The sequence below is a fragment of the Lissotriton vulgaris genome, chromosome 8 (assembly GCF_964263255.1).
Source record: "Lissotriton vulgaris chromosome 8, aLisVul1.2, whole genome shotgun sequence".
NCBI lineage: Eukaryota > Metazoa > Chordata > Amphibia > Caudata > Salamandridae > Lissotriton > Lissotriton vulgaris.
Window position 1 is genome coordinate 802278493 of NC_141696.1, and position 72089 is coordinate 802350581.

The window sequence follows — 72089 nt, forward strand, 5'->3', positions numbered from 1 at the left end:
ATTCATCCACCGGCACCAAAGTTATTCCAAATAGAATGTTGTGAATTTCCTATGGAAACTAGGTCCTAACTATAACTACCTACTGGCAACCGCCAGTAGGTAATATAAATGTAACCTCGTCTAGCTTGGGCGTGATGAGGTTACAGATTAGAGAACCACTGGGAGCTTATATCCACACATGAAGGAACTCTTCTATGTCCAAACCAGCATGCAGCCAGGCGACGGCCTTCAGTGTTACACAAATATATTTCTCATGAACTAAACAACTACAATTCTCCAATGCATGAAATGTGTATACACAACTATTATTTATAAATTGTAATGATGTAATTACACAGTTTAAACATGATTTTATGCCTAATTTGCCAGAATGACTTGCAATTTTGAGCGCTACCAACTCTTCGATGTTTGATGTCACATGGTTTTGTATGTCACATGGTGGTTCTTCCACATATCAATTAAGCACTAGTATAAATAAGGCTCACTAACATGGTGCAAGCAGATGTAGTGAACAAGGTGGACTTGTCCGCCGAAACGCGTCTGATCGTGTGCATTGGTTAATAAAAACCTTTGATTTTCATCCACGGAGTCGGTGCCTGTTCTTTTGGAAGTCAAGCCAGGATTGGACCAATATATATATATATATATATACCAGTAGGTATATATAGTTAGGACCTAGCTACCATAGGAAATTCCGAACATTCTATTGGGAATAACTTTGGCGCCGATTGAGGGATCTGCCTGTAATTTTCCTTACATTTGCCTTGCTGCGCTCCGCTCCTTCCCGGAAAGCTTCGGGGGGATTCGTCAAGCGGGGGCCGAGAAAAAAGGGGGTCCCAAAACGTGTTTTTCCCATGTTGATTTCCATAGGGACATTCTGATAAGGCTACAGCTCGAACGGCTGAACGGAATTACACCAGATTTGGCAAAATGGTAGGGACTGGTATGCAGCAGTGCCTTTTGTATGTTTGGTGTAAATCCCTCCAGTAGTTTTGAGAAAATTGAATGTGAAATTGAGTCCAATGCAAATTTCCATAGGACCTTTAGACACAGCTACAGCCCGAACGGCTGAATGGAATTACTGCAAACTTGGCAAAATGGTAGAGCCTGGTATGCAGAAGTGTCTTTTGTATATTTGGTGAAAATCCCTTTAGTAATTGTTGAGAAAATTGACTTTTTTCAAATTATATATCTATAGGCGTGACACAGTGCGCACACGGGCTTGCACCGTCCTTGCACTGACCTTGCACGTGCGCGGACCTTAGCGTGCGCACGCGGAATTCTGATTGGCTGTTGGACATCTGTCAACATTCCAGTCAGTCGAAATGAGGAAGTGTTGTCCGCCATCTTGTTTTTGTGGCAGATGATAGTGGTTGCAAACAGAAGTGTAATAGTTGACAAGGAGGCAAGGTAGAGATTCCTGAGCCCCCTAGGTTTTATCATGGGGTCTGTAAAGGACCCCGAAGGTTGAAAAAAATAAAAAAATAAACATTTAAAATCGCAGGGTCCGCGCACCGTGCGCAGACTTCGGCTCTAAAAGACAAAAAAGAAATACATTAAAATAACAAGTTTCAGTGTTTAGATGTTGGTTGAGTGCAACATTGAGTGATGACTCTTTCACCTTTGGGTTTAGGTAGGTGTTTTCCTAGTTACCATAGGAAATCCCCAACATTCTATTGGGAATAACTTTGGCGCCAATTTAGGAATCTGCATGTAATTTTCCTTACAACTGCTTCACTCCGCTCCGCTCCTTCCCTGAAAGTTTTGGGGAGATTCGTCAAGCGGGGGCCGAGAAAAAAGGGGGGTCCCAAAACATGTTTTCCATAGGGGCCTTTAGACACGGCTACAGCCCGAACGGCTGAATGGAATTACACCAAACTTGGCAAAATGGTAGGGCCTGGTATGCATATGTGCCTTTGCTATGTTTGGTGAAAATCCCTCCAGTAGGTTTTGAGAAAATTGAATTTGAAATTTTTCAAATGGCATTTTCTATGGGACCTTTAGACACGGCTACAGACCGAACGGCTGAACGGAATTACACCAAACTTGGCAAAATGGTAGGGATAGGTATGCAGTAGTGCCTTTTCTATATTTGGGGAACATCCCTCCAGTAGTTGTTGAGAAAATTGAATTTGATCAAATTATATATCTATATGTGCTTACCGTACGCGCACCGTACGGGTACGGTACGCGTACGTGCGCGTACCCTTACGTGCACGAGCGAGTTTCTGATTGGCTGGCAGTCGACTGTCAACATTCCAAACTGTCCAAACCAGGAAGTGTTGGCCACCATCTTGTTTTTCAGGAGAACTGAGGCACAAGAGAGCCCAAAACAAGAGTGGAAAACACGAAAATGGGGCAGGATAGAGACCCCCCCAACCCTCTAGCCCTTCTCAGGGGGTCCCAAAAGGACCCCCAAGGGCAAAAAAAGAAAGAAATTTTGAATAAATCGCGGGCTACGCGCACCGTACGCGGGGGTCTCAACCTTGCCCCCTTTTCGCATTTTCCAATCTTGTTTTGTGCTCTCTTGTGCCTCACTTCTCCTGAGAAACAAGATGGCTGCTCAGGTGGTCCCAGAAGGATAATAACAAGATGGCTGCTCAGGTGGTCCCAGAAGGATAATAACATATATAAACGTTATCCGCTAATAGAATTAGCATTTACAAAACCTTTGAAATTTATTGAAAAAAATATAGGTTTCACTCCTGATATAGTTAGGAATTAGCATTTAAAAAACCTTGCAAATTCACTGAAAAAACCATAGGTTTCAAGCCTTATATAGTTAGGAATTACATTTAAAAAAACCTTGCAAATTCACTTAAAAAACCATAGGTTTCAGGCCTTATATAGTTAGGAATTAGCATTTAAAAAACCTTGCAAATTCACTTGAAAAAAACATAGGTTTCAGGCCTTATATAGTTAGGAATTAGCATTTTAAAAACCTTGCAAATTCACTGAAAAAACCATAGGTTTCAGGCCTTATATAGTTAGGAATTAGCATTTAAAAAACCATTGAAATTGCTCCTATATAGTTAGTTGTACTAACTATATTTCGCGCACCCACAATCCATTGCTGATGATGTCACATATTACATCATTCATGACATGGTCAGTGACATCACTGATGACATCACTGATGACATCTCAAATGACATCACTGATGACATCACTCTCCGATAAGTATTCAGCCAAGCGCAATTTTTCCCCTGAAGAATCCGGAAGGCTAAGCATCTTCTGAAAGTGTGGCTTTTATAGCCCTGCCACACCCCAGAACATCCGTTCTGCCGTACGCGTCAACTTTGCCCTCACGCTGTGTTTCGAACTGCACACAGTGCGAGAGCATTTGTTAACACGAACGCGTGCAGCTTAAACGCGTCTTGAAGGTTTCTTTATTTCTGTTCTTTCACACGCTGTGTTCCAAAGTCCACACAGGTGTGAGAGCGCCACAACCAAACTACTGCTGTTTTCTAATGTGGCAACAACGCTATCGTAAACAAGCATTGACTATTTAATTCATAATCATAACATCAAGCATTGGCAAGTACTCATCATAAACATAGTTAACAGAATGCACCAATCACACGTACATGAACATACCAGGAGTGCTGGATGCACGGGATAGGGGAGGGTTTCATAAAGGGAAGATCTTCTTTAGAATTAGTCCTTGGGGATTCATATAGGATTTGGTTTAATGGAAAGAGCTGAGTCTGCTGAATCATGACACTATACTTTAAACAAAAAACAACACTAAACATCATCAGCATTTTAAAATCACAAAACATTTAAGCAACATAATTCTACTCTTTTTTAAATTAAAAATGATAATTATGTCATTTAAAATTAAAAAAACAAATACAAAAATATATGACATAATATAAATATTTAAATAAAAAGGAAACAAACAAACCAAAACTAACCAAAAACATTTCACGCCTATAATAGTAAAAAATAACTTACAGTTATGTCGCAGTAGACGATCCTCAAAAACAAAAAGATCCATTGTAGATAAATCACACAACAAATCCATTCGAAAAGAAAGTCCCCCAAAAATGTAAAACTACAACTGAAGAAAAAAGGCTCCAATGAAGCAGTCCTCTCATTAATGAATCCCTCAAAAACCCCAAAAGTAGCTGGAAAACAATACCTCAACAAACCAAAAAAAATAAAACTACATAACACTCTACTATCCAACTCTACGTCAAACAGATAAAACACTAAGGGCCATATGTACGTGGCAAAATACCGGTCGGTAACGGCCGATTTCGGCCGTTACCGACAGGTATTTGTAATTCCAGATGTAGGGGGCCTGAAAATTACAGATTCTGTATATTTACCGAATGTAATTTTACCGAATCGGTAAATTACCGATTCGGTAAATGTACAGAATCGGAAATTTGGGATGTAGGTGGCACTGGAAACAGTGCCACAGGCCCTTAGAAAATCGTTATTTACCATGAAATACAATGGCATGGTAAATAATGATTTTCTGTGTACATGCACATCTGTGCATGTACACCTGTGCCATGTGGCACACATACATGCCCTAAGGGCATGTATGTGTGTCTCATTGCACACAAGCCAAAATAAGGGGTGCAACAGGGTTTCAAAGTGACACCCTGTCCCCCTTGACAAATCGGTAAAATTACCGAATCGGTATTTACCGATTCGGTAATTGCCATTGATTCCTAAGGGCCTCAAGGCCCATAGGAATCAATGGCAATTACCGAATCGGTAAATACCGATTCGGTAATTACCGAATATTACAGAATCGGTAATATTTAAAGAATTATTACCTACATGGCATTTACCGAATTGTAAATACCTAATCGGTAAAATTCAGTATTTACGATTCGGTAAATGCCATTTACCTACATATGGCCCTAACCCACCAAAATAACACCTAACTACACCAAAAATTAACAAATAATGTCCTAACAAATCTAATTACATAATACTACTTTGGCCCTACCCTAAAACTACCTTAAAAGTAAATTAAATGAAACTTACCTTAACCAATGAAACACAGCTCCTTACCGCGAGGTTCCATCTTCCAAAATGACCTAAAACAAAACAGATAGACAGAACAGTGAGGAAATGGGAAAAAATGTCTGCACAACAAAAATGAAAAAAGACTGACTCCCCACAGACAAGAATGGAGAAAAAGTAAACAAAATCCCAAAAAGTAAATGTATATCTTTATTTATTGTAAAAAAGAATTTAAAAAATGGGTAAAATATACATGAAATATTACATTATAAAAAAACAAAAATATAACATTTAATATATATTAAAATGTATGTTTGTTTCACGTACTGTATATATGCAACCAATATGAAAATGTTTAATACAAAAATATATGATAAAATATATTTGTTAAAAATATTATAAATAATTTAATATATTAAATAATATTATTTTAAAAATAATATAAATGATAAAATGCACTAAATATAAATGTATAAAATATTTATTATCTAGTTTTAACAAAAATATCGAATTATATGACATTTAATAAATAAATGTAAAAAGAAACGTATGCAAATGTTTACTTTTTGTCATACAAAATATAAACAATAAAAATCAACCGGTTTATATTTAAAGAACTAAAAATATATTTACTATTACAATTGTACATTAACAATGTATGTATAAAATATAATATACTTTATAATAACATCTGAATACCATCAAAAGTACTGAAAATTGTTTTTAATATTGTGAAAAATTGTATGACAAAACCAAATGAAAATAATTTAATTGAAAACCAAAAAGAATACACGTTTACAAATAAAAATGTTCACAATAAAAACTAACATAACGTCTCCTTTCTTATATCAATGTACATATAAACTCTAAAAAAATATATATATTAAACAATCATAAATTACTATTCAACTCCAAAACCAACTAAACTCAGCAAAAGTGCTGGATAATAACCAAAATAAATTACTATTCAAACTCCAAAACCAACTAAACTCGGGGAAAATGCTGTATAATAAACCAAAGAAAATTACTATTCCAACTTTAAACCCAACTAAACTCGGGGAATGTGCTGGATAATAACACCAAAAAAGGACTATTCCAACTCCAAAATCAAATATATTCAGGGAAACTGCTGGATAATAAACCCCCCCAAAAATCCTATTCCTAATTCCAAAACACAAAAAAAAAAAAAAATTAATAAAACAATCACAAATATAGAAAAAAAAAGAAATTGAAATAAAAATGAATACATTTATAACAATTTACATTTCTTTAACAAAATAATAAACGTAACACATTTTTATTCTAAATGTGTTACATTTTTTTTAATTATAAATGTAAAATACAAATGTATTACAAATTATAATTATTTAAAAAATGATACATAAAAATTTGAGACACCCCATCTTACCAAAATTAAAAAATATAAATGTTACATTCTATATTACAGATACATTTAACAATTTAAAATTCCAAATTATCCAATTTTTATACTTTTTTAAAACTAAAAATAGAAAAAATATTTTTACAATCACATTTTAAAATGATAAACTAAACTAATTATGATCGGTGGTCGCAAACATACATTTTTCAATGGAAACTTGTGCAGTGGGTGAAAAAGGCCCGCAGCACAAGCTTCCATTGAAAAATTGATGTTTGTGAACATTCCTGTACCGTGTTGCAGGCACCATGCGATGCCTGCCACACAGTGCAGGGATATTTAGGGGAGCTCCATAGGTGTCTCTCAGGCCCCATTGCGGAAGGCCAGGGGGGTAGGTACCCCCTTCTAGGGGCTGCCAATGTTGCTTTCTTACAACCTTTCAATATTAGAAAGGCTGACATGGAATGGCTGTCGGAAACCAACATCATAAACCTGACAGCAGAACCACCGTCATAAAGGGATTATGCTGTCTTTCTGATGCACTGTTGGGCTGAACCATGTCGGAATCCCCCCACAGGTTAATCTCCAACCACCAACACCCTAAAATGGTGGGCAGACTGAAAACCAAACATGTCAAGTGGAAAGCCTCCATCTGCTGGTCAGAGTCTTTTTGTCCGACATTGTAATGAGGCCCTGAATGAATAACAAAAGGAAAACATAAAAAAATATATGGGACATGGTTATTCCTTCGACCACTTTGCAGCTCAAGTTACTCTACCCATTCTAATACGCCAAAAGACTTTAGAAGCACAATGTGGCTTAACCTTTTTAAGCTCAACTACTTCAACAGGCAGAAGTCTCTTACTTCTCCCTCACTCAGTTAAACTCCATTGGAAATGGAGTGTTCAAAGTCAGGCAATTCAGTCAGAGAATCTTTCATTTACAGGTGGTGTTTATAATGCCGTACCCTGTGCCCCTATGTTTGGAACACACGCCACGCCCTTGGATCATCTCATCATTATCATTCATAGACAAGTTTTTAAGCTTCTGATGCATAGCTCTCCAGCCCAGAATTGGCTTGAATTTAACTTGACAAAAAAACTATTGAAAGCCAAGAAAGATTTGTGAAAACCTGCTTTAAGCTAAGAGCAGCCAAGTAGAACACAAAATATGGACAGAAATATTGAACCCAAGCTAACTGACAGCTGCACACACCTGTTTTGACAATTACCTTTCTAATTTGGAGACAGAGGGGCATAAGTACAAAGAAGTGGTAGACTGAAGCGTTAGCCGTCATAGCTTAATGGCGCACTCTGCCACTTCAGAAATGCAGGCTGCACCATATTTACAATGATATGGTGCAGATGTGCATTCCCCCTACACTGGCACTACGCTTAACAGTGTAGTGCCAACACAGGTACCCTTGCACCATATTGCAAGGGTGTCTGCATGCAGGGGAGGATTGTTTATTATGTGGAGGAAGGTGCCCCTTCCTGCACATAAACAATCCAGTAATGGCATTTTGTCACTTCTAAGTGTGCTGCTTTATGCAGCACGCATGGAAATTACAAAATATAATTTTTTTAAGGACTGTTTAAGTGCAAGAAGGGTCACCTTACTACACATGAACAATTCAAGGCATTTCGCTTTTTCCACGTGTGCATCACACATGGTAAAAGCAAAAACGAGGAGGAATAAAGCATTTCTCCTCGCTTCACAACTAAAGACCAGGGGACATAAGTACAACCCCTATCACCATGGGAACATCACTTTCTGTGATGTTTCCGTAGTGATAGGGGCTTTGCCTTATTTACAAGGCAGTGTTAAGTCACTTAAAGTGGTTAAATACTGCCTTGTAAATAAGGCCCTCCTTTGTGCTATGCTTAGCGTGAAAGGAGTGGGCAGTGATTGTTGCGGTGGACGTTCAACTGCAACCCCCATTGACTTTGATACTGTCCTCTATTTATAAGGGCAGTGTAAACAGTAGGCAGCGCCAGGGGTGCGCAAATTGTGGACTTCATGTACCATGATGCAAAGGAGCAAAACTTTTCGGAGATGTGATGCAGTGTCTGGCCACACCCTTTTCCCCTCCCAAACAGATTTTCATGACCTCCTCTACCATGTATCTCACATTCCCAGCATTCCTCTTTGTAAAAATTGTATTCCAGCCCATTGATTACATTTCATCCGGCCGGAGCTGGAGATTCCGGCCCGAGCAGTAGAGTATGGCATGGACCAGAGAGTACGACTTGAGCCGGAGATTCCAGCCTGACCTCAGATGTAAAGATATGACTCGTAAATGACCTCTGCGAATTCCAAAAGTCATAAAGTTAGACTTTTGTTTCAGATTGCCTTTGTGAATCAGGCCCCTAGTTTCCAATTGCCACACCTGAACAAAAACATTGTATACCTTTCCTAAGCATCATGTTCCAGCATTTACCGGCCCCAACAACAATGTTTAGTATTTATTCCTTGTACAGTAATTCTGTCTCTCCTATAATTGGTCCTCTGATGTATGTTACTCATTGCATTGAGGGGATGGAAACTAGACTGTCAAATGTTTGGTTACCCAATGAGTACCTGGAATAAGTAACCAAACTACTGCAAAGGTATAGGATGCCAACAGGAAGTTCAAGCCTCCTTAAGAAGTTTAGACAGGTTAGAATCATACAGACTAACAACTCTGTTACCACAATACAGAACATCAGCAACAGAAACCTGATGTTCTGCAAACAATTTAAGAGTATCACTGGTAATGGTTTGGAATTTGAGTATCCCAAACGCAGTCCCTGGGGAAAGAACATTTATGAAATTTAGATGACTCAGACATGAAAGAGTTTCATTTAGAGTTTGTAATAAGTAATCATAGTAATACAGTTTTCAGTTTTTAACGTCTTTATTTCGATTTTTCATCATAAAAGACACATATATACGAAAGATTTACATAGTCTACAATAGATACAGCATAGTCATAACGATATAAATATCCAAATACATACAGTAACCAAATCAGAAAGAAAGGAACAAGACCAATCGTTGAAAGAAAAAAAAAAAAAAAAAGAAAAAGAAAAACAAATGAGGTTAAGATCTCGATTAAACATACATATAAAGACGTCAAGGGAAATGGTAAAATCATTAGAGCATATATAAAAGTAGCAGATCATCAATACTATTAAATTCATAGACCAAAGAAACAGTCAGGGAACATGGTATACAGGTTGTTTAGATCGTGAATTATGAACTGATTGACTTAGACCTTATCAACCAAGCCCACCCGAGGAATTTCGCCAATCCTATAGTTAGCCATTCAGAAGTATTCGTTTTCAAGGTGTACAATGCTTCACTACTCACTCGGGTGTTTAGTCTAGTACATACAGGTTTCAGCCACTTTTTACGAGGTTCGTGATAGGCAGTACAGACAAATAAAAAATGGCCTAGTGTTTCTTCACAAACGGCACAACAGGGACAGAAGCTTGACTCCAGCCCCTGCCAGCCGCTAGTAAAGGCCCTCAGGGGCAATGTGCCCACACGGAACTGATGATATAGTTTCCTATCCAATGTTTTAAGGATTACATCCCAATATACTTCTTTGTTAGGAATTACTTTGTGGAGCAAAAACTGGCCTGTCAAGTTCGCTTTCTCAGAAAGTAAAACATGTTCCGTTTTTACCATGGACCAGAAAAAAACTTTGAATTCATCCTTAGTAGGAAAGGTTTGGGAACCCGGCTCTGACCATAGCAAAGGTAGGCCCATTTCAATTAGGGTGTTCTTGATTTGCTTTAGCCACGGTATATTGCCTGCCCCTTGTTGCAGTCTCACATCTTGAAGCTCACGGGCAAACATGGCCAGTTCCGGGGTGGACCATATGCGTCTCCATAGAGCCACCATCCTGTACTGGGCCTGATGTTTAATGGTATGCATGCCCATGTCCATCAGAAGTGGAAGGACTGGTGTTGATGGGGGGAGACTAACTAGGTTATGAAGAAATTTATTCTGTATCCTATCCAGGACAGCCAAGTCCACACAACCCCAAATATCTGCCCCATACAATATCGCTGAGCTGATTTTAGCACTGTAGATTTTGAGCGCGGGCAGTACTCTTTTAGTCAGGGAGCGCCGCTGCTCTTTTACTAGGCAGCCAGTCAAGCGGGCAAATTTCAGACAGAGTGCCTCTACTTGCTCTTTCCATTTTAACCTGTAATCCAAGGTAACACCAAGATAAGTCATTACATCAACCTGTTCCAGTCTGGACCCATTCATTAGAATATTGCCCCTCAATGGCTTTTCTTGGTCAAGACCATAAACTTGGTTTTATTAATATTAATCTCAAGATCATTCAAATTGCAAAAATCCATAAATTTGTTTATTGCAACCTGTAAACCCTTCTGCGTTTTGGCCAATATGAGGGTATCGTCTGCAAAAATTAAAAGGGGGAATTTTGTCCCACCCAGTGAAGGAGCATCAGTGGGGGTGTCTGAAAGGAACTTAACCACCTGATTAATAAAGAGCACAAATAGGGTGGGGGCCAGGACACAACCCTGCCTCACACCACGGGTCACGGGGAAGGGTTCGGTAACCTGGCCCTGACGACCCCATCTGACTCTTGCGAAGTTACCCTCGTGCATCCTAATGGTAAGATCTAGAAGTGCAGAAGGAACCCCCATCCTTCTCAGTGCAGCCCACATCTTCCCTCTAGGGACCAGATCAAACGCTGATTTGAGGTCCACAAATGCAGCGAAGATCTTCCCATCTCTCAGTAGCACAGTTTTCCAATAGATCATGACAAATCTTAAAATCTGATCAACTGTGCTAATGTGTGCCCTAAACCCAGCCTGCATTGGAGACAGGATATCTACTTCTATCATCCACAAATGAATCTTCCCCAACAACATTCTGGCTATTACTTTTTGAAGGGCGTCGATGAGGCTGATGGGGCGGTAATTTCCCGCATCAGATCTATCCCCTTTTTTATGCACTGGCAAAATCTCGGCCCCTTTCCAGGAGTTTGGGATCCTAGTGCCCCTGGCTATAGCATTTGCTAAGTTTAATATATACGGGACCCAGTGTTTTTGGTCATATTTGAAGAGGTCCGCGGGGATGCAATCTATGCCGGGGGCTTTGCCATTCTGCACTTGTTTAAGAGCAGAAATAGCTTCGGTTTCGGTAAAAACAACGTGATCAGATGAGGACAATTCAGGCTGCACACTGGCATCTTCCCTAATGGTAGTGAGGGAGATCCGTTCCGTGTGGCTGAACTGCACCTCATAATGTTTGACCCATTGCTCTGCTGGAACGTGGTTTACCGGACTATGTAGTTCCCCCGATTCTCCCCATTTCACAACCTCCCAAAATCTTTGTTGGTTGGATGAGGTACTTGCCTGGTATAAATCCAACCAACGCTGGTCGTCCCATTTAGTTTTTGCCTCTTTTAATGCCTTCTTGTAATTCACCCTCGCTATCCTTATGTCCACACATGATTTGGATTTAATGGCACTTAGCAGAGAGCTGTGGGCAATACTACAGGTCTTATCGACCCATTTCAGCCTGAGATGTGCTTGGGCTTTATTACTTCCTCCCTTAACAGGTTTGATAAAAAAAGACTTATTTTTATTAAAAAGAGTCTCATGAATAGTCCCAATTTGGTCGAGTGGAGTACCAGCCTCAAGTATGGGAACCATCTGCTTTGTGGCCGCTAAGACCTCCATGGCAATCCTGCTAATAGTAGCAGTGTTGTCTTGAAGCCCAGCCCATTTTACTCTTCTGCAGTCATTTGTAAGGCCAGCATCTGCAGTTTCAATGTTTGTAGCAGGGTTCATACAGAGACCCCCAGATACTAATAATGATATCACCAGGGGATTATGGTCACTCTCGGATCTACTGACTACTTCCATATCCACCAACATTTTCCAAAACTCTATCTTAAGTAAAAAATAATCAATACGACTTGAGTTTGTGGAGTTATCAAATGTAACTTTTCCCATCGGGTCTGATTTGGTCCTACCATTCACTGCGCGTAAGTCCCATTCAAGACAAAAACCTAACCATTGCATAACTGCCTCCGTGACTTTTTTGATAGGGGCAACAGACAAAGGGGGAATATTCCAGATCTGATCAATTTCCCCATATCCCCCACTATCAAGGTTGGGAAATGGTTCGAAGCAACAGTTGAAATCGCCTGCCACCATGACACAGCTATCCCTGCTAATGTTATTCAATAGAAAGTCAAGTTCAGCTACCACTCCCGCAGGCTTCCCACCTGGTATCCCTCTAGCATATATATTAAACAGAAAAAGGACCTGATTATTGTTGTCTGTTAATTTCAGTGCTAGAATATCATTACCCAAAGTAGGGAGTTCAGTGATGGTGATGGCTAAGGATTGTCTGATCCAAATGACTAAACCCCCTGACGGGCGGCCCTTCGGTCCTTTGCTGGCTGGTTTATAGTAATTAAGAAAGCCAACCCGATAGATAGCTTCTGTTGACCAACTTTCCTGCAGGATGATTACATCATGTAGATCCACAAAAGAACCCCAAGCGGCCTCTGACATTTTCCCTTTCAATCCCGCTATATTCCAAGACAAGACTGCAAGGGTGTATGTTGATTTCTCTGCCATATTGGCAGATGGGTTAACAGTGGCCTTATTGTTTTTCTGTCTGGGATTACCTGACAAGAATGTTTCCCTTTTTTCCACCCTCTTAGGGTTTGTGCCAGATATGGAGACAGTTTCTACCCCTGAAACATACACATTTTTTGGAGAGCAAGTTAGTACAGCGCTAGTACTCCCAGTATTCAGTTGTTCTACATCAAGTCAATCCACACCTTCTAGACCGGAGAGGGGGGCAAACCGGTTCGCAAGGTGAGGATAGAACATTGGATAGAGCGGGGTATCGAAATGAAATCTCCCTCTGGGCCTGTCCCTTCTTGAGTGTTGGAACGGAGTGTGGGATCTATTAGCATGTAAAGCTGGATAAAAGTAATGCAATAGTAAGGTTTGTACGTCCCCAACTCTACCAAATCTTGGTTCCCTGCCGATGTATTCGGCAACCCAGGGCTCTCTGAAAATAACCACCACACAATCCCCCTCAAGGTCTTTCTTACCATAACCTATCCAGTCCACCCTCCTAACGTTAAGTATTTCAGGATTTAAATTGGGAGGGAGTGGCCGGTTTTTATTAAGCCAAAATGTGACCTTATTATAAAGATCCTTGTGTGTTTCCCTCTTGCCGTGTACAAGTGGAGCCACGCCAGTTAAAACGATTGTATAGGGCACTGACTCCGGTGGAAGGTTCACACACTGTTTCTTTGGGATGGGTTTGGCAATGGGCTGATGAGTGGTGTTTTGGCCCCTGGATGGTGTTGGATTATTCTGAACCTGCTGGTTTTTGGTGGGCTTAGGCCTTGCAGGATTCTCTGTAGGGGCTATTTTTATTTGAGCGGGTCCTGTTTTTAGCGGGGCCTTTGATTTAGAAGCTCCTACTTGTGTGTTGTTACCCCCTACTTTATTATTTGTCACAATCATGGGCTTCGGATTGGACGGGACAGGAGGGGACAAACCAGCTTTTGCTAGGCTGGAGAGAATTCTATCAGAAGTCGCTATACTATCCTTCACCAGCAGATCTAAGGTGTCCATTTTTGTGTTTAACAACCTTGTCCTTTCAAAGAGAGGTAAAAGAAGAGATTTGAATAGCAACTCAATTTTAGCCAAAAATATTTCTTCTGTGATGCTAATCATTGTCATAGTCTCACCCCCCCCTTGTTGAGTAGAAGCGTTAATGTTAGGTGGCTGTGGGGGCGAAGCTGAAACATTTACCACCCCCTCTGTTTGTTCCACCAAATCTGGTGAGGCAACCCTCTTGCGTTTCCCAGGATTCTGGGTCGGTGTCTGCTCTAATAGAGAGGGAGAGTCCATTAGATCATTACTAATGTTAAGTTTTGGTGAGTCTGAGAGACCAGAATTATCCCCGGACTGATCTAAACAAATAGTCCCACTATTGGGTAGATTCTCATGTGCAGTATTAAAAGCATTTTCCTGGTTAGTGTTCGTAATCTCCCCGATATGAATCTCAGGAACAGGTGCCAACATTACATCTACATTGCTATCCGCATTCAACGTAGAAAGTGGGACAGGAGAGACAGCCTCACTTATTTTACCAAGTGAAGAGCGCTTGCCAGTTATGATATCAAGCGAGAGGCGTTTTTCAACTAAGGCGATCTCCTTCTCTAATATTGCAGTTGAACGTTTAAAAAATTGATCAATTGTACCAGTAAAGGTACCGTTAGAGGTGGAGACCTGAACCTGCCTCTCCTTGCCAGATCTTAGGGTCATTTTTGTTAATCTTTTTGGGGTATAGCAGGCAAAAATATGACCAACCTAAATAGGTGGCAGAGCCACTCAAGACACAAAGTTAATCTGTCCAAATAAGGGGACTTTAACAACACTGTTTACACAAAATATAACCATATAAATATAACCAAGGTGCAATTAAGAATATTTAAAAGGTCAGGAAGGAAAATGTTAGTAATGGGGCCCAGCCCAGCCTCCTCCGGCCCCGGACGGCCACAGACGGTCCCGCCCTTGTCCCGGGCTTCTCCCGGGCTTCTCCCGGCGCCCTCCCGCGCGCTCCCGCGCCGCGGGAGTGTTAGTTCCTATATGTAGGTATCCAAATAGCTATCAAGAGTGAGGGCGGGGCCGGCAGGGAGAGCAGCCCAGCTGGAGAGGGGCTCGCGGGGATTCCTGGTCCTCGGAGTCCGCCGCTGTGCTCGCAGCCCTGCCGGTTGCTGCAAAGTATGCCCCTTCACGAGAGCAAAGAGAAGAAAACGGCTGCAGCCGCGATGCGGGACCCGCGCAGCGGGTCCGGCGAGGGGTGGCGGCGTGCAGCAGAGACACTGGCTTCCTCGGTTCCTCCCTCGGGTGAGGTGTCCGTCGGTCAGGGTCGGCAACGAAATCCGCCGAGTCCAGGTGAGGCAGCAATTTAAAGTGGTCAAGAGTGAGGGCGGGGCCGGCAGGGAGAGCAGCCCAGCTGGAGAGGGGCTCGCGGGGACTCCTGGTCCTCGGAGTCCGCCGCTGTGCTCGCAGCCCTGCCGGTTGCTGCAAAGTATGCCCCTTCACGAGAGCAAAGAGAAGAAAACGGCTGCAGCCGCGATGCGGGACCCGCGCAGCGGGTCTGGCGAGGGGTGGCGGCGTGCAGCAGAGACACTGGCTTCCTCGGTTCCTCCCTCGGGTGAGGTGTCCGTCGGTCAGGGTCGGCAACGAAATCCGCCGAGTCCAGGTGAGGCAGCAATTTAAAGTGGTCAAGAGTGAGGGCGGGGCCGGCAGGGAGAGCAGCCCAGCTGGAGAGGGGCTCGCGGGGACTCCTGGTCCTCGGAGTCCGCCGCTGTGCTCGCAGCCCTGCCGGTTGCTGCAAAGTATGCCCCTTCACGAGAGCAAAGAGAAGAAAACGGCTGCAGCCGCGATGCGGGACCCGCGCAGCGGGTCCGGCGAGGGGTGGCGGCGTGCAGCAGAGACACTGGCTTCCTCGGTTCCTCCCTCGGGTGAGGTGTCCGTCGGTCAGGGTCGGCAACAAAATCCGCCGAGTCCAGGTGAGGCAGCAATTTAAAGTGGTCAAGAGTGAGGGCGGGGCCGGCAGGGAGAGCAGCCCAGCTGGAGAGGGGCTCGCAGGGACTCCTGGTCCTCGGAGTCCGCCGCTGTGCTCGCAGCCCTGCCGGTTGCTGCAAAGTATGCCCCTTCACGAGAGCAAAGAGAAGAAAACGGCTGCAGCAGCGATGCGGGACCCGCGCAGCGGGTCCGGCGAGGGGTGGCGGCGTGCAGCAGAGACACTGGCTTCCTCGGTTCCTCCCTCGGGTGAGGTGTCCGTCGGTCAGGGTCGGCAACGAAATCCGCCGAGTCCAGGTGAGGCAGCAATTTAAAGTGGTCAAGAGTGAGGGCGGGGCCGGCAGGGAGAGCAGCCCAGCTGGAGAGGGGCTCGCGGGGACTCCTGGTCCTCGGAGTCCGCCGCTGTGCTCGCAGCCCTGCCGGTTGCTGCAAAGTATGCCCCTTCACGAGAGCAAAGAGAAGAAAACGGCTGCAGCCGCGATGCGGGACCCGCGCAGCGGGTCCGGCGAGGGGTGGCGGCGTGCAGCAGAGACACTGGCTTCCTCGGTTCCTCCCTCGGGTGAGGTGTCCGTCGGTCAGGGTCGGCAACGAAATCCAAGGCACCAATCAACATTGAGCAAGTTCTTTCATGAATCTCAAATAAGTCAATTACAGGGGGTAGTGTATTAGTACACATTAAACTGAGTAGAGGATGCAGGCGCGGTTGGCACAGGTAAGAGTGATGGGGCAAGTCGACAGATGAAGAAATAGGCAAAATTAAATAAAAAATTTATGAAACTACTTACCTCATGCCGATTCTGTGTTACCACGAGCTCAAGGTTAGTGATTTTATTATTCTTCTAAATTTCATTTGCCCTACGCCGTCGTCTCTCGACTTACCACCCCTCTGTATCCTGCCCCCACCGCAGTATCAGTATTCAAATATAATATGTATAGACTTTTATCTGCCCCTAAAGCTTGCTCGAATTTTATCTATCACACCGAATTGGGCTTTCCCTTTATCAGTGATTCAAATAAGCTGCCCCCTTTACTGTTGTGGAACTTAATATGGAAACGGGATAGTGTCAGACTCAACCAATCAGTGCTAGGGGATACCCTAAAAATGGACTATGCACTCAGAATCCCATGGATGAGCTATGTAAAGGCCACTCTGTCATCGGAACTGCACTACCTTTATGATACCCCATCGCTCTGCGCTAGTTTTCTAAAGTTTAAGCTAAAAAAAATATTTCTAGCCAAGGCACAAAATGACAGAGTAGGTGCAACGAAAGCAAAAAGCACAGTTATTTTATAACAGGTGCTATCACCTGCAAATCTTGGTGCACTTTCCTATTTGTCCTTTGTTCAAAACTCACAGCATTGGTTTGTCTTTATACGCTTTCGTCAAAATTTTATCCCACTTATGATTGGTTTTCCCAAAAACACTTATGCACTGAATAAGTTATCGCCCTGTCCTTGAGATGGACAATCTATCCAGTCTAGGATGCACTTCTTATTTTTCTGCACTTTATATAGCTAAGTGAGGAAGAAGTACATCATTCCCCTCCTATGTAAACATCCTTTTAGACAGTGCTTACCAGCTTTGTATTTTATTCAGCAATTGGTAGATTTCTAAGTATGCAATACGATTTCTTTATTTCCCAGGGCAATTTTTGTCACTCTGTTTAGGGTAGCATTTCTTCTTAATTTCTGTAATTATGCCAAGGCTTTAAAGGCTGGCTTATAATGGCAATTTTTAGGGGCAATATGATGCATATATTATTTTACTAATTATTAGTCCCACCTTTCCACATGTGTTTTTACCTATATATAGATGAACCAGAGGGAGGGTAAAAATGTAGGTTGTTTCATCGCTCCCAAAATAATACTATCTGTAGTGATGGATTTTATCTGTATTTTAGTAATGAATGTGGTACAAATATGTCTGGTTTGTAGAAACACTCCTGAGTGTCAAACAGTTCTATGTATTTATTGTACTTTTATTCAATTTAACTGATGCAAAATAAAGTTTTATGAATAACTGAGAGCTGTAATGAAACATTTTCTCACAGACATCATGAGGAATTTTAGGCCAAAAGAATGAAGTCAAGGTAACACTTTGAAAGGCAATATAGCATAATTAATATATAGGTATACATTTAAACATACACATGTGTGACTTTATTAATACATTAGTTAACACAGTCAATGTCATAGATTGTCTCATGAAATTGTTTAAAAGTAAGTATCGCTTATTACTACATTGGAAATCATATACGTGTACCATATGTGCATACATTTAAAGAATGTTGTTGTTTTAGGAAATTTGAGACTCTACTCATATAAAGATCACGTCAAGAAAGTTTTTGTTTTCTAGCTATTAGTATGATAGTTTTGCACCAACATTTCATAATTCAACAGTGCATTACAAACAGGGTAAAAGAGGATGGTTTCTTAGACAATTATACATTTATATTCAGCATGTAAATGATTACAGTTGCAAGTAAAGCCTAATAATGCATCACATGTATAGCATTCATATATCAATTCTTATTATTAATAGCTTATTTGCCGAAAGTATGGTTTTAATAAGCTGAAATACATAACTACTTCAGATGATTAAGCATGATTTGGAACTTATATGAAAATGAATTGTTAGACAAGTTTGACACACAGTATATAATTTTTCCATAATTTCTTCGAACTGAGCCTCTTTAGTGAGGCAGGTACTATATGCTTTGTCATGATCATTGCCTTTTTGTAAGGCATGTGCAGGGTGCTCATTCATTTTATGTATCTGTGTCATTCTCATTATAAGTTAATGTGTCGTGCAAAGAGCAAGAAGTTTCTAAGCTGCATCAATCCCCCCTTTGAAAGTGAATCAAGCCATCACATTAATGTCTTATATGTCACAGATAATAGTTTACTTGTGTTCATCATTTTTCATCTGAAATCCTCCAGAGCTTTCATTTCATCATAGTAATGATTTTGTCTATCCTCCAATTTTACATCTGCTCTCTTTCTTTTCACCCTTCTTTTCCTTTATGTACATCTGCACACCTTGATAGTCACAAACACCAGCAATAGACATGGAGCAATTACCTCTAGGGCTCTCAAACTTGTTTTCACAATTTTAAATCCTAGGTTTTCCAAGCATCTGCTAACAGCAGAAAGTCCTTTCCCAATTCATTCCCAGGCATCATCAGTTTTTAGCCCTTTCAGGTCTTTGTCTAGATAAGCAATATTCATGATGTAACCTTTTAAGTTCTTACTCTTGTCAGGTATGTAAGTGCAACATTGTTGAACCTTTAACATCCAACAGACTCTGTTCTCCTTAATGAGAAGGACATCTAAAGCAAGTCTATTCTGCGGAACCATAGAACAGATCAACGCCATTTCAGCCTCAACAGCTAAGAATCCTCCAGCTGTATTTGTAACTAGTTTATCAACTACAATAGATAGTTTTCTAAACTTGTGAGAATTTATTTTTACTCCAACAGATGGTATAAAAAAAACTAAGAAGTCTCCTTCGATTTCATTTGTACTGGCACCTCTTTTCTTTCACCCATATCGCTGTTTTATTGATTCCTAAATTTGTGCCTCGTGATGAGGAAAAGCCTTGTGATGAGGAAAAGGAAAAGCTATTCGCATGTCACAGGTTCCATACCATTTGCCAGGTAATCTATAAAAGGCATTTTTTCCTCAAATGTAATATTCTTCAGGAAACACTGAATCCACTCCTCCTACATATCATCCCTAATGTCTATGAATGTCAAATGAATGGCCACATTCACTAGTACCTACACAATTTGTTTCAGTAGTAGATCTTCTGATGAATATACATAATTTTCCTTCATATTGCCAATCCAGAGCTAGGGCAGCCATATTTCCCACTATTTTATGTACTTCTTCATGCTGGCCCAAGATGGCACTTTTGAATGATTGGTAGCTTTAGCCATGATATCTCTATTTCTATCTTCTACCGAGTCTATGAATTTCTTTTCTACTCCTTTCAAAAAATCTGGTAGGGTATGTTGGTTTGCATAAGCTACATACAATGATAGTGTTGGTCTAAAGAAATATCCAATAGTTTCAGCTGGTTTAACGTGAGGGTGAAGATGTACACTTAAACACTTCTCATTTCCAGGAAGGGGTAGTAAAGTAGGGGGATTCTGAGTAGTGCACCTTCTAAAGGTGACATTTTCTGCACTCAGGATGATTTGCTCATGCCTGGTGAGCAGACTATTGGTAAGATGCTGTGTCTGAGTATGGGTCAACAACACCTCAACTGAGTAGGGTACAAAAACAGTAAGAGGATGACCCATGACTATACTTTCTCTCTGTTCAAGGCTCACACATGTGAGTACAACAGCTTTCAAACACCCAGGCAATGTGGCTGTTACAGGATCGAGAATGGCTTAAATATTAAGCCACTGGTCTGCATGCACTTCAGTGCATGCGAATAAGCACTGATAGAGCTCAGCCCTCTCTTTAACTGCAAACCAATATAAAGCATTTGTTATAATTGGTCATGAGAAGAAACATTCTAGCAACTCTGTGAAAGCACGACGGCAACCGTCATCCCATGATATCGGATTAGACACATCTTTTTGTGTCAGCTTCTGGAGATGCTTGGCTGTCAGGGAAAAGTTGGAATCAGCTGCTAACTGTAACCCACAATTTACAGGAACATGCAGTCTTCTTTCTGGGTGGCTGGTGGACTCATGTTCATATTCACTGAGATTCTTTTTTGGGACACTTTTCTTGCTCCTTTCGCAGTTTGGTGTCCTCTTTCTTGCAGTGTGGTGACCTCTTTCTTGCAGAACTCTAATTTAGTCAGGAACACTTTGGACCCAATTCACAAAAATAAAGTGAGACAAAAGTCTAACTTTATGACTTTCAGTATTCACAAAGAGCATTTACTACTCGTAAATGCCCTTTGTGTATACCGAAAATCATAACATTCAAATGTTGGTATTCACAAAGGTGTTTACAAGTAGTAAGTGAGCATTTGTGAATACCAAAAGTTGTAAAGTTAGATTATTGTCTCACTTTACCTTTATGAATCGGGCCCTGCATGTCCATTCTCTGCTAAGTGGTTCAGCAAAGGAATATCGTCACTTTTGCAAGCATCTTTGAAGTTGAAGGCCACCAACAGGCCGACGATATATTCAAGTAGAACTGCATGGTGAGGCATCACCAAGGACTCTAGCTTCTTTTTGAATATCTGACTAAAAGTTGAGGAGATTTCTCTACAGCTTTGTGGGACTCAGCACCATACTAAGACATGGCAGCTGAAACAAAAAAGCAAAAAGGTACTGACTATACTTGCACAAAGGGATAGAAAAGAAGGCTTGACACAAATCAATGACAGAGAAACATTCCACTTCACCTGGAATCTGAAATAATATCACGGCTGGATTTGGTACCACAGGACGACAAGGAAGAACAATGGAGTTTGCTTTCTGCAAATCCTGAACAATACGATACTTACCATTGGGCTTCTCTAGGCCCATGATGGGTGAGTTACATGGACACCCCATTATCTCCTACAGGGTCCTTTGCTAAATCATTGAATCTGTCACATCCATAATCCCAATAATGGTATCAGAAGTCAAATTATGCTGTGGGATTCTTGGGAATTTGGCATTTGGCTTCACAGTGACATTGACTGGTTTGACAACTTTAATAAGCCCAATGTATTTCATGAACAGTCCCAGACATCCGGTAACACTGTGTCTCTCAATTATGTGGGCAGGTTACCTTTGTTCAACAAGGGGTACATTCCAATATCAAAACTTGAGGGCATATTATCAAGAACGGTTTTAAAATTACCTCCGGTTTAGCAGCAGAAATCTGCCGCTAAAGCGGCAATAATGGGCTTGATAATATGCCCTGGAGAATTCCAATAGATGCCCATGTTCACACCAGAACATGGGCTTCTATGGGAATTCACAAGGGCATATTATCAAGCCCATTATTGCCGCTTTAGCAGCAGTTTTCTGTCGCTAAAGCGGCAATAATTTTAACGCCGTTTCTTGATAATATGCCCCCAAATCTTTCAAGCATGAAGACAACATCTTCATCATTTGTATGGAACTGAATGCCATTTGGAATACAATTACAAAGTACAATTTAACTTGCATAAAATATCTCATCCAAGTAGGATGACTAGACTCTAATCACACACCACAAAATGATGTAGATCCTCAGAAAAACCCTGTTTTGACAGGTACCACTTCTGAAACTGAAATAGTTGTTTGTTTTTTTGTAACTCCCACAACTTGGATTCTTTCTCCTGAGAGGGGTAGATCAGGGAACTCTGCTGTTCTTACAGTAGAGTGGGGGGCACCAGCATTGACAAGGAATGAGACAGGATTCCCATTTACCTTACCATCCACATATGCACAACTTTGGTCTACCTCTAAGTACGCATCCTCCTCTCTCAGGCCCTTTCATTGTGACAGGTCTGAGACAAAATCATCTGCTTGGATCATGGAATACTGTTGGGTCATTCATTGACTCACATAGGGATTCATATTCACATTGTAATGTGGATCTGATTCGTATTGTATCTCTGGACATGTGCATCCTGTTATGGCATTGGTGCCTGGAGATTTTGCGTTATTTGAGCTTGGGGTACATTGGGATATTGAGCTCTTTGACTTTGAGTCTATTGAGTCTCAACCATTTTGTTTCCCTGGGACTGTGCATACCCTCCAGTCTGAACCTGATTTCCATTATAAATTCAAATTAAAAAATACTTCATTTAGACAATGAAGTCTGTTAAAGTGCATAAATTCCAAATAAAATCAAAATGACAGCTATTGTCACGGTTTTTTGTAAGTGTCAATAATTTAGCAGGTAATCCATAGTTCATCCACAGGTTTCCTCAGTGGTAAAAATATGTAAAATGCAATTCGATAAACAACTAGTGACTTAATAAGTTAGTCTTTGGTTAAAAAAGCATTGCTATCTATCTATTTAAAGGTAATCTTTTAAGGTTACTGAGATTCAAAGTTCCTCCCCTTATAATTTACATTAGGTCGAAATTCACTCTTCCAGAGCTCCAACTTGCCGCAAACATGCAAGGGTTTGTTTTCTTTAAAGTCAGGACAACAACACCTGTTCTAGGAGCAATTGAAACACAACATCCTCTACCTTGTGACTGAAATCCTTGCTGACGAAAAACATTAATGCCATGCAGCATTGGGACCTGTTGATATCCTCCCTACAGAGTGACCACTTTATCAACAACTGGTTGATTATGACCTCTCTGTGCAACCTTCATTTGGGCATTCATTACATTTTCTTTCAGTTTTATATGTTTTATTTCTATTTCATATGTACAGTACTTTGCATACCACAGAATCTTATCAATGGGTTTACTCTGTCAGCAAATCAAATGATGAATCATTACAGTAGTCTCAGGTCTCAACTCATGCACAAACCTGCAGCCAAAACGTCCCATCTCTTTCTCTGCCACATTCTCCTTTTCACTAAATTGTCTAAATGCCTACAACAATATCTCATAATAGACATTAATTAATTCTTTGATTTCTTGAGTGATTCAGTTAATTTTGACCCAATTGATCTCTTTAGGTGAGATTTTGATTTTCAGAAAGGGAATCACCTGATTATAGTTTTTTTTTCATTACTACTGGAGATGGGGCATCTGATTGAGGATGTTTTATTGGCTGTACCTCAGGCTAACCTACAGTAACTCTACATTTTGTCCATAAGCCATCTGGGACCACAATCTCGAATAAGGTATCCAGACCCTTTCAAAAAACATTTAAACTTTTCACAAACCACTCAACTTGTCTGTACCGCTCCACTGGTTTATCTTTCGATTTTAAAAAAATATTTGTGAAGGATATATTGTTAGCCCCACTCCAAGACACATGTACGTACCCTCCCCAGGTCCATCTCACATGGGAAGCATTCATACTTCTTCTTCTTTCCAATCAATTATAAACGGAGGCATCTGCATCGTAACGTTTTTGGCTTCCTTCTTCTTTGACCATCTACCGTCCCATTTATCTAATTCACTATTTTTTCTAAGCACTGGCATGAATTCCTTGATCTGCAGTTTCATTCCTGTCGGTTTCATAATAGCAAGGTGTCTGTCACTGAAATCTATACAGTAGGTTTTCTGTAAAACTTTATATTTTTGCACATCGATCTCATATTTTTGTGCCATTTCAGTTAACCTTTTCATGAGGCTGTCTAGCATGGCTAGTAATATCTTCACCAAGAAAAAGTAGCTCCTCATCTTGTTATGTATTTAGTCGGGATAAGCTAAGAGTTCCAATGATCTCTTCGAACTCCGCCTGCAACCTTCAAACATCCAGGACTCTTTCTTTCTCTGGAACTTGAGTATTTATTCCATTAGTTGCAGGATGTCCATTAACAACCGGGGTATGTATGCCTCTAAGCCAATCATAAATTATGGGGCTGTAAGACCCGATTGTTCTGCTGGGGTATCCAAAAGTATTCATTCACTATATGTTCCTCTGCTCACATCAGGCATGAATGCAAGAGGGATATGTCAGAGTGCGGTATTCCCATGAGCATCATCGTTCCAGAGGTACCATAGTTTACTTGTGGAGACTCACCAGTCCCAGGCATGAAAAATGGTGGTGACCTCTGGATCATTCTTTTTGCCAGCTCAAAGCTTGTCTGATTTAACATAGGATCCACACTTGTAGTACGTGAAACAGTGAATCGGGACCATAGGTGAATGATGAACTTGTTTCACTGATGAATCCATAAGTGTACTAGCTGAAGCGTTTATTCCAGTAGGAATGGCTACCATATGGGCAGTAGTTCCCTGCACCCTAGGAGTACAACAGCAGCAATCGTAATGGGCAGAGTCAAAGTGTCTGGAGCATTTAAAGCAATTGGATTTAAAGGGGCTGTCATTCCTTCCTCTCCTGCTATTGAAGCAAAGGGTTGTGCACATTTGAGTTCTCACGCATAGTAGCTGCATTAGGGATTACATCTGAATTCAAATTTGTCTGTCTCCCACATTGAGACTCATTGTATGGTGGTGGACAATTCAGCAATACGTCATTTAATAATTCATCATCTATGTCACTATCTTTATCATCAGCTATAGCATCAGTCTTGGCTACCTCTGGAATCTTTTCCTTCTCCTTTCATTTGGCTCTCACTTCTTCTACTGTTAGGACAGGATACATTCTTGTTCCCTCATCTATGTCAGCTGTCCAAGATTTCTGTTGTGCATCCCACATGGCGTCTGCATAAGTGTTTATGTCTCTTCTACATTTCCCATGATATTTCTCCTTCTCCTCCTGGTTGGCTATGGGTTGCCATTTGTTAAGTTCTTCTAATTTAGCAGGTCTTGGAGGCAGTTTCATATCATACAGCGTCCTCCTTTAATGTTCTATAACATAGGAAAGCTAAAGGACCATTCTCTTCTGTGATCTCATTCCATTGCTCAAACCAAAGGCATGTATGGTATAAATTTTTTAACACCATATAATGACTTAGCGTACTCTCAGGTGGTATCAGTTCTCTCCCTCTAGCAGGTATAGTCACACTTCCCTGAACCAGTCTTCGTATAGCTTTAAAGAATTTCATTTTCCTTTAGAATTGTACTGTATTCACAAATGACTCTATGTGAAACCACGAAAGTCATTTTCTTTCACAATCCTTTGTTCAGTGACCACAGCCAATACAAGTGTGAATCTTTATGACGTATTCAACCAATACCATCCCAGCTTTTCATGAACCAACCAATCCCAGCATGGCACACTGTGACGTCAACTACACTCCTTGCAGCAGTTCATCCTCCTTTACAATTTTCTCTTAGCGCGTTCTTTTGCACAAAACAAATACAAGCAATTTCAACAACTAATTCTGTCCGCTACGCTATATAAAGGGCAGATTTCCATACTCTCAAGGTCATGATGTGTTTGATATCGACAGAGATCCCAATGCTCTTCGAATGGGTGTCAGTCCTAGCTCTGTTGGCCACCAGGTGGAGTCCCATGGGTGTCTGCTCTTCCTGAAGATCATAATTTCAGATGTTTGAGTGTTCTGCTTTAGATAGTTGGTCTTCATCCAGACGTGTTTTCATTCATGCAAGCATTGAACTTGGCCCTCATACTGAGTGTTTTGTCAGTGATGTAGAGATTGAGTTGTGTGTCATTGGCACAGAAGAGAGAGGGATGGGCTCAGGGAGGATTCTTGCAGAAATCTGCAGATGCAGTCATGGGTGTCCGAGGTGTATGGTGCCTGACTGACTTACTGTGTTCTTCCAATGAGGAATGAGCAGATCCATCAAATTGTATTTCTTTGGATTCTGATGTTGCATAGATGTTGGATGATGGGGTGGGAAAGTGTGTCAAATGCTGCAGAGAGGTCCAGGCAGATGAGGGGTGTTATGTCTCCTCTGTCATCCATAGCAGCAATGTGGGTAGTTACTGTGCTTTATATATATATATATATATATATATATATATATATATATATATATATATATATATATATATATATATATATATATATATATATATATATATATATATATATATATATATATATATATATATATATATATATATATATATACATTTCACTATTACCTTGCAACAATAAAGATGGTGCATTCAAGAACTACGGCGCAAAAACCACACTTACTTATGTGAGCCTTCTTCACTGTGGCATCATTTAACGTGACATGAGTGATGTGATACGTGAGATCATAAGCAGTGTATGGTGGGATCCAAGTTATAGTTATCTGAGTAAACTCTAACTGGTGAATTTCAGTGTATGTTTTAAATGTTAGTTTTTATATTCTTACAATACCTAACTCTAACGTCACTTTAACTTTTGTTTTTTCAATGCATTTCTAGCATTTGATTTTACCATAACCTTAGTACCTTCCCTAACTATAAATTCACTTTAAAATTAGCTTTTTTAGTAAATATCTGAGGTTTTTACAAACATACATTAAGGTAATATTTCAATGTCTAAATAAAACATCACTTTAATATTTTTTTTCAGTGAATTTCTGCAGGTTAAGCCTGTGGCTAGGCCTTGGGGCCAACTCTTAATAGATGGGCGGCCAATACCTTGCCACGCACAGCCTTTGATTATGCACTGCATGGGGTTGCCCTCAGGACCTGACGAGGCCTGGGCAGTGAACTCCGCTCTGTTTGCAGAGTTTGCGGAGTTATCTGCACTCCAGGCTCTGCAGAGCTCGTGGAGTGCAGAAAACTCTGCTTTGCTTAGTGCTTAGAGTTTTTCTCCGCTTGCGAATGGTAAGTATGCTAGCGTGCTGCTCGGGTTCTCCCCTAGCGGCAGGAAGACAAGCACGAACAGCAGTTTGCACTACACTCCACCACTTGTGGAACTTCGCAGAATTTTTTATTACTTCGCGGAGTTCTGCATAGCAAAACATCGCAAACTATGCCCAGGTTTAGACCTGACCTGTGGCCAGGCACCAATTCCAAACCCTCATGAGCGACCAACCCCTGCTGCCTGGCCTGAACTCATGGGCGAAATATTTATATTTCAGTTGAGTCCAGTCAATCAGATTCCACATGCCGTCAAAACGGGATCTTAAATGTCCAACAAGACCAAAACCCTTTTTTGCCAATCAGAAAGCTCTTTTTTTTTAAAATGTGCAATATCAGTGTACTGCTGCCATACTAACCATCCAGATATCACTATTGTTAAAAGCTTAATTTCTCTAAATTGGGTAAATGAATTTACACCAAATCACAAAAAAACACTTTTTCATTAAAGAGCTAGCTTTCTTGCAAATTCTGTCTACTTTTGTTTAGCTGTTTTTCTGAATCACAATATTTTGTGTATTAAATTTTTAACAGCAAAAATATGTCATACAACAAAAAATCAATATACTTACCTTCATTATTATGTCCCAGAATGTATTGGCAGTTGCAATATTTTGATCACAGGACTATTGTAAAACGATAATTTTAAGTCAATATTCAGGTACCTATCACATGCATTATCAGGTCCAGAAAATCTTTCTCTGGCCAGACAGTACTCTGTTTCAACGGTGACTCTTCTGTGGCTTTTTCCCTCTTTTACGGCATGTGGTGGCATATTATCAAGGATGGCGTTAAAATTATTGCCGGTTTTGCGGCAGAAAACTGCTGCAAAAGCGGCGATAATGGACTTGATAATATGCCCTGGAGAATTCCAATAGAAGCCGATGTTCACACCGGAACATTGACTACTATTGGAATTCTCAAGGCCATATTATCAAGCCCAATTTTGCTGCTTTAGCGGCAGTTTTCTGCAGCTAAACCGGCGATGATTTTTAACGCAGTTCTTGATAATATGCCCCGTAATCTCTTCTCTTCTTTACACCAGTACAGTCCTGTCAATAGGTTTAAATGTCTCCTACTTAATGCACACTCTGCTAGATAGATAACTGTTATTGTTTTTAACTCTATTTTAGAGAATCACTGTAACAGAAGAGTCTTACACAACAGCTAATTAGATAATTGAAATGCTCCCCTCTTTTTCTCTTATTGGGTTTCCAAGATTACTGCGCAGTGATTTGTAGCTGTACCAACATTTATCTTCAGCGAAGGCCTTCCCATTCTCAGTGTAATTCCTAATTGTCAAACAGTAGTTTGCTCCGTCATTGTATCTCCTTTATTGAAGTTTTATTTGCATAATGTGGCCTGTTTTTCATCCTCAATTAATTCTAGTATTGAATTGGTTGACTTAAATGTGCACCAGGCTGAGCAAGTAAACTCATTTAATTATAGGAACATTTCTATCGCTTGCACTTTTGGAGAAGATCTCCGATAAAATCAAATAAAAAACACGAAACTTTTAAAACCTAAAATGCTGCCTCGTTGCATGAAGCCGTGACTACGTTTTTCCTTTTCATGCGTGACTGTTTTCAAAGCATTTTAATTCCGTTCCTGTAAATCCAATGGCTTGGGTTAAAATACTGCCATACCTTTTACGGAGATGGTATGAAACCCAGCTCGAGATAGACCTGGATAACTTGAAGGCATTCCACTCCACTCATTGACAACACATCACTGCAGTGAAAGCTGCCAACATCGCTGCAGCTAACAACAGAAGTAGAGAGTATTTCATAGTCTTCAAGAATTGCATCAGCACTGCACTGGCCCTACAAATGCACCGTAGAAGACCAGAGCAGCAGTAAATTAACAATATACTTACATATTTGTATTTACATACCGTCTAGATAATCAGATGGAACATTTTAAAATGGAACTTCAGAAAGAATGTAACAAACGTCACTAATATAGTTTTAGGAATCACATGCATGTCATAAAGCAGATCATGCAGAGACGTTTATGGCTTGAATATGTATCTTACACAGGAATGCACTATGCTCTTTGATTTATAGTTGGTAGAAATGAATAGCATAAAACAAAAATTATGTGCCCCATCTCTAAATGGACCTTCCTGAGACATAAGGACTATTGTGGTAAAGGAGGTTTCTAGGTACACCGTGGCAGAGACGAAAAATGGGGAACGTGTTTTGCTGAAGCAATAAGCAGATGCATCTGACATATTTTCTTTAGCTCAGAAATGAATCCACAATGATGTGAGGAGTAAGAGAATGTAATGCAGTAATGAATGAATTAATTTATATTTATATTGCACAGTTACTTAAAACTATTTGCAATATGATTTAGATACAATTTTAAATGAATGAAATGCAGTAATTGATGCAGACACACATGGAAGGTGTGCCATATAACTGCAGGACTTAGGTGCATTAATGCAGAGAACAAGAGATAGGAGGCTGATCACAGAGCCACAACCCAGGCACATATTAAAGTTGCTCTTTGTGGCACAGGAGACTTTTATTCTTTTATGGACACAACGATAACGTTTTCTCCAATACACATGCGCTGTCGGACAGTACCAGTAAAACTGACGGCGCCACCCGCTCCTAGGGGCATGGCGCCCTTAGTGGGCATCTGGGGCGGGAGGCCAGCAGGAATCCTCGTCCTCGAGGCAGCAGCAGGACAGGGGAGGGGCAGCCGGCAAAGCAGGTCCAAGTGGGCCTATCACGGGAGGCCAGAGTCGACAGGAAGGCAGGGTCGACCTTCCCTCCCCCGAGGGTTTAAAACCTCGGGGGAGGCAGAATTAACCCTCTTTGTCTTCTCCCTGCAGCTCCGGCAGCAGACCAACAAAAGAATTACGGCCGGGTCTCTGCACATGGAGGAACGGGGAGGGCCTCACAAAAGCGTAGTCGTTAGGTGAGTCTTAGTGCCTACTGGTTTCGCGGATTAGCGCAAAGCTCAGCGAGTTCAAGCGGCGCTAAGAATGTAGTAGCGCAGGATATGTAAACTAACGTCTCTTCTTTTCTTTTGTTTACTCCGAGGTAATGCTTCGTGGAAATGGAGGCAGTCGGGGAGAGTTCCAAGCGGAAGCAGGAGCTTGTCCGGTAATATACAATACTAAAAGTAATTACAACCGGGGCGAGGAGTTGGCTTAGCGGCTAGGGCAACATCGGACCTGGGGGATCAAGGTTCGAGCCTCGGTAGCGATGCCTAACCTCCTCTGATTCTAGGCAAATCACTGGTCTTCCTGTGCCTAACAAACAATGTATGTGTCCTCAGTTAATGGAAATTGGGCTATACAAACAGTTCACAATGATTTAATACCTTTAGAAATATTGGCATGCAGCCTGCAGGGCTGACACCTTTTCCTCAACCGACCTTCCGTCTAACAACAGAGCTGCTTTTTCCAAAAATGAGGGTCGCAGATATTAGAAAGGGCAGTTCGTATCATAGAGGCATAGCGTTCCGGGCAATAAATGCATAGAGACGCCCCTTGTAGCGCTAGGAGGTTCCGCCGCGATATGCGGGTGACGTGCTCTGGGGGCAGTAGTGAATACAATTCCAACGGAACACCGCTTTTACTGGCGTTCGTACGAGCACGGGTTGGCCTACGAAGATATCGACAGGCAGCCCGGTCTTAAGGGATGCAGTTGCAGGGGTCAGGGCCAGGTGCGGCCATTTTGGGGGCTCGTTAGTCCACGTCAAGTGGGTCGGTGTCCCTACGCGGCCATCTTATAGGATCCGAGCCCAATAGGTCAGGCCTTTGGTGAACGCTTATTTCCTAAAGTAATCTCGTTCGCGTGGGGTGTATGTTCGGAGATGGTTCAGGACGGCCTGTTACTTTACAGCCCCTCCGATGCTAGCGCAGCCAGATGGTATGTTCCCTGGCAAGTTTTATGAACAGAGGCGGCTGTACGGCACCCGCGGTAATTGTGTGCGGTGTGAGCCGTGATTGAGCGGGAGGGAGAAATGGTCCCAAGAATGTGAATACCGCCGAGAAATGGCAATATAAAGACGCTCCAAAGCACCATTTGTGGTCCGCTTGTGGTTGAAATGCAGATTATCGGGTAATGGCGCGCACTATCTCAGGCGGTGAGTCTAATAGACCTTAGAGTAGGCTGGTGGCATGGCAGGCGCCGGGTCGTTGTTTATTTTAGTGGTGCTATGTATTTGATATGGCTCTGACTTTACCCGAAGATATCAGAGCACAAGACAAGGTTGGCGTAACGGCTAGGGCGTTCGACCGCTGACCGGGGGATCTGGGTTCGAGCCTCGGTAACGCGCAAAATATCCAAATCTCTGAATCGCCCCGCTCCAACAATGCATAATGTGTCTTCAGGTCGCATAAGGAGTGCTAGTTAAGACGCTCCGATATCTCTTTTAAAACAAGCGTTGCACTAAACAAAGGTCGTCAGCTGAGCCAGCCTCCAAGCCTGCCTATGACCCGCAGCAGTGGGCACTGTGACCACACGTTTCCACTACAGCTCAAATTTAGTCAGTAATAGTGCATTAGCGGCGCTCCCACATTGACACCTGCGGAGGCGCTATAATACGTGACTTTATATTTCCGTGCGGCGATGCGGACCATCACACTGAAATGTGTTAGTCTAATGACTGATACGTGGTACTTGGCAGGGCTGGTAACATTTGGGGTCTTTTGCATGCGGGTTGCAGCCAGAGACATCCTTGTTATGGGTGTGTGCTAACACTTCCAGGCATCTGCGTACTTTTGTGTAAGGGTTGGATCTATTAATTTATCTTCTCAGTTCCCGACATTGTGAACAAGGTAGGACCACCCAGCACATGGTTCTCCGGTATGTGGCTAAGCAGCCCAGGGCCTTTTCATGGCAGTTCAGTTCAGGTGCATTATAATGTATTTACAAGTCGGCAAGGCTTTTTCCCAGTCCAAATTTGTACAATCAGGCAGACATTAATGCTGTCTGTCAGGTAGTGTCAGAATATGGACGTTCTATAGTCACTGGGATATGCTGATTGGTTGGAGTATTAAATAGGGCAGAGAGCATCCAGGGAAAGGTGTGCGTATGAGCATCTGTAATGGGAAGACAGTTTATTACGGTACATGTAAATGTGTTGTGCAATGGGTAAAGGAGAGTTCTACTGGGCCACACCTGCCACGGACTTTAGTAGAGTTGTTACCTTTGTCAAGTTAGAGCAGGGAGCACTAGTGTCAGTGCCCTTCCAGTTTCAAGAACTTCTGTGAGTTCTTGTTGCTCAAATGGCTGTAATTTCTGATATGTACAAGTTTTCCCTTGTCTTCAGTGCACGATTTTTGCTCGAAAGAAAGTGTCACTAATAGTCCTTGACATTTCACTGAAATTATGAAAATTTCACACATGGCAATCTAAAACCTTGGCAGCTATGTTTACACTTCCCTTACACGAAAAGTGCTAATATGGGCGGAGCGCGTCATAAATACAGAAGCTGCAGTGTCCTTACTGAGCTACATCAAAAAAAAAAAAAAAAAAATTATTAGTAGAAAGATAAAACGTGGCGTCACTGCAGACCTCTTCCCCTAACTGTTGAAGATATGGTTTTAAGAGGCATGATTTCCTGAATTAAATTGGAGCAATATGCGTTCGTGAAAATGTAAAGACATTTTTTATTCAGGAAATACTGAAGCGGGGAAGGGATTACATTGGCAGGGAGGCGCTGTTTGTGCAGTTTTAAAAGTACTGTGAAATACAGCTGCATATTAATTTAAAGTAAGTGTGTGTCTGGGATTAGATAAAGCGCTCTGACACCCATAGGGTCTTATGTAGCTACATTATCAGTCGTAAAACTTAAGGTATCTAAGCATGACCCCGATGTGGTATTTTCTTTATTTGCTGCCTATCTAATAACCTTGCAATGTTTACAAAGCATTACAATGGATCACGAGGGACAGGGATGGACAGCGCTGCGGTGCCCTGGAAGTTAAGAATAAATGTATACACTTGATTGATGGCGATGGTGATGGGTAAGGTAAGGGGCCTGCTGGCACTTGCCATTATCCATTTGTGATCTGGTGGATATTACGAACGGTTTTCTCATGACGATGTATGCGTTACTTTGATGAAGGTTGTTACTTAGCACATAGCTCATATTACAATCATTACAGCATTTAGAAGTACATCAATAAATAAGGTATTCTCGAAGCACAAGGGCTTTTCGTTAGGTTAAATTCATCTTGTACTGACAGCCTGTAAAATGATATCAGTCCCTTCCTTCAGCAGAAAGATCGTCCCAGATAGTGGGTATTATATATTTGGCTTAAAGACTGAAGGCTAGGGTTACAATGAATGCGCCAGATTGCGTAGATTGTCTAATGGAGGTAAACATGTATGCAGCCGCACTGGGCGCTGACCGGTGTGAGGGGGCCACACATCTAAGGGACGGCACTGGGTTTAGTAATAACTTACGACTGGAGTGATGAGGAGCACTTTTGCCCGGTAGCAATGAGAGAATCCGACAAGGCGGGCATGGGTTGTGGGGACGCCTGTAGGCAAAAAATGTAATGTTAAGGCAACGTGATGTGATCTTTCTTAAAGAAGAGCACCTTCAACACTTACCTACATTGGAGCTGCACTGGGTGCAAACAATACAAAACGGCCCTCCATGTATGTAGGTAGGTGTATGTCATTTTCAGAGGATAATTCTGTCCGAAAGGCAGGCACACGGTAGAGTGACAGCAAGGATAGTAATCTAGAGTTAGGAAAGGTGGCTGATCCTGTGAGCAAAAGGGCAATGCTAAGACAACGTGATGCGATATTCGTTAAAGAAGAGCATCTTCAGCCCTTTCCTACATTGGAGCAGAGTTAGGGTGATCAGAATGGATACAGAAATAGGGTTCTAGATCCCGGGTGCTTAGGTCGTTCAACACGAACCCAGGGCCTGTTAATTATATGCTACAAGTGGGCTGCGGCCCTTATGGTAACAGTCCCTGAAATAGCATATTACAACACACCTCAAGCCTGCACTGCAACTTGTGGTGCAGTGTTAACATGATAGTATACCAGCGAAGAAACCCTTTGGCAGTAGACATATTCCCTAGCAAATAGACCTTTGGTCGGCAGACCTATTCCTTTTAACACTGTTTTTATATGTCCTGACAGTGGAAAGCTCATATCCATTTTATCACTGTCATGGCTAGTTCCCAATGTTAGTTCTAGGGTACTTAGTCCACTTAATAACTGATAAGGGTATTGAGCTCTTGGTAAACGGCACATCGATAGTATCGATGCAAATCCTACATTTTGAAGATCAACATTGCCAGACAATATTGGATTGCTGCTAGCATATACCTGGATGCGAAAAATGTTCCTTCTAAATCTATCTCATAACCGTCGAACTTGGCACACAAAAGAGAATAGGTGGGAACCTGGCATAGCTATGTTGTTCTCATGATATTGGGTGGTAATTAGCCATTTTCATCGGAGCAGTCCGTGAACGTGTGCAGATATTGCCTGAGAGTCTATGTTCCAGATTGTACAGTTTCATGCTTAATACGTTCGCTTTCCTCAATGTGGGGTTATGAAGTGTGAAAGCATTTTAGATATGAAGATGTCTTTAAGGGAACCGCCCGCAGCGAAGGCGAGCGTAAGAGTGCACATAGTACGGCAAATACCTCACTAGCAAAAAGTTGGGCCCCTGCAGCAGCGGTGAAATCTTCCCATAATTAATTTCATGCATAATACCCTTGAGCTTGGTGGGCCATGCATTATATTAGTCAATGGGTGAAGTAGCCCCCAAGAACATTGATCTTGAGCCGCATCACAGGCCCGCAAGCGTGAGCGTATAATTATTCTGAAGAGAATACATGCCAGGTATTTGGGCAAGGCGTGCAAGTCTCGACAGGTATTTGCAATCCGTCTAGAAGTGAAGTTAACTGTCTACCTCTTACAATGGGATTGGCAGTCACAGGTCGGCTGGTTAAAGAGGGTGAAAAGCGACAAGTGAGGAAAGCCACTAAGGTGCCTGATATGGGGTCTTCTTGGCTTTGCGCCAGTCAGCTCGCTACAGTGCAGTTGTCCTGATCAGGCCTCCACAGAAGCATTATGATAGATGGTGAGTTACGGTCAGTGCAGTTGTCCTGATCAGGCCTCCACAGAAGCATTAGGATTGATGGCGAGTTACCGTTGGGGGGGCCCAGCGCGCCATCAGCTGTGCATTAACGGGCAGTGGTAAGAGCGGAGGCTGATTCCCGGGCATACATGAACGGGGGATTGGTGCAGTGAAGTTTGTTCGGTCGGGGGGGGGCGAGCGCGCCAGTAAGCTACTCGCCCTGTGGCGGGGTCCCAGGCAAGAAAAGGCGGTGGACTTCCTGTTTGGTATGGACTGGATGACCCTTGGAAAGGGCAAGCAGTCATTGTGGGGCTCTGGGCTGGCGGGAGAGGGGGGGACTGACCTGCTGGTGGTCCTTGACCTCTCCTACCCTACCCAAGATGCCTTGGTATATGTTTATAACATTGAAGGGGGTATGGGTATGCCCCAGTATGGGTGTCTCATGGAGGCACATTATTTACCTGTGGCTCCGTTGACCGGAGGGCGGTCAACTTAAGGAGAGCAGGCGCTATCTTGGTTGTGGCCTGCTGGCACAGCCCGAAGGTTAAGAAAAAGGCCACTTGGAGAGTGGGTTGAAAATACAATGACAATGTACTACTTTGAGATTTATTTATATGCTGTTGCATTGATAAAGCAAAGTAATTTAAAGATTTACCTTAAGCAAGATGAATAAAGGATTAATAATCCAAGATGAATAAAGGATTAATGACACTGCTTAAAGATTCAATAAAAGACTACGCGGTGAACGACAACCACTTGTTTCGTGTCTTTTATGGGAGGGCGACTCGCACCTGGTATGCACGCTATGACGGCGCCACCCGCTCCTAGGGGCGTGGCGCCCTTAGTGGGCATCTGGGGCGGGAGGCCAGCAGGAATCCTCGTCCTCGAGGCAGCAGCAGGACAGGGGAGGGGCAGCCGGCAAAGCAGGTCCAAGTGGGCCTATCACGGGAGGCCAGAGTCGACAGGAAGGCAGGGTCGACCTTCCCTCCCCCGAGGGTTTAAAACCTCGGGGGAGGCAGAATTAACCCTCTTTGTCTTCTCCCTGCAGCTCCGGCAGCAGACCAACAAAAGAATTACCCACCCACCCATCCCTGCAACAAGGAGGAGCATGGCGGGGTCCCAGGCAAGAAAAGGCGGTGGACTTCCTGTTTGGTATGGACTGGATGACCCATGGAAAGGGCAAGCAGTCATTGTGGGGCTCTGGGCTGGCGGGAGAGGGGGGGACTGACCTGCCGGTGGTCCTTGACCTCTCCTACCCTACCCAAGATGCCTTGGTATATGTTTATAACATTGAAGGGGGTATGGGTATGCCCCAGTATGGGTGTCTCATGGAGGCACATTATTTACCTGTGGCTCCGTTGACCGGAGGGCGGTCAACTTAAGGAGAGCAGGCGCTATCTTGGTTGTGGCCTGCTGGCACAGCCCGAAGGTTAAGAAAAAGGCCCCTTGGAGAGTGGGTTGAAAATACAATGACAATGTACTACTTTGAGATTTATTTATATGCTGTTGCATTGATAAAGCAAAGTAATTTAAAGATTTACCTTAAGCAAGATGAATAAAGGATTAATAATCCAAGATGAATAAAGGATTAATGACACTGCTTAAAGATTCAATAAAAGACTACGCGGTGAACGACAACCACTTGTTTCGTGTCTTTTATGGGAGGGCGACTCGCACCTGGTATGCACGCTATGGAAGCCATTTCAGTGAGAGGCTCTACAATTTATAAGCTGACACCCACAGGCCAAGTAAACATGAGAAGCTGTTCCATTTTCCATAAATTTTGTTAACACGGGAAAAAGGAAAGTAAACTTTCTATTTAATTTTGGCAAATTCAATTTATGTGAAACTAGTTTTTCATAAACCATTACATACAAAGCAATTAGTGCCTGATTTTGATCCTGGCGGGACTCCTGCCATCCCTTCGTGACAGAGTTTACTAGAACTCTATCGAGCTGACAGATTCCTGTATGCTGTATTTGAATATGGGCTGGCTGAGCCTCCATTTGCATTGACGGAGTGTTTTACGTTGTGTAAGAGGCTCGGCTTGTCGAGGCAGCAGACTCCTCTGCTGGTAATCGTTACTCCGCCGCTGTCAGGATGGCGGGATTGCGCCAAGCCTATTTAGATCTCACAGTTTTGTTGGCATGTCCTAGCGGCGGATTTGTGGTGGAGTGAGTCTATTTTGGGACATGTTCAACATTGCACTATTCCTGTGGCTTTTGGATGGATACAAGCTTCACACTCCTGACGTGTTTGTGCTAATTGTTGCCACCTTCATACCTCCAAGTGTCACTTAGAGGTCCAGAGACTAGTGGTGGCTCTCCCAGCCCCCCCTTACCACTACATCCCAGGGAGGAGAACATCTTGCAGCTCCTACACCCTGAAGGTCTGACAGGAATCCCTGGTGGAGTGGAGACTGGAAAGTAATACTTTTGAATGTGTCTCTAAACACACAAGTAGTTGTTGCTTTAAAATTAACTGTTGCTAATGTGTTTTGCCTTTTTTTTAACATATAGCAGACCAACCCCTTCACTCACCCCAGCCTCCCAACCATCCCAACTTTCTGCCCACTCCAACAGACACAAGAAGCACAATCACACACACATCCATAAACACAAACAAAGAAACACAAAGAAACACACAGACAATATACACCTAATACAAGCATAACACCAACAACCACCACAACGACACCAACCACCGCAACAGCACACTCATCATAACCAACACACTTACACAAAAGCACACCTACACACAAAGCAACACTAATCAAAAGCAAATGCACACACTCACCAGATTATCAAACACCAGCCAAAAAGCACACATCAAAACCTAAATAACATACACCAGACCCACATGCAACTGCCAAACATACAGACACAAGCATATCATCCACTCCATCTCTATCTACTTCCAAAAGCCACTTCTCTACCACTCCCTCCTGCCATTGCTCCTATTTTTTTCTTATTTTTTGGAGGGTAATTGTAAAAAAGTATGTGGTAGAATTATCTCACTTATTTTAACATATTAGGGTTATTACAGGCGTGTTTATTATACCTCAAGCCATTGAAAAATTAACGCTTATGCATTACACATAAGACAAAATTGCATGTATGGGAAATATTAAAAATTACGAATCCAGAGCAAATGTAAAAAGACAATTCATAGAAAAAGAATTAAAAAAGAAACCTACCTTGAATTCCGGTGACAATGGAGTTGATTTGCTTTGCGGTCAAGAAGCAGCAGCAAAGGAAGGACTTGGACAATCAGGCTGAACACAGAAAAAAGGTACGTTCCTACTTCATATCCCTTCGTTTTCGCTAATTCAGGTTTGCAGGTTTACCCGTAACAGTTTCCTTGATGGAAAGGCACATTGTAATTGGCCCGACAGAAATATTGAATGGACTCGCCCGGACCACCTACTGGGGGGGAGTGAAGAAACTGTCGGAAACTGTTCAAATTACAATTTCTTACAGCCACAGCCAATGTGTTTCATTCCCCCCCATGCATTTTTCCATAGCTGCAATATAATATAATACATAAGATACACATATAAAATACATAAAAACAATATCTTTATACACATATAAAAAAAACAGACATTGTGATAAGATTTTAGTCCATACTAAATCCCACACACAAAATTACATTAATTTAAACCACATTAAAATATAATAATCATAAAATTCAAAACGTTGTGTCATATTAGATGAACAATTCAAAGAAATCTTTGTGCCAAAATTTCAAAATGATAAAAGACGAGAAACTGTAAAAACATGATTTTTATATCCACATTTTCAAATTAAATAAATTCTGGCAAAGAAAGAGTGGATTTGTTTTGTGGTCAAGTAGCAGCAGAAAAGTAAGAACTTGGACAATCGGGCTCAAGATTAAATGGAAGTGAAAAACATAAAAAGGTAAATTTCTACCTCATATCCCTTCATTTCAGCTACCTCAGGTTTGGAGGTTTACTCGCCATAGTTTCCTTGACGGAAAGACTCAACATAATTGACCCAGTGGAAAATATTGGCTGGGCTCCCTCTGAAAACTGCTTTTTCCAATGATGGCATCAACGCTGTAAGAAAATTCTGGCGGAGACAGCCGCACTCTGACGGACTATCGTCCATAGTCCAACCAGCATCTAAATTGAGTGTGTGGACTGTCTAGTAGAGGGGTGGTGAAACTTTAGGAAAAGTGACAGTGGGACCAGATCTGCCAAAATCTAAATCAATTCAGAAAAGGGGGGTGGTGATGAACAGAGTGTCTGAATTAAGCAGACCACTCTTACCCAGTCCAAAGATCAGGGCTTGATCCATCACCGTTATTTATCTCACTGCACCATCCCAGCTCAGAACCTGGCTATATGCAAATCAGTCTGTCCCTGGCCCAGTGCATCATGGGAACAGGGCAGACTAAACTACCAAGCCAATTCTTCGCCAGAAAGGAGACAAGCTACCGGGGACCGGTTTCTGGCATTTCAGCCTTCTTCGGCCTGGCTTGCTTGAATCCTGATGGTGCAGTGAGAAAGGGACTCATGTCTGAGTATATCCTGCCACACCTATAGTGGCCAAAAACGATTCAGAAAAGGGGGTGGTGATGAACAGAGTGTCTGAATTAGGCAGACCACTCTTACCCAGTCCAAAGATCAGGGCTTGATCCATCACCGTTATTTATCTCACTGCACCATCCCAGCTCAGAACCTGGCTATATGCAAATCAGTCTGTCCCTGGCCCAGTGCATCATGGGAACAGGGCAGACTAAACTACCAAGCCAATTCTTCGCCAGAAAGGAGACAAGCTACCGGGGACGGGTTTCTGGCATTTCAGCCTTCTTCGGCCCGGCTTGCTTGAATCCTGATGGTGCAGTGAGAAAGGGACTCATGTCTGAGTATACCCTGCCACACCTATAGTGGCCAAAAACGATTCAGAAAAGGGGATGGTGATGAACAGAGTGTCTGAATTAAGCAGACCACTCTTACCCAGTCCAAAGATCAGGGCTTGATCCATCACCGTTATTTATCTCACTGCACCATCTCAGCTCAGAACCTGGCTATATGCAAATCAGTCTGTCCCTGGCCCAGTGCATCATGGGAACAGGGCAGACTAAATTACCAAGCCAATTCTTCGCCAGAAAGGAGACAAGCTACCGGGGACCGGTTTCTGGCATTTCAGCCTTCTTCGGCCCGGCTTGCTTGAATCCGGTGATGGATCAAGCCCTGATCTTTGGACTGGGATAGAGTGGTCTGCTTAATTCAGACACTCTGTTCATCACCACCCCCTTTTCTGAATCATTTTTGTCCACCATAAGCGTGGAAGGGTATACTCAGATGTGAGTCCCTAGCTCATTGCACCATCAGGATTCAAGCAAGCCGGGCCGAAGACGGCTGAAATGCCAGAAACCGGTCCCCGGTAGCTTGTTTCCTTCCAGGTATAAGAATTGGCTTGGTAGTTTGGTCTGCCCGGTTCCCATGATGCACTGGGCCAGGGTCAGACTAATTTGCATATAGCCAAGTTCTGAGCTGGGATGGTGCAGTGAGCTGAAAAACGGTGATGGATCAAGCCCTGATCTTTGGACTGGGTAGGAGTGGTCTGCTTAATTCAGACACTCTGTTCATCACCACCCCCTTTTCTGAATCAAAATCTAAATCAGGCACCTAATCCCAAAAATAATTAAGTGAGCTTCATTTCTCTTAACATTTGAAAAGCAAAGATTGATCATCGTTTTCCATGTATAAATCCCTCATATTTTACACTCCCAACATATTTTAGACTAAATCAAAACGGGGTACATAGTCCATACCGAACCCCACCTGTAAAATTCCATCAGTTAAAACCTCATTAAAAATATCATGATCATAAAATCCAAAACTTCATGTCATAATAGATATATAATTCAAACATATTATTCTGCCTATATTACAAAATGACAAAAGACGAGAACATTTCATAACTAAATGTATGTATCCACATTTTCACTTAGTTCATCAGAGGTAATATGAAAAATATTCACCAATCAAGAATCAACAAAGGAAACTAAAAATGATACTTTTGTTATCCAATCAAAATTCTTCAGCCTATACAATTCTATATGTATATTTAGATGCAATAATACATACCGTTCAAGATGAAAAACTAGTTGTGCCAAATGATTCCAACACCCATAATGTGATCTCCTATTCTTTATGATCCCATGTATACTATGAATATCAACAAGGACTAGCCAGAAAGAGGATTTAGGAGACTCTGGTTTCTCCTTGGACCTATTCGTCCTTCCGCGGCGCCCATTATGGAAGGACGAATAGGTCCAAGGAGGAACTAGACCGAAATACTCGGTCTCTTTCTCTGCCAGGCGACCCTTGAAGCTTTTTACAAGATAAAACAGATCAAGCTTGAGGGAATCCCCCTCTAACAGTTATAGCGCCTTAGCGTGCGCTACACATAGTCAAAAGACCACACAATCACTTAAATTTAAGTTTATTATTTAATTTGCACCTTCTCACATAAATAAATGGTCCTGAGGAAAGCCAGCTTAAAATCTACAAGGCACTGGCTGAAACATGTAGACCACACTAGACGTTGGAGGTCATAATTCACACTCCAAATTACGTCTTCTTGCCTTTTATCCGCAAACAGAGGCCCAGTTTATTAAAGATAAGTAACCCTCGGGTGCTAGGACCTACTGTATAGCTTTTAATTCTTCACTTTCTCACCCTTTTCACTGCACACTCAGCAACATACGAGCTCCGCAGTCTCCTGGCGTTGAAGCACACCCGGGGCACATTCGGTGCCACTGTGGTGGGCCCGATGATGAAGCATGCCACCGACTAGGTCGGTGGGTGAGGGCTTTATGAGGAAAACAATGCTTTTCCCTATGTATTGACGTACTTACCTGAGTCTCCTAAATCCTCTTTCTAGCTAGTCCTAAATGATATTCATATATAATACAGGGGATACGGTTTAGACTATCTAGTCCTCTCTCTCACATTGATCTGAGCAGCCCATGTATACTATATCAATCCATATGTACAAATTGCATATCATGAGCACAAATCCTCATATTCAATATCAGGCCCCACTCATTAAGTTAAGACATATAGAAAATAAGATTGCAAATTGTAAGTGAGGACATTGACCAAATCATCTCCTTTCATATTTTCGAATCCATTTAACTCACACCCTTTGCATGGCCACCTGTATCTATCTAGATTCAATGTATGCATTCGATAAGCCCCAAAAACAACTGACTCATGTCTAATTATTGCACATAACTACCCCATAAAATATCACATATCAATGTATAAACATGGACACTGTCACATATAATCCCTATTGCCATTGCCCACAAAAAGATGTGCTTACTGCCTGTAAATAGCATCCTAAGCATTCTGCTTAATCAACAAGCATTGCCCACTCATGCTACTGAAATGCCAAAATCTCAAATTACATTTAAACTACAAGCATCACAAACCAACAATAAAAGAAAGCATACCATGACCAGATATTGCAGCAATAACCACAAATTATCATGCTGATAGCATTGCATGCCAATCTCCCTCAAGGCGTCTAGTGAATCAATTTCAAGACTAACCGACATCTATATAAACTTCATAGCTGTAAACTCTGAAATGTAGTGTTGGCAACACAGAGGGTTGTATGATAGATGTATACCTGGATAAACCATGTGTGTCTCTACCACGCAGCCTAAACCATTAATGCATCTTAAAAACACATTCCTTTATAACTCATCCCTATACCTTATATTTTTGTGGTAAAGTCATAAATGGTATATGGATATGTGTGCCTAAGGTCGCAACCCCTCTCCCCCGCCCTAAGCTGCAAACTCCCTACCTGCCCCACCCCCTCCACCGCCTGCCCTGGGGTCCAAATACCTGAATCCCTCCCAGCCTCCACACTGTTCTTAAACCTTAACAAACACTACACCTGCCCGACCCCCTCCCACCCTCCTGTGCTGTCCCTAAAACTACCCCAACCCCTTCCACTGCCCTTAGACCTAAAACCTAACCCCCTATTTTAAAAAACGACACAACCCCCAGCCCTAAAATCTACCCCGCCCTCCCCTAAGGCCTACAATCTACCCAACTACCCAATGCCCTCCTCTGCCCTGAGGCCTCAAACCCTGTCCCTTAACATACACCAACTTCAACCCACCCAACCACCTCCCAGGTGTCTCTAAATTTACCCCAACCCCTTCCACTGCACTTAGGCTTAATACTCTAACCCCTGATTGAAAACATTACCCCCAACCCTCGCCAGCCTTGCAAACTACCCTAACCCCCACCCCTGAAAACTACCTGTACTCCCCAGCCCAGAAAAGTACCCTCAACCGCCAGCCCCTAAAACTCCCCCAACCCCCAGCCCAGAAAACTACCTGACCCCCCAGCTCAGAAAACTACCCAAACCCCCAGCCTAGAAATCTACCCATGACCCACCCAACCCAGAAAACTACCCATGACCCCCTCCAGCCCAGAAAACTACCCACGCCCCAGCTCAGAAAACTACCCATGACCCCCTCTGCTCTGAAAAGGACCCTGTCCAACCCCAGTTACCTCACTGCGGCTCTCTTCCTGGTGAGATCTTCCTGCTACCGTCCCTGCTGCAGTCTTATTGGCATATTCATAGTTAAGGCAAGCATGTTATGCTTGCGATATTGGAACAAGCGTGACTGAGGCCGCGGTGTTCTGACTGTTTCCCACACAGAGACCTAAACATCCTCCAAACATCAAATAAATCTACATTTTCCACTTAGCTGAAACCGTTTCCAAACAAAAATTCGATAAGCAAATGACACACCGCAAAGAATTTAAATAGTCAAAAAGGTTTTTTTTAAATAGCCCAACCTCAGTATTTGTCATTACCCTCACCTTTGTTGATCACCAAAAACCCTAACCTTAGTGTCCATTTCCTACCATCCCTTATTTTGTAATCTGTAAAGAACAACAATTTAACTCATTCCATTCATGACTGAACTGACCAGCTACACAAATTTCTGTCCGACAGAACCATTATTATTCACTTTATTACCCACCCAGGTTCTGAGGGATACAGGGTCACCCCATTACATGTAATCAGCTACACAAGCGGGCAATCCTTCGGGAGGCTGGAGCCCAAGGAGGCCAGTTTTGACAATTGGAGGCGGGTTTCGGCCTCCGGGAGAGGTGGTGCACATAACGGGATTTTGGCGGCAACTTGAGTGAGTTGTTCTGGTTCTAGCGCAAATTACCACAGCTGCAGATGAGGGCTGAATTTACCATTTTTGCCAGGGCTCCTTTAATTTCCCAGTCTGATCCTGATTGCATTATCGGTAAATTGGATCTGTTCACCCATCATAACTCAGAATAAATCCCCAAAAAAACAAGTTACAAGTTATTTCAACATCTCTGAATGTCTAAGCTCTTTCAATTTTTTTCTCTACCATGCCCTAATCTCTTTTTAGAATTCAAACCAATTCCCTTTACAATTAAAGTAAATAGGGAAGAAAGACAACATTATAACCAATGTGACCACCATTTTGGCAGGATAAATTATATCAAAACAATGAGGAACAGCGGACAACAGCAATTAGTTTCCACTTAACTACAAAGCAAAAAGCCAGACTGGACTGTTCCCATGAGTCACAGGGTCAGACTGATTAGCATAAGGCCATGTCTGAACTGGGGTGGCAGAGTGAGCTAAAGAATTATAATGGATTAAACCCAGATCATTTGACTGGGGCTGAGTGCTTGCAATGTTCAACACTCCATCTATCATCCCCTTTGGTTTTTAATTGTTCTCACTAAGTTGGTAGGGAATGCCCAGATGTGTGTCCCTTTGCTAACTTTGCCACTGGATTCAAGCTGGCCTGCCTGATGACAGCCGATTAGCCAGAAACCGGTCCCGGGATGCTTGTTTCCGGTCCAGGGAAGACATGGCTTGGTAGTTCGGGCTGGACTGTTCCCATGAGGCACAGGGTTAGACTGATTTGCATATGGCCATGTCTGAACTGGGGTGGCGGAGTGAGCTAAAGAATGATGATGGATTAAACCCAGATCAGTTGACTGAGGGTGAGTGCTTGCAATGTTCAACGCTCCGTCCATCATCCCCTTTGGTTTTGCCTTCTACGAACCCCGCCAGTCGGAATTCATCATAAAAATGATCACATTCACTATCTGTATTATGACACTTATCAAAAAACCTCAAACGGTATATCCATCCTGCTTCATTAATTCAAAGGAATCAATCTCTATCCCCACCATGTTAGTTCTCAGATGTATGATAAAATCCATGATACCATATTTTAGTGTCACCCACATGTTTTTTGCTGTAATGGTATGACATGGTGTATTTCAAGTCATTATTCCTGAATGCTCTTACGTGCTCCTTAATCCAAAACTTCAAAGATCGAACAGTACTCTCCACATATATTGTATTACATTCACAACCAATTACATATGTTGCAACCTTCGTATTAAAAATGATGTAAAATCTAATGCAATATTTCTGTATTATAAGAGAAATATATTATTTTGCTCCTACCAAATTGACATTACAATCATGGTATGTGATTTTTGAAAGATTTGACCTTCTGAAAAATACTTTTAGGTTTCAGTGAAATGTCATTCTTGAGACCGGGGACTTCCAATACCATATACAACTATTTTTTACGATTCATGTACATACCATCACTATATGCTGTATACTAAGTAATAAAAGTCAACTGACCATCTTTGGGATCCCTTGGAACATCTTTATTTTATTTTCTAACGTCACATCCTCAGTGACTATGTGTATTTATCTTTCCTCCCATTGTAAAACCTTTTCATCATAGCTAGGCCTGGGCAGAACTCACAGAATTTCAATCCGTAGAATTCTTTAAATTGGCATAAAAATGCTTTTCCTGGCACTCGCACTGTTTTTCTCATGTTGGTAGCACATTCCCTGCTAAAAATCAGCACAAAAGGCACTAAGTAAGGGCGTGACCATTTTGTTTTACCTGCTAATGTCTCTCCTTCTGGCCTGCCCATTTTCAGAGAGGTGGAGGTGGCAGCACTAATCTTTTGGGTGCAACACCACCTCCCATGCATGTTGGTAGCAGGCCTGGCCAGGGTTACACCCTGCAGGAGCATTGGCTACTCCGGGGAAGAGTGCGGCGGTGCTTGAGCCAAAGCACAGGGATGGAGAGCACAGAGTAGCCGCTGACTTACTGGCGGAAAACATTCTGATCCATTAGCAGGACCTGCAAGGTGTCAAGATTGCATGGCTTGGTTAGTAATATGTATTTTTGTTTTCTAAAAATGCTCTTTTTTTCTCAAATTGCATGCTAACACTCACAGGTATGTTATGTTTATGTCATGATTGACTAATTGTAAAAGTAACTATATTTCACACCAGTTAGAAAGTGTGCATATCTATTTTTCATGATGAGAGTGGCCATGGTCATGGACCCCCAGTCTTGTCTTATTTACTCAGTATGTCGGCAGTTTCCATGAAAGTGCAGCATGGCAGGAAATAAATGAGATCCCATTACCAACCAATACCATATGACCTTCATTGACTATTTGCTTCCACCCCTTCATTGCTCTTTACTCTCATCTTGCTCAACCTTGCCACTCCATTAGGAGAAAAGAGTTTGTAGTTGACTTGATTACCTTGCTTTCTGTAACAAGTTGTCAACCAACAAACCTTTCGAAGAGATAGTTTCAACTGAAGATACTGCTAACGGAACTGTAGTGAGGTATTGCTGTTGTACTTATGCAAAATAAATACATAGGTGGCGAATCTAGTATCTAAAATAAGTATTTTTATATATTTTTGTAGCCGCACAGACCACCAGGGCCCCTGGCAGCCGGGCTGGAAGTGGGACAGAAGAGGCCCAGGTGATCAGAGGGGTAGCAGTTTCAGCTGTGGCAGGGACAAGTGGTAAGTCATTGTGCTTTCTTTTTGACAATACTGCATTTGTTATGGAAGGCAGATATCCAACCCATCACTTCCCTTCCCATGGCATTTCAAAACCTAAAACTGCAGCATGGTTTAATTTGGCAATGAAGTGTAGCCTGTGAAATGTGCATCTGCTTCAGTTAAAAGTGTGGAATTACAAAGGTTGCAATGTATTACAAACCAAAAACAAGGTGTGCTTCCCAGTGCCCACTCAATCACCTCCTACTAGTACTTAACTTCATCATTCTATTTTTCTTCTGCCCTAGCCTCCCAAAAATTGTAAAGTTCATCTCAGCATGTGCCACTTTTTCCTTCCCCTGTGACTTATATTTCATGGCTTTCTTGACCAATTTACCCCTGTTTCCTTCCATCAAGTTGTCATTTGTCAACCAATGTGACTAAGCAAAAGGGTAGCATATGATCAGTAACAATCGACCTCTACCTAGCTTAATCCCTCTAACTTACCTTTCAGTAGAATACCTATTCCCTACTACCTACTGAAGGCATTTGTTGAAAGAGTTTGACAGATGGATAAATCTGTGATAAATGTGCCAAATACAACATGTCCCTTTCCCTGTACTGCAGTGCATCATTTGTAATCTGTGCACTGTCTGCTCACGGGGGATGGGATATTGTTATACATATGTGTGTGATCGAGTATTCAATCTGCCTCTAAGTTTGGAGTTAGGTTAGAATTTAAAAAGAAGTAGTAGAAGAGCATGGCCATTGGAATTAATTATAATATGTTAATAAATTATCCATTACAGCTGCCCCAAAAAGATGCCGCAGAGTAACAGACCCACCAGCATGCCTCAATCAATGTTGCACATATCCTAACATTTATGATATTAATTCTGCAGCATATACACCTTACTAATAATAAGAGGCAATTCATAACACACAAAGGTTCAGATGTATTACAATTTTTTGCAGTTGCAACGAGAAATTGGCTCGTTTGTGAATGCAAAATTAGTCTGCCCCATGTACAAACCCTATTTTGCGAGTCGGTAACCTATTATCGACTCGCAAAATAGGTTTTGTGACTTACAATTAGGAAAGGGGGAGCCAAGGGCGTCCCTTACTAATAGCAACTCGCAATTCAATGTACAATTGTTTTGCGACCGCAAATGCAGTTGCAAAACACTAAAAGTTTACCACCTCCTTTAAGTAGATGGTAAGCCACTTCAAATAGGAAGGGGTCCCCAGTGGGCCCCTTCTTCTTTGTGAATAGATGTGAAAATATGTTTTTAAGAGCAAGCAGGGGTCAAACGTACCACTGCCTACTCCTAAGAAATGAAACAGAAATGTTTCATTGTTATTTTTTAAATGCAGCCCATTTTCCTTTAAGGAAAATGGGCTGCATTTAAAAAAGAACTGCTTTATTTAAAAAGCAGTCAAAGATATGGTGGTCTTCTGACCCCAGCAGGCCACCATCCCTGGGAGTGCTAGCCGTTCCCAATGGGGTCGCAAATTGCAACTGCCTCATGAATATTATTGAAGCAGGCAAATTGAGACCCCATTAGGAATTGCAAACAGTGTATGAAACACTGTTGTAAATTACATTTTGCGAGTCGCAAAACGTCGCAATTTAAGATTCGCAAATCGCAAGAGTCGTATATCTGGACCAAAGTATCAGTTTTGTTTCACTATGAAATCGTTTAAATGAAAATCGCTTTTTGATTATGGTGATATTCTGGCCTAATTCCTTGCAGTCAGTGCTATTGCATTGTTATGTGATGCATGTGTAGGAAAAATCTAGCCCGGTTACTAATCACATCAAAGTATCCAATAACCCTAGGGGAACAGCAATGTTCTGCTACTGTGCCACTATAGTATAAACACGTGTTTGCACTGAGCATTACGTTGGTGTTTTTCATTTTTTTTCTTTCTTAATATAGCTACTCTTGCTGCTGGAGGTCACCCATCCTCTCAGGAGATAGCCACACAGCTGAGGTGCAATTTCTATAGCGCTCTGTTATCCAAGGAGTGTCCTAGTGCACTACATCGCCAGTGATAACTGACTGAAAGATATAACATTAATCCTGGTTAAAAAGCCATGTTTTCAAATTATTCAGAAACTTGGCGGTAGCTGAAATGCACCATATATCCAAAGACTCGGAGACAGCAGCACACTAGGGAAGGCACAACAGACCATTCTAAAGGGCGGTGCCGACTTCTTTTGTCCATCGAGGCTGTCGGGAAGGTCACTGCTAACCTAACAGCCACCATATTCCACACGCAAGCGGCGCTCCTGACCTGAAGATCCTAGTACCCGGACTGGGTTGGAATTATCACCAGTCGTGGGGGATCATCCTGCCTTTGTCCATTTGGATTGGGCCCTGAAGATTTGGAGTGTAGTGCACTCCAATGAAACACGTGTCGGCTGGCGCAATAAATAATATTGCTGCATTTACCAACTGTCCTCTGTTGTTGCTGTAAATCAAGACCAAGGAATTTATTACAGTTCTGTATTTACTTTGTGGTTGCGCAGGTTTTCGCTTACATATATCCAAAGATAGTTTGTTTCATAATGAAGGTCCCAAGAATGAAAAGGACACCACCACCCATTCTGGACCATTGAATCCTTGGGATTTTGTTCAGAAGGAGGTTGGCTGATTGCAAACACCTGACGGGAGGACAAAAGCAAATCCTTGATCTAAGGAACCTAGCACCAGACTGATGAAGAGCCCTGTGGACCAGGAGCAAGGTCTTGAAAAAGATCCCCTTCCAAATGGGAAGCCATTGCAACTTCCTAAGATAAAGGGAGACATTAGGGAGACATTAGTTCTCTGAGGCAGGACAAGAACGAGAAGCTTTTAGACTGCTGCATTTTGGACCACCTGCAGCTTGTTCATTAAGTAATGAGGCAGGCCTAAGTACAGTAATCAAGCCTAGATGTTATTAATGACTGTATGTTCCAGTTTATGAGCAGAAAAGGAAATAAAATTGAGAAACTTCCTAAGCACACGTAACAAACCAAAACCAGCTCCTACTACTGCATTAACCTGAGACAGAAAAGAGAGCTCACTATAGAACTTAATACCTCGATTTTCAACAGAGACTAGTGTGGATTTGTGGAGGTGCACCCACTGGTCAAAGGAATGGTCAAAGGACGGCCAGGGCTCACCTGTTGTTATACCAAAAAAAAGGAGATCCGTCCTTCCATTTTAAATTACTGTCAAATAGGTTCCTATTCACCCAAGGCCTCTGCCAAGAACATCCGAGGAGTGAGATATCTATTGAATAATGTAGGGCTCAAAGCTGAATCCTGTGGCACTCCCACTTGCAGATTGTAGGAACCAAACAAAAAAGGTGTAAACCAGACCTTTTTACCTTTTCCCTCCATGAACAAAGCCATCCAATCCCATGCATGCCCCATGATTCCAATGGCTTGAAGAGGGGCCAAGTGTGTGGAGTGGGGTACCGTGTCAAAGGCTGCTGACAGATCAAGCATAATCAGCACAACTCTGCCCGGACATCAAAGGTACCCCTGATATAATCTACCACCTTAACTAGTGCTGTCTCCGTACTACCACAGGGGCGGGAGCCAGATTGACTTTGATGCAATAGATTATTTCTTTCCAAGTAATGGGACAGCTGATGGTTGAGGTGCTTCTCCAAAACTTTCTAGAGGCAGGAAGCAGAGAAATAGGCCTGTAGTTGGTTGGCTCAACAAAATCCGCCTGGGGTTTCTTCAGCAGAGGAACGATTTTAGTCTTCTTCCAGGCACGGGGTACTATGGTTGAAGACTGCAAGCCATTCAGGAGATTGTTGGCCAGTGGGTTAATGACACCTACCCCTAAAACCAAAAGACCCAAGGGACATGGATCAAAGGGAGAGCCAGAATTTATGCTTTGGATTGCTAATAGCGATCCTTCCAAAGAGATCGGATCAAACTTATCCAGCAAAAGGGTTGAATCATATATTTGGATAGGCTGCTGATTATCCTCCATTATCTCCTCCACCTGCATAGAAAGCTGGAGACTAGCTTCAATATTTACAATTTTGTTCTGGAAATTCTGAGCCAGTTGTTCACTCTTTTTCACATCAGGCTCCTGGTGCCCGACACAGGTCACAGGAGACAGACTGCCTCCTCCGCTGCGCCCTACATGAGCTGGAGAGGCTTCACTGTGGCCAGAAGAACCAAGTCCAGGAAGTGGCCCAACTATATACTGGTATGGATGCCCTTTGAGCCTATTTTCCATGGACTTTTTTTGGTGGGAAGAACAGTGTTGTGGGTGTAGAGGGTGGGAATTGGGAAGGGACATTGGTGAAAAGGTCAGTCATGCGAGTTCAAGGATATTTCCTTGGGAAGAGGGGTGGATTTGATGGGGTGGAGAGGGTGCATTTCATTTGTAAAAAAAAATACATGTTTTTTCTTTCCAATGCATATCACTCGCTATCTGTCTTTTGACTTTACAATGCTTTTTAGCATTGCATTGTGCTTTTTTTTTGACTAAAAAATATCCTCTGAAATCGTCACATACTGTACATCCACCTTCCCCCAGACCTTTCTTACCTGACATCCCTTTACATGTATTTCTTTGCTAGGTTACTTTACATTCCTCTTCCTGCAGTCCAAGATACCCCGCTACCACAGTGGGAACAGACTGTGTGTATTTGACTCATTGCTTGAAGATGTTTTTCCACTATTACAGCACCCAACCTCTTATCAAAGTTTATACTAGTGAGTTAATATCCTCGTCCTACTACCCTCTGACCACTAGGGGGTTATGTCTACAACATACACAAAAATTATAATATTGCTTATCTATCTCTGCTTGCCGAAAACAACTTCAGTAATAAGTTGCCAGCTAGTCACTTCTTAGTTCTTACATTGTTATATTTCATATTGGTACCCTGATATAGGTCTAGGGAACATTGTACACTTTCACTATATTGTCTCCCCATCATTTCATATGAATAAGCCTTATAAGGACATAACTCCAAAGAAGGACAGACTGCCTTGTATGGACATAACGCCTCATAAGGACTATAGCCTTTTATAGACTGAACCTTTCATCTAGTTCCATACCGAGGTGGGGTTTTTCCCAATTGATATTGCTAAGATGTCATCCTTAGCACATATGAATAATTTATGAGTACACTCTACAGGAGGTCCACTTCACCTCTCCCATCGACGCACAAGGTTTAATCCCCAACATCATCCTCAAACTAAACAATGGCGAACATATGCGCATAGACTGTATAAGTACAGCACCTCTTGCTATCAGTAAGCAAGAGGGAACAGAGACTTCAAGGCTGGCAGACTGACCAGAGATGCTGCAGCGCCGACATGCTATCGCTCCAGCTGACAGTGGTCTGACGATCCCTTGCCGGGTGTCCAGCTTAAATCAGGACAAAGTCCCACACTCTCACTATTCAGGTATGTGGGTTCGACTAAATCCTAGTGGGATTCTTGGCTCTTAGACCTAGACTTAGGCTTAGGCTCTTTCACACCTACTAACATGCTAGGTACACTTAGGTACATGTAAACAGGCATCTTAGGAGTAACACTTTATTGTATAACATGCATTTCATAATCATGTATGTATTCATAACTATTACAAAATTGTAGAGCAATACTACTTCTTATTCACTGTACTGCTGGTTCTATATCTCTGCTGCTGTATTACAGTTGTAGCAGCGCACTTATTTTACGTGAGAGGAACTACGGTACAATAAGTTCTTATTGTAAACATGCTTGACTGTTTCTTCTGTGTATCTCTTTGAGAGCAGAACAAGCAAGCACGAGTGACTAGGTGAAAAGTAGTAAATTGTTTCCATGAGTCCGAGGTCATTATGTTCTGAAGTTGCATAAACAAATCTCTCTGATGACAAGAAATTTTAGTAAGAAAACATAACCAGGGGTTGGAGGGTCTAAGGGAAGTTTAAAGACCTGCCCAGGTTATCATCCCCTAATATACAATCTATAAATACACAGAAACCTGGGGGTCTAACAAGAAACAAGTGTGTTTCAGAAACCATACACAATATAAAGTCTACAGAGTGTTAGTTGAATAACAGAATGGTTTTTGTATAAGGTTTAACAATCCAACGCATGTAACCACCAGCAAAAGTAGGTAGGACCCAAGATCCAGAGATGGATTACCATCAAAATCTTGTTGGTGATCTGAATTTTCTCATCTGGTCATCCACAGGGCCGGGCTGGTGTGTCTCTAGATCAGTGAGACTACTTCCAGAACCGCCTGACAGGACTGGGGTCAAGCCCACACTCGCTTGTTGACCATGCGTGGGATCACCAAATGGGTCAAAGTGCAGTGCAAAGGGTGAAGGTGTAGGGAAAAGTGAAGTTAAAAAGGAATAGAGAACTCACAGTAAGGAAACTTTAATGGCTATAAGTCTCTTTCTATTTAAAAACCAGAACAGCGCAAAAACGCAGTATAAACAAATGACTGGTTAGGGGCCAACATTTTTCTGCCAAATAGGGGAAATACTCCCTTGGCTTTCATCAGGGCCTCTGTTCTTAAAGACCTTTGCTACTGCAAGTGCAAACCACACTCAAAAACAGAAAGAAATAAAAATACAGTGACATCTTTAAAGGATATATATTCCTATTCCTCCATGTCAGCTGACGTGTGAATCACCTAAAAAGAGTGCAAAGTGGTATAAATGCATAGGTTATATAACAATATAAATCAGAAAAAGGAGCATAATAGTTCCTTACTCACCCTTCTCGACAGGGGAAATTACCTCATCTCACCTGGACCAAGCTCAGAGTAAGGGAGGCCACGCTCTGGGGATAAGAAAAAGGCAGTCCAAATCAAGATAAAGCAAAAAGAAACTGAGCCTATCTACTTGTTTGGATTCCCTATCTATATCTTATCCTCAGCTTTACATTCTGACAGCCAGTCTCAAGCTAAGCTCACCCACAGGCACTAAAACTGCATGATATGGATAAATATCTCACTGTGGTGATATAAGCTAAAGCTCCCAGGACATCTCAAACCCATATCACGGAGGTTACACTCACCTCTCCGTCGTTGCCCCGAGCTATGTCTGAGGTTGGGGGAGGCAACGTTTGAGAGGAGTAAAGCTTCATATATAGGTGCATCTTGTATAGTGTGTCCCTATCAGCGCGCGCTATGAGGACACGCCTCTATCAAGGGACAACAGCTGAAACGCGCCAAAACGAACGCATATAATGGTCTGTCGTTTTAGAAAACTCACGTTTTAGAAAACCGCTTCGTCAGTCTCTCGCGGCCGCTAAAAAAAGGTTTGTTTTCATTGCGCGGCATATTGTTGTCAATGCTTCTGAACGCGTGTTACCGCGAGATCTAGAGCGAACCACAACTGATGGGAGTTGTAGTTCGAGTTGTAATCGCGCGAAGAAATGGAACTACAAATGATGGGAGTTGTAGTTCAAATTATGATTGCGCAAGAACAACGAGTTGAACTTCAGGACAAAGAAATTGTAGTCCTGTTCCTGATGTAAAAAAAGATCAAAAATAACATGCCAATATGAGGAATAATTATTCGGGCCAGAGATAGAGAATAAGTACATAGTCATTGTTATTTATTTAGCGGTATCTTATTCTCATCGAATTAGCACGCGAAAAAACGAACTGAAAGAAAAAACGGGTCTACAGAACATGGGAAATGTAGCCAGGCATAATTGGATGTTTTAGGTGTCATCTCAAATACAATAAAGGTAAATTTAAAAAGAACAACAAGTATTATGATGAATCAAGTCACAGACCCGCGCCGCTCGCGACCAGATGTGGGTCCTAAATCTTTATTTCTTATGTTGAGATATATTGTTGTTATCGGGGGGAATTTTGATGTCAATAGGAAAAGGAACGGACCTTGCTGGATAATGCAGTTTCCGAGCACGGAGCGACGGGGCTCTGTCCCTCACTCTGCTCAAAAAATTGTACTGAAGAAATGTTGTTACTTGTCTGCACTAATAGAAAAAGTTGTTTCACATTCATGGAATCAAGATGGTATAGTATTGTTATTCATACACCCATAAATGTGATTCTAAGTGTGCAGCTACAGAGAAAGACCAATATGATGTCTAGCAGCTAGTCATAGCGTGGTCCACGGAATGTCATCATTCAAACCCCGGGAGTCTGTAGATAATCAAAATATCCATTTTTGTTCCTTTACGAACAGGTGTCTGGCTATGTCCCCAATATGTGACGGTATAAACGGCTTCTCAAGGACTGTCCAGGTGAAGTCGGTTTCACTGTGGTTTAACTCGATAAAGTGTTTCGTCAGTTTGGAAACACTCTTTTTACAACGGAAAGCACTTTTGTGCTCCAGCATCCTCGTCCGCACCTTCCTCGTGGTCATACCCACATATCGTTCTTGACAGGGGCATGTGAGTAGGTAAATTAGCTGGGAACTATTACAATTAGTAAAGTTTTTTAGAATCCAGGGGCGATCTGTGCCTATCTCAATTTGGGTAACTTTCGAGGTTTGGGGGCACACAGTGCAGTTACCACAAGGATGATGTCCGGTAACTGCCGCAGTATTCCGAAGTGTCCCTACTGATCTTATAGGAGGATCTCTGGGGCGGGTGTGTATCAACCGGTCCCTTAGATTGATAGACCTTTTGAAGGCAAAGAGGGGGGGTTCCATTTTCTCATTGCCAAAATTGAGAATTTTCCAGTTGTTCCTCACAGTACGTTGGAATTGATTTGACTGGGCGTTGTAACTAGTCACTAGTGTCAGACGGTCCAGAGGTGGTTTCTCAGCTGGGACCTCTAACAGTGCGTCACGATGATTGTTGGCCGCTCTTTTCCATGAGCGTGTAATCAGTTTTTTTAGAAAATGTTGTGCTTGGAGTTGTCTACACAGCCCTTCGGCATGTTTTTGAAAAGTAGAAGGTGTTGAACAATTTCGCCTAACTGGTAAAAAATGCCCATAGGGCAAATTATCCCTAAGGGATTTAGGATGTTGGCTCTCATATAGGAGCAACGAGTTTCTGGCTAAAGGCTTTTTATAAAGTTCGGTTTCAAGACCGGTGGGAGTCACAAAAATGGATAGATCAAGGAAGGAGATCCTTTCTTTGCTTTTTTCTACTGTGAATCTCAGAAAGCGATTTTGAGTTTTAAGCCACTGGTGGAACGATGTGATGGACTGTTCTTCCCCTCGCCAAATGACGAGGATGTCATCTATGTAGCGTTTCCACCAGTGGATATGTGATCTGAAGGGATTATTTGGAGTCAAGATGCATTCCTGCTCGAATGCGTGGACGTACGGGTTCGCCAGACTGGGAGAAAAAATGCTCCCCATGCTGGTTCCCGACACCTGTAAATATATGGTCTTTTCATATTTAAAGAAGTTCTCTTCCATGGCGATCTTAGCTAAAGCCATGATAAAGGGAACCGGTGTTATTGATTCCAAATTCGCCTCTTTAAGGATATGCATAATTTTTTCAAGAGTCTCATCTTGAGGGATGGAAGTATAGAGAGACTCTACATCTAGCGAGACCAGGAAATCAGTTTGTGCGTTGAATGCAATGTCTGGGATTACTCGTAAAATGTCCTTGGTGTCCTTCAAGTAGGTTGGCATCGTCTGCACCAAAGTCCTTAGAAAGAAGTCCACATATGCAGAAAGGGGTTCTAGAAGGGAACCCTGACCTGATATTATTGGTCTACCTGGTGGTGGTCTTCGAGTCTTGTGGACTTTCGGCAAAGTATAAAAATAGGGCATCATTGGACTATTAGTTTGTAAAAACTGTGCCTCATGTGCCGTGATCCAGCCCTCACTGAGAGCTTCCTCGACTAGGATCTTGATCTCATTTGTGAGTCTCTCCGTGGGATCCACACTCAAAGGAGCATATGAGTTATTTTTGCTCAGTTGGCGAAGACATTCTGCACGATATATGGATGTATTCTGCACCACTATTGATCCACCCTTATCCGCTGGTTTTATAGTGATAAGGTGGTCTTGTGCTAGAGATTGTAAGGCTCGCTCTTCGATGTTTGACAAGTTTTTGAAGGCATTAGTTTGTGTTTACCATAATTTCTGTACATCTTCTTTAACAGCCCTCTCAAATGTAGCTACTTGGGGTGGTATAGAGTGTTTTGGAGGTAAGAAACTCGACTTAGTCCTAAGTCCAGTGTTTTTTTCTTTTGTCTCTGTATCAGTGGTTTCTTTGTCTTTAAAGAAGTAGTGTAAGCGCAGTTTTCGGAAAAAGTTAGCCAATTCTACTTGGAGTTTGAAAGGATCACCTTTGTCAGTAATGACATACCCTAGGCCTTTATTCAAGACCACCTCTTCTAAGGTGGAAAGGGTTTTGGAACTGAGATTGATCACTAAACTCGGTTGATCACAATAGGTCAAGGACGAGAGGTTCCTCTCTTCTGACTCCGTGTCCCTGTGTGTGGTCCTGCTTGTTCCTCCCATTGTACCTGGGTTTGTGTGTTGTTTCTTCTTTTGCCTCGCGTTCGGCGCTGGCCAAACCCTAAAAAAGGGGGGCTATTAAAACGCCTGGAAACGGTCCAACTGGGGGTTGCATAGGATATTGGAAAGGTCCTGGAGGACCCCATGGATTAGGTGGCCACCATGGTTGCTGATGTTGCTGTCCTCTGTGGTATTGGAAACGTGTAGGACAACCTTGTCCCCTGCCTTGATGAAAAGAGGGACCAGCGGTGTCTGAATCACTGCCGGAATCATTACTAGACCCTGAGTAATTTGAGCCATAGTATCTTCCATTTCTCTTAAATTCAGGTGTTTTATAAGAGTCACTTGTGTAAGGATATACTACTTCCATTTTGAATTTTTCTAAGTCTTTTTTGAACTTTTCTACTTTTGTATGTAAGATGGAATCATTGAATTCTTTATTATTCTTGTTGCATTCCTCAGATTGCTTTTTGAAAAGTGCAGGAGCTGTTGTTTTTATCTGTCATTCAAGGACCTGGATTTCTATTAGAATAGCATCTGCTACCCTCTTGGCGGTGCTGATGATAAGAATTAGCCAGTCTCTAGTGCACCTTCAAGCTATTAGAGACCAGTCCTTGAGGAAAGCCTTGTCTGTCTCGGGGCATTCCTGACAATCAAACCGGGTGGGGCACAACTTGCTCTTAAATATTCTGCCATGATAATTCAATGCACAGCTGTACGTGAATAAGACTTTTTAAGTGTTAGTACTTTGGCCCAATCATCTGGCGGGACCAAAGATGGACCTGGCAATGACTCTAATATGCTTGGCATGTTATCTAAAATCGATTGAAAGACTTTGTTGTCAAAGGTTAATCCTTGGCGTTCAGCCATAGCATAGTTCCATTTCTTTGCGCGATTACAACTCGAACTACAACGCCCATCAGTTGTAGTTCGCTCTAGATCTCGCGGTAACACGCGTTCAGAAGCATTGACAACAATACGCCGCGCAATGAAAACAAACCTTTTTTTAGCGGCCGGACTTCACTTTGAACATACCCTAGAGGGCAACAACCTGAACCACTTACTGGACGAGCAAGATCTTCTGTTCTCCATGAACATCATACCACCAACGGTTACCCAAAAAGATCCAACATTTAAAGGAGGGAGCCATGGTACCTTTATCGATTTCTTCTTAGTAGATAGATATCTACGAACACTTTTACATGGCTTTCAAATAGTCCCCAGTGTTTTTAGTGATCATAATCCAGTGTGTGTCTTGTTAGGTGGAAACCTTATGAAAAAACAAAATAGTAACAGCACACTGCGAGATAACACGCTGCAACCTATTAACGGTGGGAGACGTTTAAAATGGAACAAGGTGGTACCGTCAGAATTCCTCGAAAAATTAAGGGAGGCTTGTGAGAAGTATTTCCAAACATGTTTTAACCCCAATTCGGAGAGTCATGGAGTTCTTGCAGCCTTCGAGAGCATTGCCCATAACGTGGGAAAGATGTTGGAGATACGGGGGGAAATCCGACTTTGATAAACCCAAGTGGTTCTGCAAAAACTGCTCCAAAGCAGCAAGAGACATGAAATTAGCTCTCAAAACATCTCCCCGAGACAAAGCACTGATCAACTCGCTCCGGTTAACCTATAAAAAGGTTTTAACTAAAAGAAAGTCTGAGCTGAAAAAGGCATTATGGGAGGAGTTGCTAAACCCCCTGACCCTTTCTAACGGCTCTAGGTTCTGGAACACAATCAACCAGTCACCTTTAGAACCGGCAGGGGATAGCGTAGTGGGGTCAAATATTACAGAGGGCGAATGGGTGGATCACTTTGTTGCCATCTTTCAGGATATTACTGTACAGCGACCCCTATCATCTAAGGGACAAGGGCAGGAGGTATTGGTGTTTTCTGTAGAAGAACCACTGGAGGGAATAAGCAACCTTTCCAATAAAAAGGCGCCAGGTCCAGATGGTATCCCCCCAGACCTTTATAAATCTGACCCAGCATTTTGGGCTCCTATTCTTATAGCCGTGGGAAACGCTGCTGCAGATAAGGCTTGTCCAGCATTGTGGGGTCTCTCTACAATAGTTCCTGTGTTTAAAAAGGGAGACCGAAACTGCACACTAAATTACAGGCCTATTTCCCTGATAGATTCAATTGTAAAGGTTCTGGGGGGTATCATCCTAAAGAGGTTGTCCCCTTGGGCCGAAGATAACAAGATTATTTCCGACACTCAATATGGGTTCCGTAGAGGGCACTCCACTTTGGCTCAGTGCCTTAACCTCTACCTACTCCTGGGAAAATATACCATTGCACGACCAGGAACAGTTTATATGGCCTTCATGGACCTTTCCACGGCCTTTGACTGTGTCAACCGGGGGAAAGTTGTGGCAGTCCATGGAGGCCATGGGGGTAGAGCCACACCTTGTGAACTTTTTAATGGACCTACACAGTGACACAAAGGCCAATGTAAGATACACCAGGGATCTCAAGGTCACACGAAATTTTAGTACTAGTCGAGGGGTAAGGCAAGGGTGTATCCTTGCCCCTTTTCTTTTTAACTTATATATTATTGACCTAGAAAATCACCTGGTTAAGACAGGGGCGGACTACCCATATGTGGGTCGTCGGGGTCTACCAGTTTTATTATACGCCGACGACGCCGTCCTGTTAGCCTGTACCCCCAATGGGCTTCAAACATTACTGGATGCCTTCTTCGGTTTTTTGTTAAAACGAGTACTCCACATAAATAACACCAAATCTTATGTATTGCAGGTAGGGAAGGCAGCTAGAAAACAGCCCTTACACAAGGTTAATGGTATCAGGGTGCCCATATGTGCTTCTTTTTCTTATCTAGGGGTTCTTCTAGACCAACAATAAATTGGGTCACCTGTATGAACAGGAAAAGGGGAGAAGTCACCAGGGCCAACGCTGCGCTTTTTGATTTTGCGGCTAGAATGGGTAATAGACCGGTGGCAGCTATGCTAAAAGTCTATCGCTCTAAGAGTATAGCCATAGCTACCTATGGGAGTGAACTTTGGGGATATAGTAACCATGAGTGTCTACAGATTGCCGAAAACAAATTTTTAAAAAGACTCCTATGTGTCCCTCAAGGAACCCCTAATTTATCAGTACACAAAGAAACAGGCATGCCTTTCTTCTGAGACACTCTGTCACTGCGCCCTCTTCTGTTCTGGTTGCATTGTTGGCTTAACAAACATCTAGTGCTAACACATAGCTTGCTAAAAGAAATACTTAGCCTAGACAATATATCCAAAATCCCCTGGTTGAGTTATCTTAAAGATACTTTTGGTAAGGAAGGGCGACCCAACCTTTTTCTAAACCCAGCAGGTATAACTACTAAAGATCCTATACTCATTAAACAGTCTTTTATTACCCGTCAAAAGCTGGACAGAGAGGGCAGGGAACTATTGAAGCCAAGCGTTCGCCTCCACCTTTTGTTAAAAACCTCGACAGCGGAGGAGAAATATTTACTCGGGCCCATACCAGCATATGATCATTTTCTTTTAACCAGGTTCAGGTTTAACATGTTTCATCTTTTATTGGCAGTCCCTAGGGGTTGTCATAAGGGAACGGTGTTAGCACCCTGTGGCTGCGACTCCTTGTCTCCACAGGACTTTCTTCACTTTATGTTTTTTTGTAAATATTATGAACTCCCAAGGATTTTTTACCTCAAACCTATTTTAAAAAGGATGAACTTTGTACAAATTCGGCCTGCACTATTTTATCTTCAACTGTTGAATCCCGAAATTATACCTCATGTGGCAGGTATTTTTTAAAATGTACTCTGAAGTATAGAAAATGTCTGGATTTACCATTGTCATGAATTGCGGGTGCCCTGCATGTTGCATCTTGTTTTTTAATCATTTTAACTGGTAACCTGGAATTTTATTTTTATTGCAATATGAACTTTTAGGGTTTTTACAAATAAAAAACCGAATAAAGTATTTTGATTGATTGAGTGATAGTGACTACTTACAACGCCAAGTCAAATCAATTCCAACGTATTGTGAGGAACAACTGGAAAATTCTCAACTTTGGCAATGAGAAAATGGAACCCCCCCTCTTTGCCTTCAAAGGGTCTACCAATCTAAGGGACCGGTTGATACACACCCGCCCCAGAGATCCTCCTATAAGATCAGTAGGGACACTTTGGAATACTGCGGCAGTTACCGGACATCATCCTTGTGTTAACTGCACTGTGTGCCCCCAAACCTCGAAAGTTACCCAAATTGAGATAGGCACAGATCGTCCCTGGATTCTAAAAAACTTTACTAATTGTAATAGTTCCCAGCTAATTTACCTACTCACATGCCCCTGTCAAGAACGATATGTGGGTATGACCACGAGGAAGGTGCGGACGAGGATGCAGGAGCACAAAAGTGCTCTCCGTTGTAAAAAGAGCATTTCCAAACTGATGAAACACTTTATCGAGTTAAACCACAGTGAAACCGACTTCACCTGGACAGTCCTGGAGAAGCCGTTTATACCGTCACATATTGGGGACATAGCCAGACACCTGTTCGTAAAGGAACAAAAATGGATATTTCGATTATCTACAGACTCCCGGGGTTTGAATGATGAAATTCCGTGGACCACGCTATGACTAGCTGCTAGACATCATATTGGTCTTTCTCTGTAGCTGCACACTTAGAATCACATTTATGGGTGTATGAATAACAATACTATACCATCTTGATTCCATGAATGTGAAACAACTTTTTCTATTAGTGCAGACAAGTAACAACATTTCTTCAGTACAATTTTTTGAGCAGAGCGAAGGACGAAGCCCCGTCGCTCCGTGCTCGGAAACTGCATTATCCAGCAAGGTCCGTTCCTTTTCCTATTGACATCAAAATTCCCCCGATAACAACAATATATCTCAACATAAGAAATAAAGATTTAGGACCCACATCTGGTCTCGAGCGGCGCGGGTCTTTGACTTGATTCACCATACAGACTTGTTGTCCTTTTTAAATTTACCTTTATTTTATTTGAGATGACACCTAAAACATCCAATTATGCCTGGCTACATTTCCCGTGTTCTGTAGACCCGTTTTTTCTTCCAGTTCGTTTTTTCGCATGCTAATTCGATGAGAATGAGATAGCGCTAAATAAATAACAATGACTGTGTACTTATTCTCTATCTCTGGCCCGACTTATTATTCCTCACATTGGCATGGTATTTTTTATCTTTTTTTACATCAGGAACAGGACTACAATTTCTTTGTCCTGAAGTTCAACTCGTTGTTCTCGCGCAAACATATTTTGAACTACAACTCCCATCATTTGTAGTTCCATTTCTTCGCGCGATTACAACTCCCATCAGTTGTAGTTCGCTCTAGATCTCGCGGTAACACGCGTTCAGAAGCATTGACAACAATACGCCGCGCAATGAAAACAAACCTTTTTTTAGCGGCCGCGAGAGACTGACGAAGCGGTTTTCTAAAACGTGAGTTTTCTAAAATGAGAGACCATTATATGCATTCGTTTTGGCGTGTTTCAGCTGTTGTCCCTTGATAGAGGCGTGTCCTCATAGCGCGCGCTGATAGGGACACACTATACAAGATGCACCTATATACGAAGCTTTACTCCTCTCAAACTTTGTCTCCCCCAACCTCAGACATAGCTCGGGGCAACGACGGAGAGGTGAGTGTAACCTCCGTGATATGGGTTTGAGATATCCTGGGAGCTTTAGCTTATATCACCACAGTGAGATATGTTTCCATATCATGCAGTTCTAGTGCCTGTGGGTGAGCTTAGCTTGAGACTGGCTGTAAGAATGTAAAGCTGAGGATGAGATATAGATAGGGACTCCAAACAAGTAGATAAGCTCAGTTTCATTTTGCTTTATCTTGATTTGGACTGCCTTTTTCTTGTCCTCAGAGCGTGGCCTCCCTTACTCTGAGTTTGGTTCAGGTGAGGTGAGGTAATTTCCCCTGTCGAGAAGGGTGAGTAAGGAACTATTATGCTCCTTTTCCAAACTGATTTATATTGTTATATATCCTATGCATTTATACCACTTTGCACTCTTTTTAGGTGATTCACACACCAGCTGACATGGGGGAATAGGAACATATATCCTTTAAAGATGTCACTGTATTTTGATTTCTTTCTGTTTTTGAGTGTGGTTTGCACTTGCAGTAGCAAAAGTCTTTAAGAACAGAGGCCCTGATGAAAGCCAAGGGAGTATTTCCCCTATTTGGCAGAAACATGTTGGCCCCCACGCAGTCATTTGTTTATACTGCGTTTTTGCGCTGTTCTGGTTTTTAAATAGAAAGAGACTTACAGCCATTAAAGTTTCCTTACTGTGAGTTCTCTATTCCCTTTTAACTTCACTTTTCCCAACACTTTCACCCTTTGCACTGCACTGCACTTTGTTCCATTTGGTGATCCCACCCATGGTCAACAAGCGAGTGTGGGCTTGACCCCAGTACTGTCAGGCGGTTCTGGAAGTAGGCTCTCTGATCTAGAGACACACCACCCCGGCCCTGTGGATGACCAGATGAGAAAATTCAGATCACCAACAAGATTTTGATGGTAATCCATCTCTGGATCTTGGGTCTCACCTACTTTTGCTGGTGGTTACATGCGTTGGATTGTTAAACTTTATACAAAAACCATTCTGTTATTCAACTAACACTCCGTAGACTTTACATTGTGTATGGTTTCTGAAACACACTTGTTTCTTGTTAGACCCCCATGTTTCTGTGTATTTATAGATTGTATATTAGGGGATGATAACCTGGACAGGTCTTTAAACTTCCCTTAGACCCTCCAACCTCCGGTTATGTTTTCTTAGTGTGAGCAGCTGCTGGCTGCGGGTCTCTTTTGAATTAACTACACTTTATAGGTAGTTTTTCTAAATTATGTTTTTCGAATTAGTTTCTTCTTTCAGCCCTTTTTCTTCCTGAGTTCCCCCTGGTTCTTCAACTGCGACCGTTTCTGATCGCTATGGCTGAACGCCAAGGATTAGCCTTTGATGACACAGTCTTTCAATCGATTTTAGATAACATGCCATGCATATTAGAGTCATTGCCAGGTCCATCTTTGGTCCCGCCAGATGATTGGGCCAAAGTACTAACTCTAGAAAAGTCTTATTCACGTGCAGCTGTGCATGGAATTATCATTGCAAAAACACAGTTGATGGACAGAATGTAGAACAATGTCATACATTCACCCCAGTACACGGATCTGGGCCTAAATCCATCGTTTTTTTGCACTCCACACCACCCTGGGTTAGACACTGGCTATATGCAAATCAGCTCTGACCCTGTGCCTCATGGGAACAGTCCAGTCCGAACTACCAAGCCATGTCTTTCCCAGACCAGAATCAAGCATCCAAGGACCGGTTTCTGGCTATCAGCCTTCATCAGCCTGGATAGCTTGACTCCAGTGGTGTGGAGAGCCTGGGACTCACGTCTTAGTATACCCAGCACACTCGGGGTGAAAATTGCAAAAAACACAGTTGATGGACAGAATGTAGAACAATGTCATACATTCACCCCAGTAAAGGATCTGGGCCTAAATCCATCGTTTTTTTGCACTCCACACCACCCTGGGTTAGACACTGGCTATATGCAAATCAGCTCTGACCCTGTGCCTCATGGGAACAGTCCAGTCCGAACTACCAAGCCATGTCTTTCCTAGACCGGAATCAAGCATCCAAGGACCAGTTTCTGGCTATCAGCCTTCATCAGCCTGGATAGCTTGACTCCAGTGGTGTGGAGAGCCTGGGACTCACGTCTGAGTATACCCAGCACACTCGGAGTGAAAATTGCAAAAAACACAGTTGATGGACAGAATGTAGAACAATGTCATACATTGACCCCAGTACAAGGATCTAGGCCTAAATCCATTGTTTTTCTGCACTCCACACCACCCTAGGTTAGACACTGGCTATATGAAAATCAGCTCTGACCCTGTGCCTCATGAGAACAGTCCAGTCCGAACTACCAAGCCATGTCTTTCCCAGACCAGAATCAAGCATCCAAGGACCGGTTTCTGGCTATCAGCCTTCATCAGCCTGGATAGCTTGACTTGTTGTTGTAGCTTGTTCTACATTCTGTCCATCAACTGTGTTTTTTGGAATTATCATGGCAGAATATTTAAGAGCAAGTTGTGCCCTACCCGGTTTGATTGTCAGGAATGCCCCGAGACTGTTTTTGACAGACAAGGCTTTCCTCGAGGACTGGTCTCTAATAGCTTGGTGGTGCACTAGAGACTGGCTAATTCTTATCATCAGCACCGCCAAGAGGGTAGCAGATGCTATTCTAATAGAAATCCAGGTCCTTGAAGGACAGATAAAAACAACTATAGCTCCTGCACTTTTCAGAAAGCAATCTGAGGAATGCAACAAGAATAATAAAGAATTCAATGATCCCATCTTACATACAACAGTAGAAAAGTTCAAAAAAGACTTAGAAAAATTCAAAATGGAAGTAGTATATCCTTACACTAGTGACTCTTATAAAGCACCTGAATTTAAGAGAAATGGAAGATACTATGGCTCAAATTACTTAGGGTCTAGCAATGATTCCGGCAGTGACTCAGACACCGCTGGTCCCTCTTTCCATCCAGGCAGGAGACAAGGTTGTCCTATACGTTTCCAATACCACAAAGGACAACAACATCAGCAATCATGGTGGCCACCTAATCCATGGGGTCCTCCAAGGCCTTTCCAATATCCTATGCAACCCCCAGTTGGACCGTTTTCAGGCTATCAGAATTTTAATAGCCCCCCTTTTTTAGGGTTTGGCCAGCGCCGAACGCGAGGCAAAAGAAGAAACCACACACAAACCCACGTACAATGGGAGGACCAAACAGGACCACACACAGGGACTCGGAGTCAGACGAGAGGAACCTCTCGTCCTTGACCTATTGTGATCAACCGAGTTTAGTGATCAATCTCAGTTCCAAAACCCTTTCCACCTTAGAAGAGGTGGTCTTGAATAAAGGCCTAGGGTATGTCATTACTGACAAAGGTGATCCTTTCAAACTCCAAGTAGAATTGGCTAACTTTTTCCAAAAACTGCGCTTACACTACTTCTTTAAAGACAGAGAAACCACTGATACAGAGACAAAAGAAAAAAACACTGCACTTAGGAATAAGTTGAGTTTCTTACCTCCAATACACTCTATACCACCCCAAGTAGCTACCTTTGAGAGGGCTGTTAAAGAAGATGTACAGAAATTATGGCAAACACAAACTAATGCCTTCAAAAACTTGTCAAACATCCAAGAACGAGCCTTACAATCTCTAGCACAAGACCCCCTTATCACTATAAAACCAGCGGATAAGGGTGGATCAATAGTGGTGCAGGATACATCCATATATCGTGCAGAATGTCTTCGCCAACTGAGCAATACGAACTCATATGCTCCTTTGAGTGTGGATCCCACGGAGAGACTCACAAATGAGATCAAGATCCTAGTCGAGGAAGCTCTCAGTGAGGGCTGGATCACGGCACATGAGGCACAGTTTTTACAAACGAATAGTCAAACGATACCCTATTTTTATACTTTGCCGAAAGTCCACAAGACTCGAAGACCACCACCAGGTAGACCAATAATATCAGGTCAGGGTTCCCTTCTAGAACCCCTTTCTGCATATGTGGACTTCTTTCTAAGGACTTTGGTGCAGACGATGCCAACCTACTTGAAGGACACCAAGGACATTTTACGAGTAATCCCAGACCCCGGTCCGGTCCGGTCCTCGGATGCTTGATTCCGGTCTGGGAAAGATATGGCTGTTGTAGTTCGGACTGGACTGTTCCCATGGGGCACAGGGTCAGAGCTGATTTGCATAAAGCCATTATCTGACCCAGGGTGGTGTGGAGTGCAAAAAACGATGGATTTAGGCCCAGATCCTTGTACTGGGGTGAATGTAAGACATTGATCTACATTCTGTCCATCAAATTGTTTTTTGTAATTTTCTCCCTGAGTGTACTGGGGTAGCTCAGACGTGGGTCCCAGAGCCTCCACACCACTGGAGTCAAGCTAGCCGGGCTGATGAGAGGTGTTACCTCAAAACCGGTCCGGTCCTCGGATGCTTGATTCCAGTCTGGGAAAGATATGGCTGTTGTAGTTCGGACTGGACTGTTCCCATGGGACACAGGGTCAGAGCTGATTTGCATAAAGCCATTATCTGACCCAGGGTGGTGTGGAGTGCAAAAAACGATGGATTTAGGCCCAGATCCTTGTACTGGGGTGAATGTAAGACATTGATCTACATTCTGTCCATCAAATTGTTTTTTGTAATTTTCTCCCTGAGTGTACTGGGGTAGCTCAGACGTGGGTCCCAGAGCCTCCACACCACTGGAGTCAAGCTAGCCGGGCTGATGAGAGGTGTTACCTCGAAACCGGTCCGGTCCTCGGATGCTTGATTCCGGTCTGGGAAAGATATGGCTGTTGTAGTTCGGACTGGACTGTTCCCATGGGGCACAGGGTCAGAGCTGATTTGCATGAAGCCATTATCTGACCCAGGGTGGTGTGGAGTGCAAAAAACGATGGATTTAGGCCCAGATCCTTGTACTGGGGTGAATGTAAGACATTGATCTACATTCTGTCCATCAAATTGTTTTTTGTAATTTTCTCCCTGAGTGTACTGGGGTAGCTCAGACGTGGGTCCCAGAGCCTCCACACCACTGGAGTCAAGCTAGCCGGGCTGATGAGAGGTGTTACCTCGAAACCGGTCCGGTCCTCGGATGCTTGATTCCGGTCTGGGAAAGATATGGCTGTTGTAGTTCGGACTGGACTGTTCCCATGGGGCACAGGGTCAGAGCTGATTTGCATAAAGCCATTATCTGACCCAGGGTGGTGTGGAGTGCAAAAAACGATGGATTTAGGCCCAGATCCTTGTACTGGGGTGAATGTAAGACATTGATCTACATTCTGTCCATCAAATAGTTTTTTGTAATTTTCTCCCTGAGTGTACTTGGGTAGCTCAGACGTGGGTCCCAGAGCCTCCACACCACTGGAGTCAAGCTAGCCGGGCTGATGAGAGGTGTTACCTCGAAACCGGTCCGGTCCACGGATGCTTGATTCCGGTCTGGGAAAGATATGGCTGTTGTAGTTCGGACTGGACTGTTCCCATGAGGCACAGGGTCAGAGCTGATTTGCATAAAGCCATTATCTGACCCAGGGTGGTGTGGAGTGCAAAAAACGATGGATTTAGGCCCAGATCCTTGTATTGGGGTGAATGTAAGACATTGATCTACATTCTGTCCATCAAATTGTTTTTTGAAATTTTCTTCCTATATGAGAGCCAACATCCTAAATCCCTTAGGGATAATTTGCCCTATGGGCAATTTTTACGAGTTCAGCGAAATTGTTCAACACCTACTACTTTTCAAAAACATGCCAAAGCGCTTTCAAGACAACTCCAAGCACGACATTATCCCAAAAAATTGCTTACACGCTCATGGAAAAGAGCGGCGAACAATCATCGTGACGCACTGTTAGAGGTCCCAGCTGAGAAACCACCCCTGGACCGTCTGACACTAGTGACTACTTACAACGCAAAGTCAAATCAATTCCAACGTATTGTGAGGAACAACTGGAAAATTCTCAATTTTGGCAATGAGAAAATGGAACCCCCCCTCTTTACCTTCAAAAGGTCTACCAATCTAAGGGACCGGTTGATACACACCCGCCCCAGAGATCCTCCTATAAGATCAGTAGGGACACTTTAAAATACTGAGGCAGTTACCGGACATCATCCTTGTGGTAACTGCACTGTGTGCCCTCAAACCTCGAAAGTTACCCAAATTGAGATAGGCACAGATCGCCCCTGGATTCTTAAAAACTTTACTAATTGTAATGGTTCCCAGCTAATTTACCTACTCACATGCCCCTGTCAAGAACGATATGTGGGTATGACCACGAGGAAGGTGCGGACGAGGATGCTGGAGCACAAAAGTGCTTTCAGTTGTAAAAAGAGCGTTTCCAAATTGACAAAACACTTTATCGAGTTAAACCACAGTGAAACCGACTTCACCTGGACAGTCCTGGAGAAGCCGTTTATACTGTCACATATTGGGGACATAGCTAAACACCTGCTCGTAAAGGAACAAAAATGGATATTTCGATTATCTACAGACTCCCGGGGTTTGAATGATGAAATTCCGTAGACCATGCTATGACTAGCTGCTAGACATCATATTGGTCTTTCCCTGTAGCTGCACACTTAGAATCACATTTATGGGTGAATGAATAACAATCCTATACCATCTTGATTCCATGAATGTGAAACAACTTTTTCTATTAGTGCAGACAAGTAACAACATTTCTTCAGTACAATATTTTGAGCAGAGTGAGAGACAGATCCCTGTCGCTCCGTGCTCGGAAACTGCATTATCCAGCAAGGTCCATTCCTTTTTCTATTGACATCAAAATTCCCCCCGATAACAACAATATATCTCAACATAAGAAATCAAGATTTAGGACCCACATCTGGTCTCGAGCGGCGTGGGTCTGTGACTTGATTCACCATATAGACTCGTTGTCCTTTTTAAATTTACCTTTATTTTATTTGAGATGACACCTAAAACATCCAATTATGCCTGGCTACATTTCCCGTGTTTTGTAGACCCGTTTTTTCTTCCAGTTCGTTTTTTCGCGTGCTAATTCGATGAGAATAAGATACCGCTAAATAAATAACAATGACTATGTACTTATTCTCTATCTCTGGCCAGACTAATTATTCCTCATAATGGCATGTTATTTTTGATCTTTTTTTACATCAGGAACAGGACTATAATTTCTTAGTCCTGAAGTTCAATTCGTTGTTCCCGCGCAAACATAATTTGAACTACAACTCCCATCATTTGTAGTTCCATTTCTTCGCGCGATTACAACTCGAACTACAACTCCCATCAGTTGTAGTTTGCTCTAGATCTCGCGGTAACACGCGTTCAGAAGCATTGACAACAATACGCCGCGCAATGAAAACAAACCTTTTTTTAGCGGCCGCGAGAGACTGACGAAGCGGATTTCTAAAACGGGAGTTTTCTAAAACGAGAGACCATTATATGCGTTCATTTTGGCGCTTTTCAGCTGTTGTCCCTTGATAAAGGCGTGTCCTCATAGCGCGCGCTGATAGGGACACACTATACAAGATGCACCTATATATGAAGCTTTACTCCTCTCTTACGTTGCCTCCCCCAACCTCAGACATAGCTCGGTGCAACGACGGAGAGGTGAGTGTAACCTCCGTGATATGGGTTTGAGATATCCAGGGAGCTTTAGCTTATATCACCACAGTGAGATATTTATCCATATCATGCAGTTCTAGTGCCTGTGGGTGAGCTTAGCTTGAGACTGGCTGTCAGAATGTAAAGCTGAGGATAAGATATAGATAGGGACTCCAAACAAGTAGATAAGCTCAGTTTCTTTTTGCTTTATCTTGATTTGGACTGCCTTTTTCTTGTCCTCAGAGCGTGGCCTCCCTTACTCTGAGTTTGGTTCAGGTGAGGTGAGGTAATTTCCCCTGTCGAGAAGGGTGAGTAAGGAACTATTATGCTCCTTTTTCAAACTGATTTATATTGTTATATATCCTATGCATTTATACCACTTTGCACTCTTTTTAGGTGATTCACACACCAGCTGACATGGAGGAATAGCAACATATATCCTTTAAAGATGTCGTTGTATTTTTATTTCTTTCTGTTTTTGAGTGTGGTTTGCACTTGCAGTAGCAAAAGTCTTTAAGAACAGAGGCCCTGATGAAAGCCAAGGGAGTATTTCCCCTATTTGGCAGAAACATGTTGGCCCCTAAGCAGTCATTTGTTTATACTGCGTTTTTGCCCTGTTCTGGTTTTTAAATAGAAAGAGACTTACAGCCATTAAAGTTTCCTTACTGTGAGTTCTCTATTCCTTTTTAACTTCACTTTTCCCTACACTTTCACCCTTTGCACTGCACTTTGTTCCATTTGGTGATCCCACGCATGGTCAACAAGCGAGTGTGGGCTTGACCCCAGTCCTGTCAGGCGGTTCTGGAAGTAGGCTCACTGATCTAGAGACACACTAGCCCGGCCCTGTGGATGACCAGATGAGAAAATTCAGAACACCAACAAGATTTTGATGGTAAGGGTCTCACCTACTTTTGCTGGTGGTTACATGCGTTGGATTGTTAAACTTTATACAAAAACCATTCTGTTATTCAACTAACACTCCGTAGACTTTATATTGTGTATGGTTTCTGAAACACACTTGTTTCTTGTTAGACCCCCAGGTTTCTGTGTATTTATAAAGAAATTCTAGTAGCACTGCGAGCTAGCTAATGCGAAAACATAGGCTGACATATTCGGAGGGGGTGTACAGACTCAGATTGCCACCAAGCCCACAGTATATGTTATCCGTAAACACCGTATGTCCTACATGAAAGGGTAATATCGGAACTACACTACAACATGAATAGAGGAAGCAATGACTGCTA